This window comes from Macrobrachium rosenbergii, chromosome 16 (genome assembly GCF_040412425.1).
Source record: "Macrobrachium rosenbergii isolate ZJJX-2024 chromosome 16, ASM4041242v1, whole genome shotgun sequence".
NCBI lineage: Eukaryota > Metazoa > Arthropoda > Malacostraca > Decapoda > Palaemonidae > Macrobrachium > Macrobrachium rosenbergii.
Window position 1 is genome coordinate 26,612,061 of NC_089756.1, and position 72,089 is coordinate 26,684,149.

The 72,089-nt window shown below is 36.3% G+C and overlaps 1 protein-coding gene and 1 long non-coding RNA gene across 2 annotated transcripts; both read right to left on the minus strand.

The window, feature by feature from the left end:
* Nucleotides 1–16,150: 16,150 nt before the first annotated feature.
* LOC136847229 (uncharacterized) lies at nt 16,151–19,978 on the minus strand. Its single transcript, XR_010855664.1, has 2 exons — nt 19,873–19,978; nt 16,151–16,800 (listed from the first exon to the last, which is right to left on the minus strand). It is a non-coding gene; the product is annotated as an uncharacterized lncRNA (long non-coding RNA).
* Nucleotides 19,979–23,820: 3,842 nt separating this feature from the next.
* Nucleotides 23,821–58,945, minus strand: LOC136846912 (putative sodium-dependent multivitamin transporter). The gene is made up of 11 exons (XM_067118165.1): nt 58,816–58,945; nt 50,737–50,956; nt 49,984–50,205; nt 49,173–49,296; nt 43,619–43,832; nt 40,625–40,744; nt 38,465–38,615; nt 38,070–38,216; nt 34,370–34,588; nt 26,058–26,428; nt 23,821–24,001 (listed from the first exon to the last, which is right to left on the minus strand). Exons 2-11 carry the CDS (start codon nt 50,857–50,859, stop codon nt 23,821–23,823), a joined length of 1,872 nt encoding a protein of 623 aa, XP_066974266.1. The 5' UTR covers nt 50,860–50,956; nt 58,816–58,945.
* Nucleotides 58,946–72,089: the final 13,144 nt, after the last annotated feature.

Here is a 72,089-nt window from a genome sequence, read left to right on the forward strand (position 1 = left end):
GCATGTTTACCAGGGGTTGTGACAGAACAAATTTAAGGGGGCTATTCACAGGCTTGATTGCCTTCTTTTTCCATGGAAACCACTGCCAAGTATGACCCCTTTTCCTTTAGACCTTGCTCAGCTTGTAGAGTAAGTTGTATATTTTAACTGCCAGGAGTGGGTGCCTGGTATCACCAGTTTGCTTTTGGCTGGTGGTTTGCCTTCAATCAAAGACATAGTTAAGGCCCCTAAGCTTGTACTCCTCCTAAGTCTCACTTCAGTGTTGAAAATTTCCTACTAACATTGCATGTTCATTAATGTTATGAAGAAGACAGATGCAACTTTGCAGGACCAAAATGCAGCCTTCATACATGACAAAAGCTCTGCTCCATACACATCTTTGATCCCAACCAGGGCCATGATAATCAACTTAAGTGTGTCAGCCTCGTCTGCATGTTTTGCTCAACAACCCAATCTGCATTATGGACTGAAGACTTCTGCTAGCCAGTGCCACATGCCTACTACATTACATTATCAACAGTCCTCATATGTCCAAAAGAGGTTTCATTCAAACATGATACATAAGAACTGCTCTTCTTCAATCCTCGCAGTCCCAGGTCAACCTTTAGTTTTGGATGCTGAGACAAGTCCAGTTTCACGCCCTTACATTGGGGATCCCAGCAAAACTAAAGTTATGCTGTTTCCCTCTGATCTCATCTTTCTTAGTTGGGATTAGCCTTCAATGGTTTGGAAGGACTACGAATCCATTGGTGCAGTGCCTTGGGTTTTGGGGGTTCCCTCCTATGGATATCACATACCATTCATTCACAAATAGCACTCCCACCCCATTCCCCTGTCCATTTGCCTTTGACTCCTACCACTCCAATCTGGCATAGAAACAGGGTCTGGACAATAAGGTAGCATCATGTCACAGAAAAATGCCCTTAAGGCAATTTTTCCAGTCATTTGAGGTTCTACAGTTGGTGCTTCCTTGCATTATTTGAGGTTTACAGTTGGTGCTTCCTTGCATGATTTGAGGTTTACAGTTGGTTGGTGCTTCCTTGCACCTAGTCTTCAAGAGGGTGGAGGCCAATTATAGTTTTTTAAATTTTCTTAAAATGACTCCTTTCCATATACAAATTTGAAGTCTGTTTAGAGATCTGTCCATCAAAGGGAATTTCTTGCTTTGATAGACCTAAGGGATGAATATTTCCAAATCCAGATTCTCATGCTATAGAAATTATCTTTGCTTTGTTTGACAAGGCTGTGTGTTCCAGTTTCACCTGAAACTCTTGCCCATTGGCAGTCTAGGTGCACTGACTAGGCCTGCAGCTTCCTTGTTGTCCAGAAGCATGCTTAGTCTGGGCTTCTTCAAGGGATGAGCTGAAGAGACACTTCTCGACTTCCATGCCGATAGAAATTTCACCTAACACCTTTCATGCAGGTTGTCAGCATCGAGATGCTTGTAGACAGTCATATGACTGGTCCCTCCACCTGAGGACAAGATATCACCTCCAGGAGACTATCAGTGAATTTCTTTGTCATCCTCATCTGACCACCAAGTATTGGCAAGTGTTAACTGGATACTTGGCACTCCTGAGGATGTTGGTTTCTCCCTAGTTATGACTGCATTCTTCCGTTCCAACTACAGTTTGCCTCATGATAGAAAGTAGCTTCACTGTCTATCCATCAGGATCGTGACAACGTGATAAGTTCTTCATCGGTGGCAGGACCATCAAAATTTGTTGAGGGAGTATGATTGGGGCCATCAGATCTTGAACTCATGACGTTTTTCAATGCCTTGATTGTGGGATGGGGTGGCCACATGTTCAGTCTCAAGTGAAGGGGTTTTGATCCAAGAAAGAGAGCTAATAGTACAAACTGCTGAAGCTTCAGGTAGTCTTCTTACACCCCCAAGCATTTGAGACTGTCTTGTTACGTAATTGTGTCAGTCAGGGCTAACATCATCATCACTACTGTGAAATATGGTTGGAGTCTCTGTTGGTTGTAGAGATCTTCACTTGGCCAGATGCACAGACTCCCCATCATGCCTTGATCAGTACCAGGAGTTTACAGTATCTTAGTGGATGATCTCAGCAAGGTTCACCTGATTCTTAAATAAGCATAGTCCCTTCAAGCAGTCATTTGCAAGGATCACCACCATGCCCACAAAAATCCAAATTCAAAGTTACAGAAACTACCAAAAAATACTGTTAAAAGGAGTAGTAAGGACACTACAGTATAAAACATAAGTGTTAGTTGGCAGACTGCACATTACATCAAAAATAGAAATCAAGGGCTAACTAGTTATAATCACTTGTTTTTGTTCTCTAGCTGGCAACAAGTACTTAGCACCATGAAACTGACACCCAAAGTTAAAAAAAATTTTATGTAAACAAACCTTGCGAAACACTGAAAATTAAACCAGACTCACTAATGATATAGTGCAGCATAATTCCCAGTACGAATCCACAAATACATAACTACTCATGGCTAGCCATCACCACAAATGAAATTTAGAATGTTGGCAAAGAACAGCGATGCTGAAATATGGTGAAACTGCAGGAAGGACATGAGCTGGGGAATTCTGGATAGGAAAGCTAACAATGAAATGTCAGATATGTGACTGATGGTACTGGAGGGTCCAGGCGATACACTGCCAATCTTCTTGTCTGCTATATAAAAGACTGTCTGGGAAATTTGAGGCCACCAATGAGAGCATACATATGACTGATGGGGTTGTGATGAAAAAATTAAACAGGTAATAGTGATTGCAAATACCATTTAGTGGCTATCCCTAATGCGCCCAAAATGGTTTGAAAATTCTACAAATGCCCTTAGCAGACTTTACTACAAAGGCAATACCTATTAACACTGTCCCATGACAATTATGCTTTATATTGTGTATTAAAATGAGCTGACCATATTTCACTACTGTACTACATGTACTGCAAATTTGAATAACTGAACACAATGCTTAAAGTGCTAAGTGTTCTTGATAAACTTGTTCATTGATATATCCATTTTTTTTATTTTCTTGCCATCAATTTACAGGGTTAACCACCCACTGAACTTTTAAACCATTGTACACATTGCTTATTGCTCCAAATCATCACTACCATAATAAACACAGTGATACACAATAACCTACACTTGTTTAACTAGTCTACAAAAATAGCTTCCTAAAGACCAAACTTATACAGAAAATAGTTACATATGTAGTAACCACCACATGAAATTCATTATTTCTTGAATAGCAAGGTAACATCCTGAAATTGACAAATATAGTACAATTTAGATGTGCAATATGTATGAATTCTTTGACATTACTGAAAGCCACCCTGTTCTAGTTTTCTTTTACTTACTGCAGTAATGCAGTACTAAATTAAGAAGCAACAATGATCACCACTGTAATACTATTTCAAAAATTACTATGAAATGGGTGGAATTCATGAACTGCCAAATTATGCTTACAAACTTATACTGTATTTTCTCTTAGTTTCACACTGTAAGAAAGAAGGTAGGCAAAGACAATCTTCAAAGCATGAATGCTTACAGATACACTTATTAACCTACTAGAGTGAAAACTACCATCTATGCCACAGAGTTGGCACTGTAATCAAAATCTCAGTGACTGAACAACAATGCTCTCTATATAAACTACTGATAACTTTATTAACAAATGTCAATCTTTGCTTCAGTCTTAAATAATTACCATTACCATTACTTATATTATTATATCATTATATTATTGCTGTACATCTGGCAAACATGGCACGATACAAGGTCTAAACTCCAAACAATCTGTTGTATACATCATAAGAAAATAGAAAACAAGGAGATGAATGGTATAAAATCCTGACAACAATACTTATCTACTAGTTTAATCAAATAAAATTACAACTTACAACTGCACAAGTTTTCTGGTTCTATAACAAACTTCTGTACACAAAATAAACCTCTTCTTAAATTCTTCAGTAGAATAAAAGGAAAAAAATAATTTTAATTCGATTTCAACTGGAGATTGAAGAGTAATTACAACCATTAGGACATCCAATAAACTGTGCTTTACAACAAACTGTACTGTACATACAAGCAAATGGGTACTTGACTGTACAGGATTGACATCACCTGTGCCAAATAATAGATATGTTTGATGGTACAGAAAGGCTTTTTTTTTTTCATTGTGCCATATAAAAACCGCCAAGAGTAGAGACAGAGTTTGATTTCTAAGCTTAAGTACAGAGTATGCATCTCTGAGGACGTTACATGGCTATTCACACAAGCTTTTAAATTTATGATTACTATATTTACATATTTCATAGTTTCATTTAAATATAATGGGATATTTTTCACACACACACTTTATCCTCTATCAACACAAGTTTGCACACTATTCAGAGGTAAGAGTTTTGCATGAAGGCATACTATTCTTACTCAAAAAACTGTACAGTACTTAAGTTACTACTGCCTGTCCTGGTTATCACTATTATTATTAGGTAGTTTAACCAAACCACTGGGTTAAAAACAACTCAAGACTGACTGAGAGGGATTGTCTTCAAGTATAAAATCTATTTTTAATTCAATATTTTGCACTTCTTTCATGATCTGATCATTGAATAAATAAAAATAAATGATTTTGACACTATTCTTTAACTGATTTGCTTCCAGAGCATAACACTCAAAACTATGTTTACCATTAGCACTTACCTGCATTCTCTGCTTGCAGGTGTTGGGTTATGTGGGCTATTCATCAACAATCCATGAGTTAGACAAATGTGGCCAATTCGAAAATGAGATAAAATTTGTGTGAGTGGAGCTCATTTTGGTATGAGGAGTGCCACGATCCAATGATAAGTTTGATCTCTTAATTTATCAGATTAATTTCTCTAGATTTTTTATATACTGTCATTGAACTGACCCTAAAAGTATTTGAGTGGCTAAAGTTACTACCGTTCAGCACTGTTCAAAATGAATTTGAATCTACAGTCGACCCCTGGTATTCGCGGGGGATGTGTACCACTACCGCCCACAAGTAGCTAAAATCTGCAAATACTCAAAACCCCTCCAAAAATGCTTATACCTGAATATCTTAATAGTTTTATCACAAAAAGTGCATTTAGTTATGAAAATACAGTAATTTGTGAATATTTCTCTATGAAATAAAATGTGAACAGGTGAATTTTTCACGAATAATGTGTACAGGCAGTCCCCGGTTTATGATGGGGGTTCCGTTTTTACACTGCGTCATAAACCGAAAATCGGCGTAAACCGAAAAATCGTAAAAAATCCTAAGAAAACCTTACTTTTAATGCTTTGGGTGTATTGAAAACAATGTAAACTGCATTTTTATTGAGTTTTTCATCAAAAGAGCCTCCAAATTTTTATTATTCTGCCGTCTTGGAGCCATATTTCTTCTGTCGGATTAGTGTACGACGCGTCGTAACCCCAGAACATGCGTCATAAACTGGGAAATAATTTCTGAAGAATATATTTGAAAAGCATCGTAACCTCAGAACGTCGTACACCGGACCCGTCGCAAACCAGGGACTACCTGTATATATCTTCCCTAGAGAAATCCATGAATAGGCAAGTCCACGAAACATGAGCCTGTGACCCTGGGGGGTCGACTGTATTTGAAAAACATACAAGTGTGACATACAATGTGTATTGTGTGAATCAAATCCTTAAGAGGTTAAACCAAAAAAAAATTTTAGGAAAAGCCATTACCATCATTCTGAATGCACAACATTTTCTCATCCTCATACTGTCAAGAAAGAATGAACACTGAGTATACAGTAGTATCTCAATTGTTTTAGTAAATAGGTGACACACATCTATTAGGGTTAGGACTTTGAAGACTATGATAGCATGACAGTGATAAACATTACTGAAAATTCAGAATGCCCACATACAAATGGAGAATTCCAAGGCTTTGAGCAATTAAATATACTTCCAAAGATCTACAAAAATACATGGGCACCATCCTTGTTTTTGTGATCCCAGAGAAACTGGCCAAGACAGCTTAAATAATAAGCATGCCAAAACAGGCTCTATTCTTAAGGTTACTAGACTTACAATTCTACAACAAATATATATACCAACAACAACTACTTTAAAAATTTAGCACAGTATAACAGCTCTTCAAAAAAATAAAACTACATCTTTTTACAAGAACAATCATAAATATATCTGATGAGATTCCTTAAAAAGAACATAGTATTTGGGTCAATATGGTCAATGTACAACTGTCTTACATTGGACAAAAATAATTCAATGTGCTCAACTAAATTACATAACTACAAAAACTGCACTGCATGTTCTTACTTTGGGCAAAAATAATTAAATGTGCTCAATTAAATTACATAAACTTCATTGCATGTACAGAAATCATCAAAACATTGGTTAAATTTATGATGGAAACTCCGTATGAGCGAGTAATTTTATCTACCAATGCACAAAAGAAGAATGTATAACACTACTAAACCTAACTTTTAAGTGATATTAACTGTGTCTGCTTTCAGTATAAAGTGAGTGTTATCAAATACACTCGGGTAAGATTTTGAAAAAAATTGCTAATTCATTAATAGTTTTAAAAAAATTAAATTTTTCAAAACTCACTCCAAAAATTTAGTCTCTCAATATAGTACATGCATGAAACAAAGCACTTTCATTATTAGAACTGTTACTAAGAAGTTTAAGCTGGTTTGATACAATTCATTTCCTAGTCCTAAGATGCTGAGAGATCTAATTACTCAATGTCTACTATTTCAACATTGAGATATTAAGAGCATTCAATATATGCACACATTTATCTGCTTTGAGATCATTCTGAAAAAGTTTATCAATCTCATTAAGAGAAACTATTGCCTGCATTAACAGTATCACATAAGATTATGAACAACTCAAGAGCTTCCAAATTTAGATGAGAATTGCAAGAATATATGAAGGGTAGACTCATCAGAACATGAATGAAAAAAAAAAAAGGGTTGGACACTGGTAATGATGGGAGAGTGAGCATATTCCCAAACAACATTATTAAAGATTGGGTATGAGGACACTCACAATCCTAAGCAGAGAAAGTTGATTGTTATGTTACTTGAATCATTAACTGTGAGATATTTAAGCAAAATAAAATTAATTATATAAGAAAAACTTATTACTTACTGATATGTCATTCACTGCTTCACATAATTCTTGATAGAATGATTGAATTTATACATTTCTTTGATATACCGAATATCCAGAGATATCTTAAGTCACTTAGTAACTCCCAAAGTTTCTACCACAGGAATATTCTTAATGGATAAAAACTACTGAACATGAGTGAACAAGGATAAATTGTTGACAGCATCTACTACCTTACCAGTCAGTGAAGGATATTCATTACAGATTGTACTATTATACATACTCACACACATTCCACTATAAATGCTATTCTTACAAGTTCAAAATAAAATATACACTGCATGCATTTTCTTTGTGCTTCCTACAACACATTATGTTATGGTAATAAGGGTTATGCACACAGTTGCAAATTCATATTTATAAAAATAAACTCCTCAAAACTACCAAAATAAACTACAATTGCTGCAAAATTTATGCCTTTTTCCAAGTGATTAGATAATGCTACAAAGTAGAACTGTCATGTCCTTTTAAAGGTAAATAATACTTTTACCACAGTCTGTCCTATTTCCTGGACAAAGGTTAAAATCAACATACATAACATCTAATAATCTTGACCACAGATATCCTCAAGTAATGCTAAGAATGTGTAAAGGGAGCCAATAAGCTTCCACAAAAGTCTTGAATAGTTTTAAGCAGGAATGGTCAAACAAAATGAATACCTCTTTCGTCTTAAGGAAATAAATACTGCTTTTAATGTCCCAAAACTGCCATGTGACCACAGCAGAACGTGTTCATTAATGAGAAATACCAAGTAAAGAAACAGCATAAATTTGTTTATTACTACAGTATAATAATTATTGGTTGACCAGCCTCAAATATTTATAAGCATCTGCTAAACACAAAATATTTGTTTCTCTACTTATATTGTCAAACAACTACATGCTTGATTGAAGGATGCACAAATCCCTGACTGACTGGTATGATGAGAGCAGTCACTATCTACTGTCATATGTTTTCTAACATATAACATACTAACTGTACATGGTTTATACGAAATATCTCTCAAAAATTTTGGGGGGACCAGGAAAATCCCAAAAAATTTTGGGGGGACCAGAAAAAAATGAAGTTTTCAAGCAGTTCTAAAGGAAAATTAATTCTTCAACTATAACTATTTCAACTCCTCCAATGGAAGAACAGTTTAGCCTCAAACTGGCCATCTGCTTATTTACAATATTTTTTTTTCCCTTACGAGTTTTTCCATTCTTTGTATCTTGTATATTTCCTTTTGGAATTACCATCTGATTCAGTTGCTTAACTATGCTATTTCACAATATTCTGTGCAGTCCTTCGCATTGGCATCCACCTATTTCTAGATCTACTACTTTTCTAATTGGCTGCCAACCTCTCCTACTCATATTCCCTCTCTATTTCAGCCTTTGAAGTTATCAATTATCTACATATATCTGATATTTCTTCATCTATGCATGCCCTGCACCAAAACAATTCTCTTCCTTGATTTCTTCACTGTTAGTTCTTGATATACTATGCTTCACTATTAGTTCTCATTTATGTAAAACTATTCTAATTAAGATCTGAAATTCTAAGCATCTCATGTGACACCACTTATTATATGGGTCACATAAATACTTTCAAACCACTTCAACATGAGGTTAGAATTACGACGTCTGATTCTTCTCCAGTGAGGAAGACTGAACTGCACAGATACCTGGGGTTGACCAAGTGTACAACTGTGTACTAAGAATATGGAGAAGAGGCAGCAGAGCCATCTACGTTTTGTGCCTTCTGTCAAACTCTCATTTTCTTCTAAAAATCTGCTTCGTAGTTTGATATAAATTTTCCATAATAACCACCTTCCAGAATGCTCTCCTCCTTTCCTGTTGCCTTGTCCATGGCTTTGCCCACTTCATTGTTCAGTTTGGCATTCTCCATTTCTCTCTTGCATGTCCTGAGCATTGTAAAACTTCTCCTTTTCTTTCTACTATTAACTCAGAATAATTTGCATAATGTAATTATCAGAAGCTTCAGTAAAGGGCTTAGTGGTAATCCTTTTATCCCCCAATTCATCTGACATACTAGGCACTGTCTTCACTCAATCTTGTGTTGTAACATATTGTATTACAATCACTTGTTAAATCAGCCATTCTGGTATAGTCTATCTAACTGCCTGTCATCTCAAGATCTACAATTATACGGACTTTTTTGTATCCTAATGGGTATTTAGTAAAAAGGAAGGAGACATCAAAACCAATGTTCAGGATATAAAAGTCAACTTACAAAATGATCTCTGAATTAGGTTCCATCTAATACCACTCCATTTTACATAACTTAATATGGTAAGATGGCTATACTCTTGCTTTAAGAAAGGTGGCACAGCAAAGGCATAGCTATCTTACATCTTGAAAACTGAGAATAAAATATTCTCAACTAGGCTACATCATCAATGAAAATACAGAAATCATTTGAGGAAATGCAACTTCCAACAAACAACACAACTCAAATCTGATATTCAAGGACAATGAGGATTCACAACAACTTAGTATCTTAGCAGACACCCTATTCATGATTCAGGGGTAAATAGTGTCGTCTTAACTGACACTTCAAAACATATTGTCATGCTTACATTATATTAATATATCTGCTGATGCAAAAATATAATTATATTTTCAGCTATTTAACTCTTCCTTTGTTATACCTACATTACTGCAGATGTTACATTGAATATCTTTGGAGCAGACTAATTCTCATAGGTTGATCTTCAAATTATTTTAATGATCTACGAAACACATAATCCAAATCTGGACATGTGCAAAGCTAACATCCAAATGCAAACCCATAACATTTGTTTTCACAAATCAGAACCGATTCCCTTATACTGAACAAGGAGAAAACTATCAAGACACTATTTTTAAATTCAAAACACCAACCATCTATGGGCTGAGAGTATATTCAAAACAAATATTAAGAATACTTTTTGTAAAGGTTTCCATGGATATTGTCACTAGGCTAATTTATCAAAATTTCTTTCAGTGGACAAGGGGAGGAATGTAAATTTATGCCTGCATATCTCTGCACACACTGAATATAAACTTTTAAATTATACAATGCAAAGGATTACTGCTACATAATTTTACAACCATACAGTTATTCCAAAGTAACTTGTTCAAGATCACAGATATGGTGCTACAAACTCATACAGGTGGGCTCAAGGATTTGCTTTTAATGGCAAAAATCTGAAATACCAAGGTATTAGCTGAAAAACAAACAGTGTAAAATGAAAAAAAAAAATTAGGATGAAAAGTAGAAAAATAGCAACATGGGGACTGAAGGAATACCACACAGAGGACCAAACTTCATTACATTGGTAATCACAGAAAGTAATCATTTAACAGTTAACCAAATAGTAGTTAAATGTCATATTTAAAACAAATTGGTTAAGATTCAAAGATGAAATAAAGATTTTAAAAACTCCAACCAAAATTAAGGTCAAGTATTCAATTCTTGACCTGTGTGAACACAAAACAGCTTTGTACAGTATACATTAGGAGACCAGAGTGAAAAAATCTGCTCTTTTCTAACATTCAAGTCCATAAATGCATATTTTGTTCTATACAGTTCTTCCAAGGCAATCTGATTTAGCAAATACGCCAGTTTAATAAAACACCTGTAACATATGGTGACATTTTCTTTACCCTGAAATGTTCCTAGACAAACATTTTCCAAAGAAGAGAAGGAGCAACAGTCTCTGACAGGTGGGCAGTGCACATGAGCTGTAAGGATTGTATGTCTCAGCCAAGGTATGCTAAGGAAGATCTAAATTATGGGACAAGGTGTGTTGGTTTCAACCACTGAGCTGATTAACAGCTTTCCCAGGGCTGGCCGAAGGGGATTAGACTTATTTTAATGACTAGAACAATTGTTACTTAACAGGACCTACAGCTTATTGTGGAATCAGAACCACACTGTAATGAGAAATGAATTTCTATCACCAGAAATAAAATTCCTCTAATTCTTCATTGGCGGACTGGAGACTCAAACAGGGCCACAACTCTGCAGATGTGTGAGGGAAAGATGGGATAATGAGGTATCTGTCATTATTATTATTATTAATTATTATTATTATTATATTTCTACATTTCTTGTTACTATTGGTACAGTACAGGTATTTTCTTTTTTATTATTACCGTGATTAATATCATTGTAGTTTTGCTATTGTCAATTTTTGTATTTAGCCTTCTGGACGTGATTTTCATAACCTAATATCCCTAGCTGGAAATTAATCGTCTGCAACCTGTATTTTTAACTTATATAATTTTTAATATTTTTTTACTATTATTCTCTATAAAATTACTGTCATTACCATTATTATGGATTCTACTTTTTTTTACTTCAGCAACTGTGTGGATACTGCACATTATTATTTTTATCATGTTATCTTATGCATCTAGATTGTGTGTATTGTATTTGTATATTCCATGAATATGGCCCTGAGCTGAAATAAAAAGAATATTATTGTTATTTTCAAGTTTGTAGGTTTGCTTTCTTTGAGTACAATGTATTAATGTTTGATGGGTTAACGCAAAATGAAAAAGAAAATGATACTCTTGTTTCTTCGGTAGTGTACCATATGTAGCACACCTACAATGCTGTTGCAGAGGAAAAAAAAAGTTCACTGTTTTTCTGTGTACAATGTATTTTAGTGTTATACTGTACTGTAATGTTTAGTGGGTTTATTCAATATGAAAAATCAAGTGATATTTGGGTTGTTTACTCAGTAGTGTATTGTACACAGTAAGGCAGTACGTGGCTAACAGCGGGGGTTCCGTTCCAAGGCAAGCACCGATAATTGAAAATCATCGATTACTGGAACGTCACAGTAATTATGGTAATACAGTAAATGGAGTTTATGAAGCCATAAGCGCTGACAAACTTCTTACCGCCCCTGAAAATTGCTTGCCAATACTGATAAATCACCTACTGCCGCCAATAAACCACCTATCGACACCAATAAACTGCTTACCGGCACCCAAAATCTGGTTAAAGGCATTGTAACACCAAAATGCCATTAATTGATGCTGCACATAAATAAGTGGGGACTGTCTGTATACAGTACCTATCATATTATGTTTTATGAAGGGAAGCTTGCATTTTTTTTGTGTAAAATGCATTTTAAAGTGTTATACTGTACTGTAATGTTTGATTTTAGGCCAACAGGAAAAAGTGATACCCTTTTCTATTTGGTGGTGTACTTACTATATTACGTTGTACACGAGTAAAAAACAAAGGGTTCAAATACAGGAAAATACGCTAGCTAATTGCCTTTTGCATCAAGTTCCCTGTTTAAGGTGTGATGGTGGTTGTTTACACACACAATGGGTGTTTATGAAGTACAGTATTGACAAGGCAGGGAGAGTAGGGGTACAGAGTGTTATGTTACACCCACAGAGTTTTGTGTGACCTTAGCCAACAGGCTCTTGGCTCTGTTAATCCGGACAATTGAAGGATTACTTTTACACAAGGTTTCAGTGTATGTATGACTACCTAAAATCATAGCTTATGAAGTATTTGGACATTGTAATGGTTTTGTAAATTTTTGTATGCCATACCAAATAAACAAAAGTACTGAAGCAATACTACATCTTACAAAACCTGCAAGCACACAAATTTGGATAGACATTATATTCTATTTTAATGATGTAATACCAAAGTGAGGGTAAAAAGCAATAACTACTCTTTTATTACAAAATCAACAGACATATGCCTGTATACACATGCTTTGCATATGATACTTTTTTTTATTTATTATGCCTTGTGTACTATTGCGTTCATTACTGTAGGTTTTTGTACCCTGTGTACTGCTGCATTCATTATTATATTTATCAGCTTTCAAGACCCTCAAATACTGTCCTTATAGGTACCTAAATTAAAAAAATATATATAATTAATAGTGTAAAACAGCTATTATTATGTTTATGGTTAGATCAATGAAGCTCAGAAATGTTTCAGTTCCTTTCAACAACTGTAACCTTCACGAGTTGTGCACATATTTTGTAATACAATTACTACTCATTTAATAAATAATCTACTTGACAGCAATGCCTGTTTCAGTATAATGTAAAAAAAAATCTATGATCAAAATATTAGCAGTTGCAAACAGTGAAGTGTCAGGCAAGAGTAGCACTCTCCAAACACGCTGACAAGATATCAATAAATATTAACATCTTTTGTTTTCTTGTACGTAGTGTATTTTTGTAAAACTTTATACTTTATCGTTTCATCTATGTTTTTTACACAATAGCCTAACATTTTAATACAAAGACTCCACTTGACATTCATTATTATTATTATTCAGTGGATGAAACCTGCTGTAGACAATGAGTCAGGAATCACAGCATTAAAGGGACATCAGCATTTTTACATCATCACTTCCACATTGTCTTGTAGATGCATTGTTTCTATTTATGAATTCATTTGCTTTTAACTATAACAGCATTTATGTTAATTACATTTTACTGCATCTGTATGTGCGTTAATCATTGACTACAGAACTATACACTAAAAATTCATTCTTAAACAAAAGAAACAAAATATATGGATGTGTAGGTAACTAAATATAAACTTGGCACTGACTTCATTACACATTCAATCATAAAAAAGAGAAAATATAGCCCAGTTGAAACATATTCAATTGTTGGCAAAAAAGAAAAAAACACAAAATGGATTCAGTTTAGCAAGGTAATATTTATTATACAGCATCCCATGTTGAGCCTATTTGCTAAATAATTCGATCAAGTACAAAATACTTTTAATCATTCTGGACTCTTATATTTGATAACTAAAAAATCCAGTAAGCTGTATATCTGGTAAATAAATTCAAATTTCATCTCCTGGAACTAGATGGGTGGGGAAAGTAATGAGCAGCACTCCTTGCTGTCAAACAGTGCACACTGTCATACCATAAAAAATCTACCATTTACAATGAAAACACTCGCTAACTTGAAAAAAAAATTGGACAGCTATTTTATTCTGTTTTTTTGATGGAAGACCCAACATCAGAAATTCTCTGGACTTTAAAGCATTTTTTTTTTTGTCGGACTGAAACTTTTGAGCAGCATGTATAGGTTCAATCAAGACATTAAGCAAGAAACCAGGAAGTCAAATTTTATGCATTTTATGTGGATCACAGAACATACTATGACTACTGTAGCAGCAAAAAATGCTTAAAAACTGACAGCCTTATCATGGAAGATCAAGTTCTGCCTTTACAGCAGTCACTGTGCAATGACACATGCAAGACATAATGGCATCTATGGGTATCCTTGATACTATAGTGGATTTGTTCACTGCCATCAAGAAGACATCATCAGTGTATTGCTCAGTCCCATCAGACTTAACAGCAGTCATACTATCAGACCTGATAGGTTAGACAGGGGATGCATTCAAGCATTCACTTGCATCTTCCCCGACTCGCAGAAACCGTAAGTGACCACTTGTAAACTACCTAAAAGTAACATTGATAGTCTCTCTAGCCAATTCAAGAATGACTTGAATTTTCATGTCCAGCTGGTAGATAGGTCCAGAAAACCTCACACAATGGCAATTCCAGCTTCCATCAGGACCTAGGCACCGGAAATTCTCATGCCCTGAGGATATTAAAACATCAACTCAAAAAGGAAGGCATTTACTGAGAGACAGCCAAGGCCACATAAGAACTCCAGTGTAATTATGGCAGTCAAAGTGGAAATTCTCTATAGCTGAGCCATACTACTACTCAAAACATAGCAGATTTCCTGTTTTCTTTAGAGGAAGGCAAATGTTTACCAGAATCAGCCATTAAAGGTTCCAGGTCTGTCCTTCCTAGATTTTAAAGTGCAGAAGAAAGATTCAACCTCCTCAGATATAAAACATATTCAAGCATTTATAGAGAAGACACACCCAAAAGAGGAACATGTGAGTCTGAGGAGTAGTCTCTTTTCTCAATTTACATTGAAGGTGGTCTCACTACTGGTATTTGCATTTTTGCACCATATTAGTAAGCTCTGCATCCCATCAAAGAGTTACTCATGCAAAGGGCTTGGAGTCTGTTTGCCAACTGACATTGTTGCAAAGATGCAAAATCGTAAGACTGATGATTGCACTAAAGTCTTTTGGCACACATCAGGAAAAACTCTGCTGACGTGTTATTTTTTGCTGTTCAATTTGGAACTTTACTGTTGTTCCTTTGGAGAACCAGCAGCTTCAGATAAGGAACTAGGTTATGCTACTCAGCAGAACACTAACAGATCCATCATAAGAAATACAGTCTCGTAATGGCCCAGTAGCGTAATTATTCACCCCTATGGAAAAATGATGGATGGCAGAATGTTTCATGCTAAATACAGTGCTCATGAGATAATGAGTTTTGATAACTTGCTCAGTTTTCCAAACAAAATACTGCTTTATATGAATATGTCCAATGACATGATCATTTTTAATTACAAAGTATGACGCATAAGTGGTCTACGACATACTCCCAGGTGCCTTTCAGGGCAGCAGAGTAACTGGTAATATTCTACAATGTAGGACAACTTTTTTGTAGTCAATTTACAATCTATACAAGCAATGCACAGGGTTTACCCATGGTTTTTGCAGCTCTTACCTCCAAGTATCTGATTTTAGCCTTCTACAGTCCTCACCACTTTAATTTAAGTTTGGCATCAAAGTTACTGCATATGTTTGTTGCACACAGCTGTAAAAGGCTTACAACACAAAGAATGAGCCGTGAGCTGTTTTCTAGAGAGACCTATTGGGCCTTTTGGTGAATGGGCAATGCTCACATGTCAAGAAACAGGCACTCCTCCTTTTCTTCCCTCAGAGATTTGTCTAAACACATTTCCTAACATACAAGATGGCTTTATATTGTCGGTTTGTATTAAAAATTAAGTTTTATCTTTTTTAGAAGACACCATTTTAATGGAAATATTTTGTTTTCATATGTCAACTATTAGATTCTCTTTCAAGGATCTGAGGTATATATAACACAGTATCAATATAACACTGTAGTATATTTAAATATCTGACATTTATAAAAACAACTGATTAGACTTCCAAGACTAAAAACTAAGTTTCATGTTATAGCTACATGCATAAGTTTGCTCATGCAATCTGCCTGACCAAGTGTATTCAGTGACAGAATTCTAGGAGCAATATTGGATGCAATGTAGTCTGGCAGCTTCTATGCCACTACTAATGGTACAACCGAGTAAGGTTGACAGCAGTTAATTGCAATTATCAAAATACTGTCTTCCTGGGAAGCAAGACATTTTTTTTACTGACATTACAATATCCAGGCGACCTCATTTGTGCAAAGCATAGAATTTAAATCCTTATTTTATACGCATTTACAATATGGGATTTACAATTATTTCACTTCCCCATTCTGAAGCAGTGACGAGACATACCTTGTTACGATGACAAGATCAAGCAGAAAACAAAACCCCATCAATGGGATTTTGGCAAGATGTGGCTTTCATATTCAGATATTTAAACTTAGTCTAACGCCTAAGTAACTCCTCAATCCGGCAACAAGGACATTAGAAACAAAACAGGAAGACTGCTGCTTCAGTTTTTAAACAACCAACAGGTGATGCTACGTGGGCGATGTTTTAGGTAGATAGAAATCCAAACTGAAAAGTCCTGAAAAGAAAGTTAACAATTACATACTTTCATAGGAACATTAAAATAAATCTCTTCTAAAATTCTTCCAAAATTTAACTCAAGATGTACAACATACAATAGTTTTCCACTTCTAGACACCATTATGCTACAAATGAGGGATAAGGCCAGACCTCAAATAAACCAATGGGATACTGTGCATATGATAGTAGTACTCACCTATTATATGTGCAACTTGTTTTTTGCCTTTCAGGACATACCTGCCATGAACACAGCCATTACAGGTATATAGTTGATTTTGGATGGTCACTGGACATGTGCAAGATATGTCACATGCTCCTGGCAGCAAACCTAAATGATGAAAAGGCAAAATTTAACTTAGCCCTTTTGGCCCAAGGTTTCAGTAGGAGAGCAGGGGGAGAGAGAATACATCTTTCTGGCAGAGCTCCATCAGTGTGTGTTCCTGTCCCAATCCCAAGCAGTTTCCAAGTCTAGGCCAATAGGCCAACACACTGCAATCTGAGCTCTCCCTGTATGACTCCCACAACAGCTGGCAAGATGTAGACCATACCACTGGAGGTTGGCATCCACTGTTAAACATATCAAACCGGAACAAATTCATTTTCCTATCTCCCTCTTCCTATCAACTGTCTCCTATGAGCTAGAGGATTTTCTAAAGTTTCTTGAGAATCTATCCCTAAATTGAGGGGAGACAACCTCTATTTCGTTATCACAGAGAGTAGTTCATTTACTGCTGCTAGTGTTGCTCTAGCGGGATTTCCTGACCCCATACCTCCATAGACATTATAAAACTTTTCCATTTCCTAAGATATTAGAAACTTTTGGCATCTTCGATTCGAAGATACATGTCAATGATATGTTCTGTGCTCTGCCATGTTCAGTTGAACATTGCACAGGAGGTTGTCAGATCTTTGAAATTAAGACACCTAAAACCAATCACACACTCCTGTTGTATACCTAGATTTGGGACTGAAATTTTTATCATCAGCCCCTTTGAACCCTTGGAGGCACCTCTGCTAAAAGTTTTAACTATGAAGAGATACTTTTTTGGCAGCACTAGTGACTGCTATATGGGTACGTGAATTACACTCTTTCGTTCATAACATGGGCTTTTGTAAAGAGGTGCAATCTATCCTTTTGCCTTTTCTTCAAGATCAAGAATGATTTCATCGCAAAACCGCTTCTGTTAAAATCACGAACTCGACCACTTTCGTGGGGGATAAGGATGAGGGACTTCTCTGCCCAGTAAAGGTAATTAAAATTTATTTATTGGATTAAAGTCTATCAGCGGCAGTGTCGATCCTTTGTTTTATGGGTTTCGGAGGACTAACAATCCTGTGTCAAAAAATGCAGTCCTTTTTGGTTGGGCATTGGTCAAATCAGCCTACCAGGCTAAATCCTTACACAGTGCAGTGGAGGTGTAACATTATGTTTGAAGCTCATTACCTTAAAGATAGGCAAATTTCATTTAAAAATTGTAAAGCCTTTAGTCCACTAGCAGTAGCAGGTGGTCTTTTCCTGGGCCAAAAGAAAGAGCAATCTTGTAGCCTCTTTTCATTAGGCTGAATCCTAGGTTTGAATTTGTGGGGAGCATGAAGATACAATTTTTGTATAGGGGAATACCTTTATACCATCAGATATTTCATTTAGTTGGTCTGTCATTTACTGGGCTTTTGGACCCAGGCACAGAGGTATCTTCACATCGCTTCTGCTGATGAAGTTTTCTCTGTAAGGATGCTTTTTCCTGTTCACGCATGAGAGCCTTCCTCCCTGAATGGGATCTGCCATCTGGTGGCAGCACTATCCAAGATGGATCCCAGATTAGGTGGGAATGTTTTGGGTTTCATGCAACAAACCTTTGCTTTGCTTAGCTAAACCAATTATTGGTCTAGCTGTACTAACCCACCATCCTTATCTTAATGTGGGAATCAGCAATCTTTAACAGTAGGAAAGATTTATCCCCAAATATATATATTCTCATAATATTTATCATCTGGATACTTACCTAGTGTTAAAGTGTGACCAGCCCAAGCCTCCCCACAACTTAGTGGGTTGTCAAGAAATTCTGACAACTAAAAAAAACAATCAATACACACCTGGTGGAGAACAGGTGAACTAGACAGTCATCTTGGTAAGCCAAGTGATTATTTTTATATTTTGAATGCCAACCTTCATCTGCTGCATGAATATATAGCTATCTTTAACAGTAGATAAGTATCCACATAATAAAGTCTACTATGAAAATTTATTTGAAGTCTTTAGCTCCATCCTATGGTCTTTTACAACGCATAAACCTGCTCTTGCAAGTTGTCCTTGACTAAGGTTCATCAGTTCTGTCATCTCAATCAAGTGGTTCCAATATAACCACAACCTGTGTGTTCCAGAAGGTGATTTTATTGACATTCCCTGCGTATAAATTGGAGCTGTCATACTGTCATCTCCTTTACTAGGTACATTAGTTTTAGCTGAGGGAACCTTGTCAGACTTCACATAGGTGAGAACACCTAGAATACTGACACACTTGCAGAATAGGACATCCAATATTTCTGGAGAAAAGTCAAAGGGTGGAGTTGTCCAAGACGACACAGGCCTCATCTTACTCTCCTCTTAAAAGGGACTACTGAAGATTACTGTCTTTTATGTAATCAAAAGGGTGACTGCTTTCTACTCACTAGTGTCTGCCTGTAGGCATGGAAGATATGCCTGCCAGGAGAGAGTTGAAAAGTTTAAGTGTGATCTAGTGTCTTGGCCTCTTAACACATTGAAACCTGAATCTTCATTCTTTGGGTTAAAATCTGCCTTGAGGAAGATGAAATATACCTTAAAGCCAAGAATCTTGTTGGTCTAGCCTAGTGGTATTTGGTTTATCCACCAAGGGCTTTCCCTCATACTCAAGAAAGTGACATCGTGCTATATTCATTAGGACATTACACCTGTTCCCTCAACTAATGTAATAAGGTGAAGACAAGCTTAGCTTGTAAACTTCACCAAATCAAAGTTCATGACATTCTTAGGGGTGATATTACCACAATATTTTAAAGTCTAATAGCAAAGTTTTAATGATTTCATTACCTCCATTTATTCTGTCATCACAGTTTTGTAATTTCTCTCGGAGCAGCTGTCAAGGGTGCTTGTGAACAAACCGGATGCAATTCAGTCTCATTGCCGATATCACTCTGAAAAGTCAATATAACTATATCATACTGCAGCCAACAACACAATTAAGCAAAATCTCCATAATGGAAAAAAAATAGTCTGATTCACTATCTGATGCAGGATCTCAAACACAACAGGCTCTACTGTACAATTTCAAAAGCAGGAAAATCTTGGCTTTCATTTTCAGAAATTATACATGAAATCATATGTTCTTTGGAAACCCATATTACATAACGTTGTGGTAGAACAGTGGAATATTAGGGCAAGCATTAAAGTATACAGTATGGCCAAATGTACATTACATTATACAATGCAAGGTAACATGAAGTCTAATTTCAAGACAAAAATAAAAGTTAAATATATTTTTGTTAAAATTATTTTTGGGAAACTAAATAAAGATTAAGAATAGCAAGTGGGTCCAAGATAATAGAAACTGCAAGGAATTATACCAAATGCCATCAAAATGTTTGTAAAATTAATCCTATTCTCAAACAACTTCACTTGAGAGCTTGAAACAAGACAGCAGAGCAATGAAATGTTTGCAGCGAAAGCCTCCATCAAGAGATATTCACTTAAGAAATTTCTTCAGCATAGTCCTTTGTGAAATGCTTCAATAAAACTTTACAGGAGTGATAGATTTTACATACAACGCTTCCATCCAAATGTTTTCTACTTATAGCCAGCAAGACGGCAGGCTACATTTCCTTGATGCAAATTGTAATTATTAATATAAAGCAATTTAATAAGACCACTAGGTCACAATTACGGTACCCAAGCTTTGGTCACATATTTCTCACACTTGGTAAGTCAGCAATAGAACTTCTGTGGCAACTGCTGAATCTTACCAACTGTGAAAGCATTGTTGTCTAATATTCCACTCTGGAGACTCAAGATGTAGTTCTTTTAATTTTTGTAAGGGCCTCCAGAAGAAAAAGTACATCTCTGTTTAACCAGACCACTGAGCTGGTTAACAGCTCTCCTAGGGCTGGCCCGAAGGATTTATTTTCCGTGGCTAAGAACCAACTAGTTACCTAGCAATGGGACCTACAGCTTATTGTGGAATCTGAACCACATTATGACGAGAAATGAATTTCTATCACCAGAAATAAATTCCTCTAATTCTTCACTGGCCGCTCGGAGAGTCGAATGCTGGGCCAACAGCGAGAATTTTTGGACATTCTGTTCTGTGTATTCCACATGAGCACAACTTAACTTTTTACAATGATATAGGTTTTACATTCTATGTCAAAAGCATAAACATTCACATTACTTTGCATGTCTTTCCTTAATGCTACATCCCTACTACTTATAAAGCTAGCTGCCCTTATCTGGGAGAAGTTTACTTACCACTCTCAGCAATAATTTAATTTTTTTTCCCTCTATACTTAGTGATCCGGCTTTCCTTCTTATCTGACAAATTACCTTATTAAGGTCCCAATATCCTTTTATGATTAGTTTCAACTACCTCCTAACTCACTTCTAAGAACACCTTCAAAGTACTTTACAAAAATGCTCTATTTACCCAAAAATCCATGATTAATTTCTTTTTGTCTACTGCAATTTTTTTCAACAAATTGAATGTGACTAAAGCAATGTATATGCTGGCAAAGAAGGTGACTTGGCATGTAAGACGACCCCCATTTTTCATGTAAAAATGTAGGTTTAGAGGCATGTTCACCATATAAGATGATCCCTAATTTATCATAACACTATCAGCTGATATAAGTTAGTTGGTACATAAATACCATCCATAATTATTGGAGGTATTGTACCAAAAATGTGTGAAATCAGTATCTTCAAGATTTTAAAATGTTTGGCAAAGCCCACTATTACAAAAAAGTACTTTTGTATTCCCTTAGGAAAAATATACGGTAAACATCACGACAAATGCTCAATGTCAGTGGCGTCACTATCGGCAGAGTAATGCCCACTGGAAGTAGATCTGCATCAGTGCATTCCTTTGAAAATGAAAAGAACCCCGATATTAAGGATAACTGGAGAACTATCAATATCACAACACCTTTTAGTTTTATTGTAAAATACTAACAAGGAAATATTGGCTTTTAGTAAACAACAAGGATCATAAGTCAAGCACAACTGTACGAACACGGCTATTTTTCGTAAACAAGAAAGTTAGACTACCATGATTTACCCTTTTGGTAGCCCCAAATTATGTATCAAAGTTAAAATGGCACTGCATAATAAGTATCAATAACAAAATTGTCTAATATCATTGCCTTATAATAAAGGTGCTTTGGATTCAAGTTAGTAACAAAGTGAGAGCTCGCTCATCCTAACGTCTAGTTATGGTAATTACACACGATAATTACAGTAATTACAGTTATTTTGTTTACAGTATCGATAGTTGTGTCGCTAGTGATTCACCTGAATTACCTATGGTTTTTACCATTATTACAGTTGCTTTGTTGACAGTCAATAGCTGTAACGGTAGTTAACTATTGACGCAACTATCGACACTTCAGGGGTTAGCCTATCATTAAAAATCTCAGCAGGATTTAAGGTTTGCTTTTTATACTTGGCATATAAGATGACCCCCACTTTTTTGGGGGGGGATTTTTTAAGGTTAAAAGGTTGCCTTATACACTGGCATATACAGTAATTGCATGCAACCTCAGTTTACACAGATATCATCTCTTCTCTAGTCACCTCTTCATCCCACACTTGCTTTCAGATCTCTTGCATTCATCAATCATTTGACAACTTATCCAAAACAAAATTACTCAGTATCTGTATTTATTAACCTAACCTTTTCTTCCTGGTCCTAGTTGTCACACTGGTTCATATAAGCAGCTAGTTATTTCCTAATTCATCCATACTTACTATTATTAATGATATATAATTCAACTGGACCACTGACTTAACACTCTTAATTTTAATAAGGCTGCCTCATAGGATTTTTCTTAATGAATATATATCTTACTTAACACATACAGTAGCAGTGCCTTAAATATTACTAATATGTAATATGAAAATCTAATGAATGGATAAACTGCAGCCATCCATGCATAATAACTCTCAGGAACCCTATAATAATTCCTCTGGACCCTTTACTATCGACATTACACTTCCAGCTTCTACCAACTGAAATTTCTTTGTTTACTAATTCATATCTGAAGCGTATAATAACCATTACTGTGTACGTCAAATTTCACTTTTATTGACTTTATTTGACATGGATTAAGCATCTCATTTTTCCTGCCATGACTTGAAAACACAATGAATCAAAACCAAACCATAATACAGGCAGTCCCCGGTTATTGGCGGGATTCCGTTTCTGAGGGTGTGATGATAACCGAAAATCGCCACTAACCGAAAATCGGCGATTTTCGGGGGTTATCGGCGCTGAAAAGCGCCGATTTTCGGTTATCAGCGCCTCTGTTAGGTATGTATCGGCGCCAATACCCAATTATCGGCGCCGATAAGCGGAAATCGGCGATTTTCGGCGCCGAAAATTGCCGATTTTCATCGTTAGACAAGCCACATAAAACCGGATCGCTGTTAACCGAGCCCGCTGTTAACTGGGGACTGCCTGTACTTTTAGTTTTAAGCTAAAAGTACATTAATATAAGCTTGTTTCCACAAGTACTTAGAAGTATTCTCTTATGTTAAGTTTCTAAATCATAATACCCTATACTTCCCATAAACCTACAAGTACCTGTAAATTTTCATCAACGTTATAACTGAAAACAAACTACAAAAGTTAAGACCCTCTTAGAAAACATTACCAACAGGAAAACTGACATGCACACATAGCACTGTACTCTTAGTTCAAATCAATAAAACATGCTATAGTATCAGTAAAAAAACAAATGAATTAAGTCACTACTCAAATAAACGAACTCATCATTTTGGAAACCCCAGGATTTCTAAGGGTATCACCCAGCTGGAATACAGGTCTTCATCTAGAATATCATTTCCACCCGTTGCAAGACTGACTAGGAGGCCCACAATAAGGGTTATGAAGAAGCCAATTCCAGCAACCCACATATAAGATAGTGCGTAAAGGTTGAGCAGAAATGACTTACTGCAAGAGAAGAATATAATAAATACACGTAAAGCTGAAAAGAAAAAAACTGCATTAACAACTTAGATGTCTAAAGATAAAAAGGATACACTCTTTGGTCATCATGAATTTTGCAAAAATCAACAAGTGAACTTGTCTTTAAAGGGCTGGCTATAAAAGCTAAAACAAGCTTTCTGAGAGTACTGCTGAAGCAATATATGTCCCCTATTGGTCCCTCACTAACTCCTCTCTATGAACATTCTGAATGAAAAGATGTTGGAGACACCATTCTAGTTCTTTGAGAAATAAAAATCGACCACAATTTTCTCTTTACAAGATATGTTTGTGAAACATGAATAACCCCCATGACAACTATTCGTGATATGGTAATGGTTAGTTAAAGAAAGTCACTAACCTCAGAGTCATCCAAGAGGACTTAATTAGTTAAGTCTACAGGCCAAATACGAAATCTCAATCTCTATCTTCAAAGTTCCAAGTTACAGCAAAAGTTATGTGTGAGAACCAACTTTAACTAATCTGAAACCATACGTCTGCCATCTGACAAAGTCCTTACATAAGGTAAGTGTGACAGGCACACTGATGGAAAGAAACTGACTCACACATGGATGATTTCCCTATATGTACATGCAAGCATTTCGGTTGACCACTGCACTAAGTTCGACTGAAATCCCTTCCTTAACTGTAGAGAAATTAGTGGCAAATTACACGACAGACATACTGTTGGACAAACACACAAACGAAAGATCCCCCAACAGTATGCCTAAGCACAAATGTCTACCTTTGTACCAAGTGCCAATGAAATCCCTTCAACTGCATAGGATGACAAAGTAAGTGTGTAAGACACTGGTCGAAAGACCAATGATTTCCTTTCCCACATATTTACACATGATGGTCTACCCCCTTACCAAATTTGACTGGAATCCCTTCCACCATCAATGCAAGAGAGGCGACCTTGTTTCAAGTTTGAATGAAATCCCTTTCACTATAAAGGAGCTGTAATGACAAAGGAAATGTGACATACTGGACTGACAAACACACAAACTCCCTTAATGCACACCCATACATGATAATCTACATTTGGACCAAGTTGAACTGGAACCCCTTTAATCATGTCCAAGTTGTAAAAAGATGGTTAGGTGTGACAGACATGATGAATGGCTGTGTGACAGGCATGATGATGAATGACCTCTTCCCATGCATATATGCATGTAGGTCTACCTCTGTGCCAAGTTTGAATGAAACTCCTTCAACTTTGTAGTAGTTGTGATGAGCTACAGATAAAACTACACTCCTCCAACTTCATCACTAACACACTAATAAGAGATATGATCTACAGATTAGGAGAAAGAACACCATATTGAAACTAATATAAATAGGAATTATACATTATATAATAAACTTAGACTATCACAGCATGTACAGTAAATCAAAGAATTACACTAGATGTACATCTGGCTTTATACCATGGAAATTAACCATTGAGGAATTCTCTGAAGAGGTGAACAAAACACTTAACTAAATTTTAATTCACAGGACAACTGGCCCATTCAGTGCTGATAACGTTTTCGTAGCTTTCCGAGTCAAAATCCTAGAAAAGGCAAAATCCCCTCTAAAAACACTTAAAACTGCTTATAACTGCCAAATAACCTGTACCCCTTAAACTAAAATGCTTATAACCGCCTATTTTAACAGTTCACTGGCTAATTTAATACGGAAAAAAAGCAAGAAAAAGTTGGGGTAAAACATTAAACAAAATATTAATATAGTATACTACATTTTAAAGGAATGAGATGGTGGTTAGCTTGTGTTTAGAGGTAATCATTAAGTTCCATTGGTGTTGGATTAGTGAACCTTACTGTAGTGATAATGATAAAGCTAATTAAGAAAGACAAGCGTTATGCCAAGGGTACTAAATGCCTTAAGTAGGGCACACTTCATGTGCCAGTTGTACTTAGTTTTCAATAAAAATTACAAATACTACACTACACAAAAATATGAACAATAATTTTATCCTGGCTTCTCTTATGGTATTTATACTACTTCCTGTGGATCTTACCTTTGTTGACCATCTGGATTAGTCTCATTAGAACCAGATTTTGAATAATAGACTGTAGTCAAATTTACAGGTACAGCAGATTTCATGAAACTCCCATCAGTAGAATTTCCTTCTTCTGATGACAGACTTGAGAATGAAGAGGTGAATATATCATGATCATAGGTACTATTTTCAAGAGTAATATTTTCAAAATCCCACACATCAACTGGTGCAATGGTCGTTCCTACTGATAACCAGTCTTTCAGTGTACTGTTGACGTTCTTCACACATCCTTCGACAGACACAGGCTTGAAATGGGGTGGTGGTTTTGGCTTTCCAAAAGCAATCCACATAGTAATAATTAAGCCACAGACCAGACCTATCATAGCTCCCTGTAAACGAAAACACCATTTTGACAATTATGTGAGAAGTACAGTATTAAATTTTAATAAGAAAAAAAAAAATTATATTGTCCACATTACAGTTAACACATTAATATCTGATTCTGATTTTTTATTTAGTTCTCATTATGTATTTTCATCACTCAAAAAATTGTTCAACCCTCTTAGTACAATGTGTATCAAAGGGTTGAAGCAGGCATCGTTCCCCTGTATTTTACGCAAAAATACAGGGGGAATAATGCTCTTGCAACCCTTTTATACATTGTACTAAGAGGGTTGAACCACTTTGAGGGTCAAATGTCACACAGAGAACTAAATAAAAACCCCATACACAGTGTGACAGTAGTTTCAATAAAAAACTTAAAAAAGAACTATTATAGGATAATGAAAACCAGATAAAAAGGCTGTGTGATATCTCCATTGTTACTGTATTTGTAGGGAGTAATGCAACTGGCAAAAAATTTTCCTAAGTCAATTGTCAGAGCCACTGGTTCTGCTTCACTCCATTTAGCAAAATACCTTGTTGACCTGGCTTCAAGCATGCTTCCCAATTTTGACTCCCAAGATTTAGAAAAAAATAAAAATAAAAATAAGGTGGCTACACTCACGAGTTCATGGCTTTGTTTTGGTTGGTATGCTGTGCACATCTGACTGTCTCGATGCATAGAAATAGCTTGACTTGGCTTGTACAGCATAAAACATATCATACTTGTTTCATTTCATTTATCTTAAAAATACTTTGTCTTTTCAAAACTCACTGATTTTAACATTAAATAGTCTTGTCTAAAAATGAAAAATCTGTGAATGGAAAACCTTGAACAGATTATGAATTACTGTATCAAGTACAAACTGCCCAGATGTGTCGTGTTAAGAAGTTTTCTTGGCTAAGCTTCTCAGTGCATGTACACTGATGAGGCTACAGCTGGTGCAGTATTTTAGGATTTTGATAGTATTGGATGTAGGCTCGTGCAGAAATTTTTTTGAAATCCAAGCTAACAAAATCCCGGATGCCATAATAGGAAATATCAAATATGGAATAACATTTTATTGCAGTTACACTGTTACTGCTACATAGAAAAATGATACCTTTATAAAATACTAAAGGTAGTTCATTTTAATAAGATAAACTAAGGAAAACCTAATAAAGTAATTCTTGGGAACAAAACTTACGAGCATCAAAACCTACATGCCACCAGCAATGAATTTACACCTGATTTTGGACCAGGTATCAGTTTCCAATATATTCTCATCTCTACAGAACCCTCACTGCTACATGCATTGCAGGTGGTTTATAAATTTTTTTTTTTTTTTTTTACCCAAGTTATAGGAGTTGCATGTATACTGTATATCTAGATAGTTCTTGTATCAACCTTCACTGTGTCTACTTATAATACCCACAGGGTTAACACAGGTGGCAGTCTTACATTGCTAACTGCACCTGTAACAATATTAACAAATAAATTTGTATATATGTATATATCTAATTATTATAGTTAAAATCATTAAAACTGTATCCCTACTGAACTACTACTATTGTCATAACCTATACTATAATGTCTGCATCAGGATACAACAACCACCTGTATCTTCATAAATAATGATAGCAAAGACAGTTATAAAATAATAATAAATTTATATACAGTGTATACATATTCAGAATATACAAAAGAACAGGTACAATAGTTTTTTATATATTGGAAAAATTAATCAGACAACCTAACTTAACATTGAAATTATATTTACTGATATTACTTGACTTCTTTTATCAAAATTTATTAGTAAGTTCTTAAGCAACCAAGCAAGAAATTTATTATCAACTAGTTTGTTTATAAATAACTGATAACTGATTACAAAATCTTCCCTCTCTATACAAATACTGTACTTGACAATCTAGATTTCTTAGTCAACTGTGCTTTAGATACTGTACAAAGGATGTATATGATTATCAAGTGAGAGGAGTTGTGAAATTCTATTCCTTAACCTCTCAAGTTCCAGCAAAATCACAAATCAGCTGAGACTCTGGAACCAAAGGTGTCTGAAAACCAATGGTGTACCTGTACTCTTTAAAAATGGCCAAGTCTTGGGAATTTACTGCAAAGCAAGAAAGAGTTTAGAGAAAGCATGAAAGTGAAGCAGTTAACTGGTGTGGACCTGTGGATCCTGAGACCCATGAGCATAAATACTCCAAATCTTATGTCTATTAACAAAAGACTGCAGTGACAAGGGCATCTGAAGACCATGAATGTGGGCTATTTGTAAGGTATGAGTTTGTGATAAAATGTCTTAATTATCTCACATGAATAAATAGAACTAAAATACACTATATGCAGTGTACGATGACATAGTAGTTTTCCTTGTAATCCACGTCCTGCATTAATTTACAATCATTCATTCATTAATTGATTAATACCACTTAAAATCCTTTATATCACAAATTTTCAAAGGTACACAAATTCAACTATGATATTTAGCCGAGGTGTTTTTTATAATATAATGGCAATACAGGATTGGCCCTTAGAATACAGGGAACAGATCAATCAAACTTGAACTCCACCCATGACCTATTTCAAGTACAGAACAGGAGTACATTAACCCTTATACCCTGCAAGGGTATGAATGTGGCTTTGCTGGCAGACCCTGTGAGGCTGTGACCATGCTGAGATCAAAATTACTGCCCTCACACATCCACTAAAAAATTTTGTGGCCTTGAAATGTCAATAGAATGGTTCCTCAATATTCACCAATTGATTCCACCTCCCAACCAATCAAAGGATTAGCTTTTGTTCTGTCCTGGAAAGACAAATGTATGCATATCTTTTTGCCGGTGTGGTGCTAAAAAGACGTGTTATATAATTTGCATTATTTTTTGTTATTAGAAATGAAAATATAAAATATGTTTCTGGTTATCCAGGAATACTTTTGTTATTTCATGGTGAGAAAAAATACTGGCAAAGTACAAAAACTATATTTCATTTGAAGGTGCTATGTTTTATATTTCCGTATTTTTGTCATTGAAAGAAAAAAAAAAAAAAAAAAAAAATAAATATATATATATATATATATATATATATATATATATATATATATATATATATATATATATATATATATATATATATCTTCTTTCATATATATATATATATCTAGGAATGCCTCAAGTTATTTCATGGTAAGAAAAAATACTGGCAAAATACCAAACACCTATATTTTATTCGAAGATGTGTGTTATATATTTTGCATTATTCCTTGTCATTAGAAACAAAAACATAACAATATGTTTCATATTACCCAGGAATGCTTTGTGTTGTTTCATGGTGAGGAAAAATATTGGCAAAGTACCAAACAACTACTTTTCATTAGAAAGTGAAAATTTACCTAGACGATCTCTTTCCAAAAACATTTGTCAGCACATTCAGTGTTGTTTACATTGTCTAAATGTAGAAACGTGTGTGTTTCTGGTAAATCAAGAAAGTTTTATGTTATTGTATAACAAGAAAAAAAACATGCAAAGTACTACATAAGGAAATACAGTTGGTCCCAGTATACACGGGTTCATTTAACACCATTTCACTCTCGCAAAGTTACACACAGGAAAAATAATTAAATATGGAAATAAAATATTATAAGTAAAATTCAAATCACACATATTATACCAACAAGTAGAAACATGATCAAAACAAAGTGTCAGGCAATGCTAGTACCCATGCATTACCCCTTGTTCTGCCCAGCATCTTCCCATGGTTTACCATTTGTCTTCTGAAGTGCACAACACTACAATTTCCCAATCCACACTCAGTCTGCACATAGCCTATTCCTGCAGCTATCTCCAGTGCTTCTTCATTTCATTGCTCAAATGAAATCTTAATCAACCCATGCAATGGCTCCAAAGTGTGCCTAATTTGACTACATAGATTACAGTGCTTGATAAGACAAATAGAAAAACTGTCTCTTGCCGAGATTTGTAGGATTAGAGAAGAGCAAATCATCTATTTGCACAATCTACAAGAATCAGAAAAGCATTTGTAGAAGGTTTGCTACTGTGCCCTCGACACAAAAAATAACTTTTGGAAAGCAGGACAGTGTTAGTAAAAATTGGAAAGGCACCAAGTGTGTGAACAGAAGACAATGACAAAGAAGAGGGTCCCTATTGATGGAAACGTTTTATGGCAGAAGGCCTTATCTTTGTATGAACAATTTGGCGATAAGGCTGGAGTCTGAGAGGCAACAAAGCCATCTGCAACCAGTAAAGGATGGTTACATCAGTTTATGTATCAATTTAACTTAAAAACAGTAACATTACAGGAGAAACTTCATCTGCTGATGAAGAAGTTGCCAACACATTTCTCTGAGAGCTAAAGAAAATAACAGGTGGGGCTACGAACCCATGGAAGTTTTCAATTGTGATAAAACTGGACTGTTCTGGAAGAAAATGCCTAGTAAGACCTAAATTCACCCAAGTGCAAAGCAGGCGCCAGGCTTTAAATCATGGAAGGACAGGGCGACCCTAGTGCCATATGTGGCAACGGAGCTGGCCTGGTGTTGTTTACTATGTGAAAAATCCATGCACTCTGAAGAAGAAGAAGAAAAAAAAAAAGAGGCTTCTTCCATTTTACTGACAGCACAATAGCAAGACATGAATCACTGCAATGCTCTTTACCTAGTGGTTCCTTGAATGTTTCATCCCTGAAGTAAAAAGCTTTTTAAAGAGCTTTAAAGTACTTTTGATGATAGATAAGGTTCTTGGTCATCCTCTGTTCAACCTTCGAAAACCCAGATGTGTAGGTCGTGCTTCTGCATCCAAACATGACCAAGATTCTACAGCCTCTTGACCAAAGCATCATTCCCTTTGACAAGGCTGCCTACTCTCAGGCAGGTCTTTGACACCATCTGCTCAGCTATCAATGCCAATCCAGATGTGAATGTCATGGAAAGCTTGAAAACATTCACCATTGCAATGCAATAATGTATATCCAGGGAATAATTATGAAACTGGAAACGGTGAATGCTCGTTGGAAGAATCTGTGGAGTGAGGATAAGAATGATTTCAAGGGCTTCCCAGCTATCAACAGCAAAGTGCAGAGGATCACTGATTTAGCAAGACAAGTTGGTGGCATTAGAATGGGGGGAAGATTTATGACAATGTTGCTGAGTATTCCAAAGAGGATGTCGAGCTGACATACAAGGACCTGGAAGATCTACATAATCAAAAAGTGAAGCTGAACCTCTGAAGTAGACACCGGAGAAGATATGCTAAGTTTTCAGCTTAATTCAGAAGGGTAAAGATAGAATCAAGGATTATGATCTATCCACAGAATGGCACATCAAAGTTACCTATTTGATACCTGAGACAATGTTACTGCTACAACAGGTGTACAATGAACTCAAAAAGCAAAGGATACAACTGTCATTTATGATGTTCTACAACGGGAAGGAACAGGGAAAAAAGGTTTCCATTCCTAACAATCCTCAGCCTTTCATTTCGACCACTCCTGATTTCATGCAGAAGTTTCCGTCCTCTTCCTTCAGGTATCCTCCACTTTCTCCAAGCTCTAAGGCTGATCCTGATGACCCTTCTGCCATTTTGTCAGAAGATCAATAGCTTGAATGCAGTGCCTACACTATCCTTCATCTTCATTTCATCAACGTGGACACTGTACAATATAATTGTTATTGTAAAAAATGGCCAAAGCATCATAACAAAGGAAGAGACAATCAGCGAGAACATTATTTTGTGTTATAACGAGAGAGAGAGAGAGAGAGAGAGAGAGAGAGAGAGAGAGAGAGAGAGAGAGAGAGAGAGAGAGAGAGAGAGAGAGAGAGAGAGAGAGAGAGAGAGAGAGAGAGAGAGAGAGAGAGTGTGTGTGTGTGTGTGTGTGTGTGTGTGTGTGTGTGTGTGTGTGTGTGTGTGTGTGTGTGTGTGTGTGTGTGTGTGTGTGTGTGTGTGTGTTATCTCTGATATTTCTTTCTCCCTATCTTTTCTTATTTTTATTTCTTTGTTTTCTACCATAATTTTCACTACATTAAACCAAGAAAAATGATAATTATAATTATATAGACCAGCGCTCCTAATCCAGGTTAACTTGCATTTAGTGCTCTATGCTGTATAGTAGGAAACATCTTTAAAGCATGAATTCCTCATTTACGATTAGAATTTTTTCCTCGTTAACACTGTATTATACAGTATAAGAAATACTGTATCCATTTTTTTATAGTCTTTGCATTTATAACCAATAATGGTCTTTATAAGAGGTATACTAGGGTCCATCTAGGCATAAACAGGTTGCTTGTATGACCAGCATGTGTGAAGTACTCAGTTACATAAAGGGTTTGTGATCATGCATGGTTTCAAGGTTGCAAGGGGGCATCTTGGAACGTATAACTGGGGTCAAATGCACAGTCAAAAGTGTTAGCCTAGCCCAGTATATGATGGCAATGGCAGTGCAGGTGGACTATTAAGTACACATAGGCTACTTGACTTGAGTGTGAACATAGCATATTTCATACCCTTTATTTTTCAGTAGTTGAAGCTGAACTATATGGATATGTGTTTTTGGTAATTCAAAGAGTTTCAGGGTACAACACATGGTAAAACAAAAATAACGATAAACCACCATGTCAGCTTAGTCAGTTTCATTTGTAAATGTTGAGAGTTTGACAATTGAAAATCCAAAGAACTTTGAGATAGGAAGTATAATATGAGGATTTATTACGCTTGGAAAGCAATATATAATATGTAATAAATATTTTCATTGCATATATTACATATCAATATACATATAAACATATATAAAATGCATACATACATCTGCATACAGTATATAAATACATACACTGTATATTTATAGACATATATATGTCTGGTAAGCATATACTGTATACCGCTTGCACAAGTGCAATATGATGAAAACACAGATGATGAACATTTTTACGAGTAAAAACTAAGGCATATGGTTACGTATATATATGCACTAACAAAGCAGGCCCTTTCTTTGTTTGGGACAGTTATCCTCAAAACATACATCCTGTCTGCATCAAATACATCATGCAGCTGTCCCTTATGTCAGTATATGTTCATGGCTTCCTTGGCTGAGTCAATCATCCACAATTATGAGCCAGTAAAGGTTATCAGGAAAAATAATTTTATGGAATAATTACATGCAGATTCACTCTCACCTGGACCTATATATGGAGCCCATTCTATGTGGTAGTATCTGCAGATGTTGGGCATAAGCTTGTAATTATGCCAGTAAAAAAAAAAAGAAAGAAAAAAGAGAGAGAGGAATTGCAGGTCATGCTAAAAGGGTCTGCTCAGGTTATTTCTGCCCAAAATGTGAAGGTAGTATTTGCCTTGAATGCTTTTGTGTGTTTCATAGAAAATAAATCAGTAGCTATCACACAAAAGGAGCCCATTTTATTTTAACAACTTTAATACTACTGAAAAGTGACTGCAATGACTTTTAGTGTCATTTTAAGTCAATTTTAACCCTTTTTATTTACAAATTTACTTAGATATTTTGTCATTGCAAAACATTTGAATTTAATGTTTTAATCTGTATCAGAAAGCTCAACGCATTAGCTTTCAAATGGTATTTAATTTTGCATACTTTTTGACAAACTCTGGGTGTCTAAACATATAATCAAGAAAATATATTTAGTATTTGTTTTCATGGCTGTATTTTATGTATGATTTTAATTAATGCCACTCATTATATGTCTGGGGTATAAGGGTCAAGATACTGCCTAATTATTATATACATTTAAATTCTCAAAACAAAAATCAATGTACAGTATAAAAAACAAAGTTCTATCCTGGGTTGTACACTGTAGAATTAGCAACAAAACTGGATTTGAAAATAAATGGTACAGTATTTATAAGGTGCAGTACCTTTATACAAGACAATATCTAAAAGAAAAATATACAGCAGACATTACCTTTTGATTTGCTTTTTTGAAGAGCATGCCCATTGTAAATACTGCCAAAAGAGGCCCACCAACCGCCCCAAATATCTTAAGGGATGCTTCCAGGATGCCACTGCCTAAGAACTGAGTCATGAATGCAATAGCCAGGCAAATACAGCCATATAGCAATGCAAGAAACTTGCTGATTAGTGTTAGTTTCTCACCTAACATCGCTCTGTTTGAGACAAATGGCTGTAAAAGGAGAAACAAAAGTTGAAAATATAAATTATGGTGGGTAAGTAAATCTTAAAGCTTAAAACTTTTTATTTAAACATTTTGGACTTTTATTACCTATCCTTAAAACAATGGCATATAAATAATTGGGAGACAACTTTTTTCCAGTACAGGCAGTCCCCGGTTATCGGTGGGGGTTCCGTTCTGAGGGTGTGATGATAACCGAAAATCAGCGATTTTTGGGGCTTATTGGTGCCAAAAAGTGCCAATTTTTGGTTATCAGCACCTCTGTTAGGTATGTATCAGCGCTGATACCTAATTATCGGCGCCAATAAGTGGCCATTGGTGATTTTCGGCGCCGAAAATTGGCGATTTTTGTCGCTTGACAAGCGTCGTAAAACCGGATCGCCGTTAACCAGGGACTGCCTGTAAAATGTTTCTATACAAAGCCCTTACATAGCCTTTCACTCTGATGAATTTATTTCGGCATTCAAATCAAATGGTTTCAATAAAAGATCCCAATGCACATGCTCAGTCAACTCACCAGTCCAAGAACTGATGCAGCTTTCATTTTGCTTTGTCAGTCCATCTAAAGGCAGGATGAATATGTGGAAGGATCTAGAAATTGTTAGTGTTTAAAAAAAAAATCTTGTTTTAATGTAAAAAAAAAAAATGCGTTTACCACATAGCCCATTAATCATTAATAGCATCAACAACCATTTAGGACTTATGAAAAGGCAGATGAGGTAAATAAAAGAAAGATTTAGCTCAAAGATGCCCAGCCCATAGGAAAAATGATGGGAGTTGGCAAAAAGCCTCTAGATATGGAGAGCTCCCTTTGGTAATGAGTTTGTAGTTGAATGATTCTCTTGATAATGGGCACCTCCCCAAGCAATGCATCTACAATGGAAGATGGACCAAATGGGGATTTCACATACTTAGAATTTGGATTGCTCTTATAAGTTAAGGATTTAGATATGTACCTTAAGCTTAGTTCTTCCCTACGGATTATAAAGAGGAGTGTGCGCAAGTCTACATATATACTAGCTACAAAGGAAATGCTGTATGCCCCTGCACATATCCGTAGTCCCAAGTTATGTATTGCATCTAATTTTTCTGAGTTGGTTTTACAGGAAGATCCAGAAATTTGACAGGCAAAATCCAACTTGCTTAAGCATATAGATATATAAAGCTTAAGCAGTTTTTCGGTGTGAACCACAATCAAAATGTGATACAGGCAGTACCAGGTTTACGACGGAGGTTCCATTCCTATGCCGCGTCGTATGCAAAAAAAAAAAAAAAAAAAAAAAAAAAAAAAAAAAAAAAAAAACTTACTATTAATGCTTTGGGTGTATTGAAAAATCGTCAAAAATCCTAAAAAAAAAAGTTACTTTTAATGCTTTGGGTGTACTGAAAACAATGTAAACTGCATTTTTATTGAGTTCTTCACCAAAACCTCCAAATTTTGATTATTCTGCAGTTTTGTAGCCATATTTCTTCCTTCAGATCAGTGTTGTAAGCGTCGTAACCCATGAACTTGCGCTGTAAACCGGGAAATAATTTCTGAAGAATATATTTGAAAAGCGTTGTAACCTCGGAACGTTGTAAGCTGGACGCTGGTCAGAACCTGGGGACTCCCTGTATCACCTTAAATATATTCAGTGACTGTTTTACTCTGTTGGAGAGGTCATTTATACGAGGACCAAAGTAAGTTTCTTATGAAATATCACCCCAAGAAATTTAACTTCATCTTCATACACTAATATATTGTCTTTTCAGAAGAGGGTTGGTATCTCCTTTCTTTTCCTAGTTCATGTGAATATGATGGCTTTATTTTTATAAGGTGAAAACTTAAATCCCCTAGCATCTGCCCACTTTGAAGCTTCGTTTACTGCAGTCTGAATCTTCCTGCAGGCTTCTGCAGCAGTAGATTACAGTTATCTACAAATAATGATCCTTGGGACCTCAGTTGGTAGGTGATCCACCTCACTATTGATTACTTTGCAAATAAGGTAATGCTTAGTGACTCTACCATGGACACCTTTTTATTGTATACAGGAAGAGGAGAATGGAGATCCAATGTGAATTTTTTGGTAGCAATCTGACAGCAAATTGTTAATGAAATACATATTGCCTCCAATGCCTAAAGAAGCCAACTGCTTCAGAATACCATCCATCCAAGTAGTATCTAAGCTTTCTCCATACCAAAGATGACTCCAACTTGATTCTGGATGGCAAAAACATTTTGGGTCTCCCTAGATAACATTAATAGTTGGTCTATAGCACTTCTATTCTTTCTGAATTCAAATTACCTATTGGATAAAAGATTTTTTGTTTCTAAATACCAGACCAATCTATTATTCATCTTCTTTCAAATACTTGCATACACAACTTGTAAGAGCTATAGGCCAGTAACTCTGATTTAGATCTGGGTTCTTGCTAGGCTTAAGGCTAGGGACTACTACTTATGTCTTCCAAGACTTGCAGAGGTATGGAATTCCCCAAGTTCATTATGGGTATCCAAGAGGAAGCCCATACTGTTCTCCGGAAGATGTTTTACCATTTCATACCTAATATCATCCTCCCCTGGGGATGATGAGGACGAGTTGGCTATAGCATTCAACATCTCGTCCATGCTGAAAGTTATATTGAAAGCAACCCACTAAATCCCTTACATCGCATATCCACCAGCCATAAAGCTTTTGGCCCTTGCTATGAGTAAGGATCTGGCGGTATATCCCACCATTCAGTTGGTTTCAAATACAATGCCAAAGAAGCAACAAGCTACTAGAACCTCTCTGAAAAGCAAGAGAGAAAACTTGGAATTGTAGATTAAGGTAGGCAATAAAGGAGGATAGGGTTACGTGGATTCAGTAAGATAATAGGGTGGGAGATCACCTATTTATTACCTACCCTAAATCAGGGCATCATGTTCCAGGTACAGCCATTTTCATAATCAATGCTACTCCCACGTTGTCAATGACTGAAGAGAGAAACAGGAAAATTAATGGGAGAGAAGTGAAAGGGATACAGTTCCTAACATTTAGTTGAACCCACAGCAGACATAGTTGGCACCATTGTGCATTCAACACCGGCAGCGGGTCCCTAAGCCCACCCACCTTGACAAGGAGTTGGGATCTGGGGGAATGCCACCTGGTGGGAAACAGACGAGTGCTATTTTATTTTGAATGCTAATCGCACCTAATGGCGTGAAGATATGAGCTGACTTTAGCAGTATGCAAGATTCAGTCCAAATAATTAAATATTTAATTCATAAAACTTACTCCTTCCCTTAAGAATTTCATTTAAGAAACATACAGGGTAATATACAAAGAAAAAAGAAATAGAATATTAGCAACAGGTTGAACCTATGCTTATGACAACTGTGTAATCTAATCCATAAACCATCGACAACAGAATAAAAGTAGGTCTAACTTACCCAAATGTTTTCATAGGACAAAGTAAAACATCTAAAATATATAAAACTATGCCTACTAACCAGAACATAATCTTGCAATGTGACAGCAGCGAGAGAGTTGAGAGCTGATGAAACTGTTGACAGAGAACCGCTGAATATTCCTGACACGAACAGTCCTGACAGTCCTGGGAACATCCCCATAGTCTCTACCACATAAAGGGGCAGCAACTAAATAAAAAAAAAAAAGTTATTTTCATACAGTAACAGAAAATTTTAGTAAATTACTTTCTTACAGCAATAAAATGAAATAACTCATCAATTACTTTCTTACAGCAATAAAATAACATGTCTAATCAATTACAGTGTACTTTAAGGACAAAAGTTTACCATGTACTATAGGTAATCTTTTTAAAACATTTTAGAAATAAACTGGTTTCATATATAACAAATTTACCGAAACTGCCATCTTTGCTCACCTGATCTGGATTAGTGATTCGTTTGCTTTTCATAGGATCACAGTTTTGATAGTGAGCATATAGCACCAAGCCAGCAAACGATGTTGATGTGCTTAAAAGCATTAAGATAGGCAACTGGAGCCAGAGTGATGCTTGAGCTCTACGAAGATCCCTGCATACAATTTTACAGTTTACTTTGACCTAAATTTTTCTAATAATAATCATATCATGGAAAGGGAAGGGAGAACAATTGGGACAAGTATTAATAAAAATGCAAAAGAAATTATACTGAGCTGATAAGGTGAAAAATGAGTCAACTGGTTTGATTTAATTACCTCTTTTCAGGACTTACTTTCAGGCTTTACCTTAGATAAGCAAAAAAAATATAGTGTGAGGTTCAAGTTTCTTTGGTTACCAGAAATTATTCCAAAAAATACTCTGGTGGTATATCAAAAATTACAAATTAAAGATAAATTGGATTTTCCATAGATAAACATGAAACTTTTTATACTGATTACCTATGACGAAAGCTGCTCCAGTCACTTAAGCTTGGTAATGAGGTAGTTCCTAACTCAACTAATTGTGAGACTCTTTTCTTTTGGCAATAAGGACAAACATAAGGTTGGTTAGAAGTGAAATTATGATAAAAGACTTCAGGTTTGCTCAAATTATCTTGAATTTGTGATTTATTGTAATGAGACCACAAACCACCTTTTATATGCAGATTCATTCCTTACCTGGGAAGTATAGATTGCCTAAAGAATATGACTGGTGTTCTTCCACCTGGAAATGACAGCTTCCTGATCTTGTATGTCAGCAGGGAAAGGATGTCTTTTGTAATCTCTGGTACAGCCTGACAATGGTGATGCCCATGCCAGAGTTTGGCTTGTATATTATCCCTTCTAATAAATTTTTGATAACCATGACTTCCCAAATATGAAAATACATGCTCAGATTGTAGCATATTATAATTGCTAATAATTCCCAAATAATGACCTACCAACTGCTTGGTCCCCTTTCCTCCATCCCCTGGTGAAAAAGGACATGGAATTACATCAATACACTAAAGTCAGATAGAAAGCACACATGTAGCTGTTTGACAAAAGACAACAATGGAAAAGAGTACTAGTCACCTGTCATTCAATCAAACCCTGACCACCATAGGCTTTCTAGAAAACCTGCCAAGATGGCACAATTACCTCACTGACGTGAGCAGCTGTTTTGTATGGAGTGGTACCAAGCAGTGCATGGGTGACGTTGGCCTCAGGCTAAGCATACTCTGGCATGGACCTGTTGTGAGCATGGTCCTGGTCAGTGCCATGCACCTAAGTACACCTCTGTTTGTGATGGTCCAGGAACCAGTCACAGGCACTTCCCAGGCACTAACTACAGTGAACTAGAAGAATCAATATTTCAGGGGAAAGTGTGGACTCTTGTCTTCAAGCTTCTAGAGAAGCATAAGTTATGGTAGGCCCTCCTCACCCATGTAGGTCAAGACAGTGACAGAGACTAGGGTAGTGCACTGCAGACTACGCACAAGCAAGGACATGCACTCTGTCAAGTCACAAAAGTGTGTGTGAGCTAATCCATATACAGCAACATCAATTACCTTCCCCAGACAGCTGGTGCAGAGATCACAGTTACTCTAAAAAGAACAGTAACACACACACATAACAAAGAAAAAAGTATACCTTAGTTTTACCAGACCACTGAGCTGGTTAACAGCTCTCCTAGGGCTGGCCCAAAGGATTAAACTTATTTTTACGTGGCTAAGAACCAATTGGTTACTTAGCAACGGGAACTACAGCTTATTGTGGAATCCGAACCACATTATAGCGAGAAATGAATTTCTATCACCAGAAATAAATTCCTCTAACTCTTCAACAGCCAGCCGCGGGAATTGAACTCCGGTCCATCGAGCGACAGTCTGAAGCTCAACCGACTCGGCCAACAAAGGGCTGCCATGGTGAAGAGGAACGCAAGAAATCTGTTCAGTGATTTAGCTGAGAAAGTAAGTGGGTCTCCCTACCCTTACTCATCTACCATTAGTTAATTGCATTGTTACCAAACTTCAAAGACTGGACCAGCTTTTGTCAAAACTAATCCGTATAAAGACTCAGGTTTGTATTCTTGTATGAACAAATGAGTGACTGAAACAGGAAGAAGTAAAAATAAACTTACTTTATAGTAAGTAGTCGCTGAACTTGGGCCTGATTTACGCCGTACAGTGAACAGTACGTGAATATCCCACCAATCCCCAAACTCCAGATAGTGTGCCTCTCACGTGGGTCCAAAGATGCACTGTAATTACTTTTCTATCACAAAAAATTCTAAAACACACTTACTTCTTAACAATTATACACAAGAGGTTAACAATGGAAATTATAGGCAAAATACCTAACAAGACATGTAAATTTACAATGAATCGTTTGAAGGAGAGAGAGAGAGAGAGAGAGAGAGAGAGAGAGAGAGAGAGAGAGAGAGAGAGAGAGAGATATTCTCATTATGTAAAAAGCAATTAAAAACACTTAAAAAATAATCAAGATAACTTCTTAGGAAGGCTGATTTTAATGCATTTCCTATTTATTTATATATACTGTACATATTTCATTCTACCACTATAGTACTGGCCATACAATAGTGAGATGATAAAAGAGCAAAGGTGGTGAAAAGGTTCTCCATTCAACTCACATGGGAAGGGTAGCACAATTCCCCTCCCATACACCACCTAGTAATAGCTGGTTGACAGCCCATCCCTTTCCTTCCCTTCCCTTCACTGGAAGTCTGCAACAGTACTGCTATAAGTGAGGTGAGATAAGGCCAGAAAATACTGGGAAATGCAAGGAATTCAATAAAGGAAAATAACATGGAATGAATAGGATAAAAAAAATGTGTATAACAGAAAATTAAACAGTAAGAGTAAGGGATGAATGACTTATAAATGGAGAAAAAAAAAAAACTGAAGATAAATAAAAATCTATCCATCACTCCCTCTTAACTCCACACAGATAACACCTATGCATGAATTTGGTAAAAGGAAAGCTTGGGGATACACGAGACCAAAAAAATACGCGAGTGAACAATAAAGAAAAGAATAATTCTGGAGTTACTGTATTTAATGTTTTATTAAGTATGAAATTAATGCCTAATAACTAAACATCTTTATCATCTTAAAATATCATTAACTCTTCTCTTTCTTCTATCATTCACGAACATTTACTGCAGAACTGTTGTGAATGAATGAAGGGAGTAGACCTCGTGACAATAACACCACCTAGTCAGATTATGTAAAGCAAGCAAGCCCACATGAAAGACAGGGAAAATGGAACAAAGAATGGAAAAGTAAAAAATGTAGGATGAAACAATAAAGAACAAATGAAGCGAAAGACTGAAAATGGCTACGTTTCAATTCCTTTATGGAGGTTTTTATATAAACAAAAGTGCAATGTGTAAATTCATATCACATGTTCTGAAATAAAGGTAATAACATATGTGGAGCCCCAAGGGATAGTCATAACCAACCATGATGCCAAGCTTGTGCATCCTCAGTATGTCCATAAGGGTAGTAGCAATGAACTTGAATGTAGGGAGGTTGTACATTTCAGTAAAAGAGCCCTTATCATCCTGTCTTCAGCTTGGCAATACAGGCTTTCTTGTGCAGTCGAGGAATTATGTCAGAACCTCCGTCATTTTCAATTAATCCTATTATAAAATGTCTGACAAGCTGTGTGACTAATGTATAAAACTTAGGCTGTCAAGCATAGTCTGGGACACTTTTGCCATTCAGCACTCAAGACAGTGAAAAGGGGGAGTTGGAGTGGTTGGACAGCAATAAAGAGAAATCCAGAAAACAGAGGAACTAATACGATCTAAAGGGAAAACTTAAAATAAAACTCTACTGTTGCGCTAAGAAGTAAGTCAGAGGTGTTGGACAGCAAGATGGAAGGAAGGAAGCAGGAACAGAGGTTAATAAAAGAGATAAAAAGTAGATGCAACAAACACCTTTTAGAAATGCCTGAAGTGCACTACCTCCATATGGAATTCCAAAAAACTATAATTTAATCAGTCTAAACTTAATCACTATTAAAGACAGGACCTTCAGACAAATTAGCTCAGTGGTCAGGTTAAAGTACTCAACAACAATAATCTGATGCAGTATAAATGTATACCTAATCACATAGGGTAATATCCTACTGGACATTCATTATGCATCTTGCGACAGCAAATGAACCTCTGTAAGCAGCAGTAAAGGTGGATGGATGCTTCCCATGCCTACGCTAAAAAATACTTCAGTGTGTCTTACTTCATCAATTTATTCTAGTTACACTGCTAACGGCCTTTCAAATTTAAAGCACACCCTATATGACACTCGCATAGCGATATGGAAAGCAATGGATAATGTCAGTTTTGAAATTTTATTTCTTATGTCTTACAGCTGCTGATATTGTTTATTTCACAACAACAGCTACATTATGTACTGCATATGGCTGACCACTGCTTCCTCAGAATTACATTATCTTTTGAGAAGAACAAAACTCCACTAATTGAAAATATTTCTTCACTTGTTGTGAAGGCTTGTACAATACAGTACATCTTCCTCAATAAGATATTCATGGGTATAATTATGATACACTTGTAAAAAGATCAAGCTTTTAAGATTATGGTAGTTTGATACATCCATTACATACACAGAGAAAAATGCTGGCTTGCATTTTACTCTTTTAATTAATTTTTCAAAAAGTCGACATCACTACGTGTTACTGCACTTGAAAGACACCAATGCACATACACACACTCATTTTGAAGATGTTTTCATCAGCCAAACACTGAACAAAATCTTTACTATAAACCATTTATAATTTTCACTACAGTAGAGAAATGCCTTATTGAGTCAGATGGCAGCTATTTGTTATATAAGTGATATGAGGTCAAGTAAAAAATAAATGTGAACTTTGTACAATTTTTACTGAAAAATGCAACAAAATTCTTAGTGATTATTTACATGCATTAAGGCACTTCTTATTTCTCATAGCAAGAGTTTCATTGTGTGTCACGGAAAAATTTATGATAGGGAAAACTCACAAAATTAACTTCTGAGGGTAATGTGAGGTTACTTTTTAAAGAGCCAAGATCATACACAGATTCTATTAACACTTTATGCATATCAAAACTTACTTTAGAAATTCCAGTCGTTCTCCATTCTTTGCTGCAGCGAACACACCTTCGATTCCATAGTCTAACAGGCCACGGGTTATAACAGCAAAAACAGCAGCAAACATGAGGAGTGACTGAAACACATCAGTGACAAGCACAGCTTTCATGCCACCCAACGACGAATAGAAGGTGCAAACCACACCAACGGAGGCAATTGACCAGTTTAACGATATACCTGTTGAGTACAACACAACAAAATACTGTAATAAGGTAATACTTCATCTACAAATACTTACTACAGTGTTTAAACTTTAATGTCTTCTTGTTACTTAGTTATTTTCACTCAGAATTTCAACAATCTATTGACTAATGATGGGAATGAACAAGGTATACAAAAATAAGTTACTTCTGTCATCTGTTAGTAATCACATACTCGTATATGGATATAATTACTGATAATAAGAGGGGCATACTAAAAGTAATGCCTACTCGCCCTATTTCTGAAACTATTAATTGAAAGAATGATGCAGAAACATAAGCACTGAGTTCTTGCCCGAAGAAGAATACTACTGCTGACATCAAATGGCTCAAAAATGTGTACTGACACTTGACAATACACACAGATAAGGGAAACGTTTATTGTGCCAAACAAAATCAGCACATTCTAGCAACTACCAACCTGACTTTGAAAATACTACTACTATTGCAAGGGTAAAGATCCTTCCAAGGCAAGGAATGACTTGGAATGTATAAAAAAAATCAGAGGACAATTTTTGCACAGTAATAATTTTAGAAGACTGGATGTAATTACAGGTAGTTACATTTACTTGCCATTTAAGTGGCACTGAAACAGATGAAACAAAGGTTATATATCCCACAGTGTTAGTTCAATTTGGCAACAAAACAGATGAAATAAAGTTAATATATCCCACATATTGTGAGCTACATATTGCTAGTAATGCCATGACTATGAAACAGTCATTCTGTTTTGTAATATATCCCACATATTGTGAGCTACATATTGCTAGTAATGCCATGACTATGAAACAGTCATTCTGTTTCGTCAACTGATGACCCTCCTCTCTCAACCCCTCAATTCCTACTGAAAACATCTACACGTCAGAAGAAAATGCTTTTAAATGCATTATTCCATTTTTATCACTTTTGTGGATGCATTTCAAGATCCAGCTACTAAGGCCCCCATGCATTAACTACAAGTACTGTAACTGAAAATGTATGTCATTACCCTGCCATAGTTTGCAGGGTCTGGTGATTGGACAACTTTAGCAGGAGCCTGGCAATGCCAGATTCACGTCCGCAATTTACTTTCGATACCTGCAAATTGTGATGTGTGGGGTTTTATCTTCTAATACTCTTCAGTAGCTTAGCAATGCAACTCTTGGACACCTCCCCCCCCACAACACATCTTGTAGGCTATAGGCTATATATTTGGAGTGATTTTCTTGACATACATAAAACACCAATGCCTTTGGAATGTGAAATCCATATATTATACTGAGAAAAGCTACAGCAGCCGATCCAAGTGCTAATGTTGTTATCTCTTGGAATGGTGATGCCACGTCTGCACTGAATGAAATCTTTTTTAGAGCAGATCACTGGAATAGTGTGTGGTCGACTTCAATATTAGTCTTGTCCAAATTAAATTGGAATCAAAACCAGTGGTCAGTGTGTGCATGGTTTTCTTTTTATTTTACTTTATTTTCACTGTCAGTCAGCTGATCTAGCTTTGACTGCCATCCAGAATAAGCACACCTCTCTCAACACCTTCACCTTCACTTACACACAGCCTAAACCACTTCACTAGAACTTGATCAGTTCATAAAATTTTCCATCTCCATTGTTTTCCTTTCACTCATGCACCTTTGAATCACTGTTAGCAAAGAAACTTGGTAATTTTTCTTTCTGTTTCTTTATGGTGCCAAAAGTGTTTGTGAAACAATGATGCCAACAGTTTATGCAACAAGTACTGTTGTGGCGGGTTGGTGTGACAACCAAGTAAATTTAAAATTAATGATGGAACCAGATTTGATTAACTACCTGTACAACAATTTCAACATTTTCAAGCTGACCTTCTAAAGTAAGTAAACTCTATTTCAGCCGACTAAAGAAATAAATCCTCCGACTGAAGTGCAATTGAAGTTGGAGCAGGAAATTCTAAGGCAAGTCAGTCAATGTACTTACTGTTTTTGTACAACCAGAGTCACACAACTATAACTGTATACTCTTCAGTTATCCAAGGTTCAAAGTATGGACACCAGATCATGGCCAAGGAAGAACAAACAGCAGCCTGTTCACAGACTGCTGACCCTAAAAGGACTTTCAATCTTGATTTGAATGTAAGGTGGTTGAGTCCTTGCCAAATCTGGTTAAGTATCTGCTGGTTTGGCTTGCAATTGTCCAAAGTTCCAAACATTCCTCTACCTTAAGGGGTGTTTAAGGCGGTGGGGTGAAAACTGAGCTCTCCAAAATGGTCTTTATTAATACCGAGTTCCCAAAGCATGAAGGTTTCAAACACCTCCAGAAAGACTGCTCCCACTGCTGGATCACATAGGTAAATGCTTGTATAACTCTGTATACTGTAGATTTTAAGTTAATTGTTAGAAGATTCCTCCAAGGTCATTCTTTCAAAAGCAAAGATGCTTCACCAATATGACAATCTGACAACAAGGAAATAAGGTTATAAGATTTATTTAGGAGCTATGGGAGAGAGGTATTCTCATACTCAAATAAAAAAAAAAAGAACACTTATGCATAAACTTCAAGATTATTGCAGATTCAAAAAATTCTGGTGTCACTAATATCTGCAATGTTCTCCACTTTAAAATTCACATATGTAGTAAGAATGCAACCTGAAGCACTTAAAAGTGCTAAAACTCTTACAATTTACCAATAACATTTCACCAGGACATTACCATATAAAACATCCTGAAGAATGTTACTTTGATCTAAATATCTAATCTTAAAACTAATAATACATACAGTACCTGACTTTGCATACAAAACAGCATACTCCCTAAATTGTAAGGTCTTTTAAAAGTATATTTACTAACATATCATATACTCAAACACTAAATTTTACACTGAAATGCACAGAGTAATGTAATGATGCTATCAAGCTTGTGAATTAAGAAATTAAATTTTATGAAGTAGACATACTCTACTTAGTTTTATTATATGTGTAATAATACAGTGTTATGAATTCTAGTATGCCCTGAACTGCAAAAACAGGATTTAAACAAATATTAATTACCCGGTACTTCAAATTCAGTGACGTCTTCCATAGCTTTGCTTCTCTTAAAAATGACAGTCAAACTTTGCCCTTCTTTCTTCCCAAGTAGTATTAACCAAAAATTTTAAACCTTGTATACTCACACAAAAAATAACTCTGGACAGTCCAATATAAACAATTAGGAGGATCTACTAAACTTTGTACAAAAAATCAATCAATACAGAACCTTGTATGTCTTGTTAACCCACTTCAATTATAAGGGTAAGACATACTAAATCAATTAAGTTAATCTTCAAAAGGGCACAAAATCTTGTCCCTTCACCTCTAAAAAACAACCCTTGAAACTATAAAGCTATTACACCCAGCTTAAATCTACTACAAAAATAATTCATTATTTCCAAACCCTAAGCTGCATGAGTTGATATGAAAGAATCTGACAGGATAAGTTCACAGCAGATTACAATACTCTTGAATTAAGAATGAAATACATATAAATAGATTACATTCTGGCGTGAAAAAAAAAAAGGCCTGCTAAAAGGGTGAATAAAATTTAAAACAGAATTCTACAGAGATTTTTTTGAGAAAAAGTGTCCATTTAACTTCAATAAATTTCACTGACAGCTTAATAAAATTTTGGAGGTGCATTCATTCCAGTTTTCCCAGCATCTCAATGACTAAACATTTAGGAAACAAAACACAATAACAACACTTCAAAACTACTGTATTAGCTTCTACCAAGCATTGGTCTGGCAATAACAGGTTCTTTTTGGTTAAACTACAAAGATAAAAACAGCAAGGTCATGCCATCAAGTCTGGGACTCTCAGGAACTCACAGTCATATTAAAGCTATCTCACAAATTTAAAACTGATTGCCCACTGGATTTCATTAGTAAGCACTTAGGACATCTTAAAATATGCAGTTTTCTTATAACATTCATAATTCATGTTCCCCTGGACTGGAATTCTCATCTACAAGAGTTATTGAGTTCAATGTTGAATAAAAACTTTCATGATACTCAAATTACACTTTTGGTATGAATGATCAGCAGCTAGAGCCAAAAATAAAAAAGCATTACCACTGTCTCAATAATGAATGAATACTGTTGCCAGAAGTTTCAGCTAATGTAAAAAAATAAATCTGAATTAACTTATTCAAACATAAATGTTGCAAAAGATTCAAGGATGAACACCACGTTATGTAATATAATAGCACATACTAACATGAAATCCTCAGGACTCAGAATGTAAGTCAAGTAGAGGACTTGTAATTCCTAAAATACTTAAAGAGTAGCAACTGTAAAAAGGAAGGTGGATATGGCTAGCAATGGTTGGAAGGCCAATCGTGTAGGAGACAGAACAGCTTTTAATTTTTTGAGATACAGTACTGAACTGTGAGGCATAAACTGATAGGTATCCCTTTGGCAAAGAGAGCAAATATCTGTAATAGATGTATAAGGCATGCATGTTTAGTGGATCATATTCAAGAGAAGTGGCTAAAAGTGGTGACTTAAGCTGGAAAATGCACTGGCATGTGTGAGACGGCAACAGCAGAAGTGAGGTCACAGTTACAGTTGATACGGGAATAGCATGATTAAGATCAGTAAGGGGGCTCATAAGTAAAAGAGAAAAGGCACAGGTTAAGACTTGGAGAAGTGGGAATTCAGTTACTAAGCGCCCATGGCACAGTGGAGAGAACTCACCAAATACCTATATCCATAAAGAGAAAGGTTGATCTTATTACATAAATCATTCTGCTCACATATACACATTCCTACATTACACAAGAAATAAGCTAAAAATTAGATTTGTGTGTACTGATCATATAAAAAGTATATAAAAGTACCAATTCCTAGGTTACCCAGATAATGAATAATGTCTTAAGGCAACAAAATAAAAGTAAAATATGCTTGTTTATTCTATGTTCTTAACTGATCACACTTAAGTTAGAAAATACTCCACATCTTAAAATACATAAAGTAAAACCATCAAGTCACTGAACCAAACATCAACCTTTCACAAGACACAACGTAAAAAAAAAAGGGGGGTGGAAACAAACTGTGGTTCCAAATACATTTAAACCCAGTCTTGGATACTAAAAAAAAGCAGCACTGCCTGGCTTATAGCTGAACACTCATACCAGAAATAATGACCATAACACTTCGGAATAATTGTATATCAATCATTACGACTGAAGGATTACGCAAAAGACTACCTAGTGAATGCTTAGCATTGCATTTTAACAGAATACTTAGTACTGTAGTCAGCAATCTGCATCATGATGAATTGCATAATTATGGGAATGTAAATACCACGGCAAGTGCTAACCTGTTACAGCTGAGAGAGCCAATGCTGGAGCATAAAGGACAATGCCCATATACAAAGCCATCTGAAGAGAGAAGGCTAAAGATGCGCAAGTTCGTGTTAATAAGCCGAATCTTCGTTCGAGGTACTGCAAAAGAATATACACTCAAAAGAGAAATTCACATGAAAATAATATAGTGCAACAGAGAGATTATGTGTGACTTTTAACTGTACTATATACAGTACTTACATGCTGTACAAAACAAGTAGTTCTTCAGAAATAAAATTATTTACATCACTCCAGAAAAACAAAATTATATTTTCTCCTGAAAAAACATGGCTAAAAGCCACTTATAAGTAATTTATCAAAGGATTCACTTTATGGCAAACAATCACTGTAATGCACCTGCATGTTTTCTGTCAGCATCAGTCTTATCATGAATCACTTATCCTCATACTTTCTCTATAAATTCTCTCAGCCTGCTGCTTCATTTACGCAATCTATTTTCCCCTTCACCAAAGAACTCCTGGCTCCTTTCAGCACCTCATTTTTTACTCTGTCCATGGCCTTTGTATTCCAGCAATAACCCCTTTCTCTTTAGTATTTGTCTTGAAACATGTATGTTTTCTTTTTTTATTTTGTTTTTTGTTTTTGCTTCTTGGTACTGCAATCCCTTGCATTCCTAACCTATAATATTAGTAAGAGGACTTGACACTCAGGCAAATACAAAATAAAAACAGGGTCATCTGGAGATATGTTCAAAAATCACTTCTGTTCATTTAAACAGTCTATTGTGTCTGCAAATAAAAGTGCCATGCATGGCTAGCTGCTTACCTCATAAACACTTGTGTTTTGCAATCTGAAGAATACTGGAAGATATATATAGCAAGCCAATGGGGTTGCTATCACGTAGGATATATTAATGACAACAAACTGGGTACCAAACACGTAGTTTTCCGTCGCAACTCCCAATATGGTGATGGCAGACATAAAAGATGCCATAAGAGAAAATGCCACTGGCAATACTGGCATACTTTGATCAGCTAACATATACTCCTGAGAAAAAATAAAATTACAAAAATTAATTCTGCAGTTTACAATGCTGCAGTCAGATAAAGTTTAACTTTCTTGTTACTTAAGCACTACCCTACAAACTGGCAATTTCAATTTTTCAGTTACACAAGTCAATGAAACATACAGACATAACAAGGAGAGGTATTTGTGTAAACAGTATTTATCCCTGACATACAAACTTGTGGGCTTTTGTTCTTTGGTGAAACACCAGATCGGTTATTGAAGATTGATAACAAGAGTGTTACAGGTGGAAGCCATGGGAAGAAAGGGAGTACCTTCCACCACTTGACTGGTTGTGTACCAACTCTCTTCAGTTACATGGACAACTGATGGTTACAGGTGGATATGTATGCAAAAGACTTAGGTTTTGTATACAAACGAAAATGCAATCTACTTTTATAAAACCGTGATTTGTTAAAAAACATACACTTTGTATATGAACCTATTTTTTCAAGCAGTTCAACTAAAATATCTGTGTGGTAGCAGAAATACAAAAAAACATTGATAACTTACCTTGTAGGTTTTTTGCCTTCCCCCTGTAAACCTGAAGTATACGCCAATAGCTGAAGACATTGCAAGAACCAGGGCAAAGATCACATAGTCAACAATCCCAAAATATGATTGAGCTTCCTCCATTTTCAAAGAAATTCCAGCTGCAGTATATGGGAAAATTTAAATGGTGTGAAGGCTACTTAATAATTCCAACAAACCTCCTTCTGATGGCTGGTAAACTCTGAAAGATAATATATCTATTAAACTAAAAGTATAACCTAGCACTAGGATTAGGAAATATTTATGGACAGATTACACAAACAAAAAAAGTACAGTAATAGAAAAGCACTCACTGAGCTGCCTATCAGCTGGTTGCTTTGCCCAACACTCAGATATCCAATGGCAAACATAATGCAATCTGCAGGTACCTAGGGAGCAAAATTGTGTTTTGGTTGAACTGTTCTGAGATATCTAATGTAGTACTAATACTAACAAACTAGAGAGGAAAATGAGCCAGGGAATTTGTTTAAAAGCGGAGACAAAAAAAATGAATACTTATATGTAATTCTACACAGAATAAAATACTGTATGCACAAAATATATGTCAAATGGCAGTTTCAAGAAGGGAAGAACAAAATCTGTAACAAGATTAATTTTTGGCACCATGCACCATTTATATCTTTTTGGAAGTGGCAATCACATGGACAGTCTTCATTTGAAGGCAAAATCCTTTGCAGCTATCATCACTATTCAGTTCTGCCTCTCTTCCATCCTCCACAGCACAAAAATTCTTTACAAGCATCTCAGTTGTCATGTCTAAGGGCTTACTTTACAATGTTCACAGGAGCATGATCTAAAGTTCAAAAATCCAAAATTTCTACGTAAATATTCATCTGATTGCTGCCAAAGCTGAAAACTGACTTGAAACTATATCTTACTGTTCGGAATATGGCATCCCCATGGTAGAACACAGTTGTAGAGTTACCATGACAAGTTGGGGGCTAAGATTCTTTCAAATCTGGTCAGTGATGTCAGTATCAGTAGGGCAGGTAAATTATACTACAGAATGTCAAGATGATTTAAACTACTGGAAATCTCAACCTTAATAAAGGTGAAATAATGAGGAAGACAATATTTGAAATATGGAAGGGAGTAGGGTGGGGCACCAAAACAAACAAGCAAAATACTTAGGTCAGTATATGTACTGTACCACTTTTAAGAAAAATTTCAACATGAAAATATAAGACAACTGAAGCTAATAAAAAATTGTTTGAACAGTTCCTTTAACTTGCCTGAATTGTACAGTAACTAGGAAAAACATAACTTTGTTTTCTTGTCTGGAATGGGAAGACCAGCTCAGAGGGTATCATATGAAACCCCAGATAATCATGTTCTAACACCTGGCCCATACCCTTGTTGAAAGCAGGAATGAGGTGGTCACACCTACCAAATACAAGTGCCTGATCAGAAGCAATGCTGAGTAACTCACCCGAATCTGACCTGTCCAGAGACAATATGGCTATTTGCAGATGATAGTAAAAGGGAAAGAGTACTAATCACTTTTCATTCATCCAACTTTCACCAACATAATTCTTATGCAAGATGCTATTTTCTACCTGCAAATCTCCAGCAGCTACACAACATGTCCAGTAATTACTACAGGTCCTTGAAAGTATTTAATGACTTGTGGGCAACGTCCCTCAAGTAGAAAGATATAAAGGGTGATGCACATGCTGGGTCAACCCCAGGCATTGCACACGCACACACACACACAAACCACAGGCATACAGTCAGGCTCTTGACAGAATCTCCAAAGACCCAACAAAACCTTTAATCCTGAGAGCGTGGACTCTCCCATTAAGGGTTCCAGGAAAGCACAGACAGGAGAAGATTCAGTCTGTCCTCCTATATCAAAAAGACCAGGAAAAGGAATGAGAGTGACCAGGATGGTGTACCAAGGACCAGGCTTTAGAGGACTCTGGCACCAGTGATTGGTCACCAACAAACTTGTGAACCATTGTTTTATGCTGACATAAAACAATGACAGGATTGCCACCACTCTTAACAGAAGAGTAATGGCTGGAAGACAAATTTTTAGCTTTCTGACAGAAGGCTTCCTTCTAGGACTTCTTTCTATGTTTCTGCCCATCAAGATAAGACGACAAGCAGGAAGGTGAAAAGGAGGGACAAGAAAAGGAAGACAAGGAAGAGACGGAGAGGAAAAGCACAGCAGCACTTCTTTGACTTCCTAAAGTCCCTGAGTCTGAGTCTATATAACTTCTCCTGAAACCATCAGGGATAGATTCACATCCTACAAGGGACTGAAGCATGGGCTACCACAACAAGAGACGCAGGAACAGGAGCAGCAGTAGTATCAGTAAGAGTGATTTCATTAAGTGAGGAAACTACCAAGACCGACATAGGGGGAGAAAGTTTGGCGGAGGGCACGTGTTCCAAAATGATACACAGGGTGGGGTCTCCTAGATATGCCTTGAAGTAGTCATTAAAGAAACAGGAAACGGGGATTATAGTGACCAACATCATGGCAGCTGAAACACCAGCCAGGGTTCCAGTGGATTACTATCTAGTCTGCACGTACCTCCTCACCTCTACAAGGGGTGAATAGGCAAACACCACCCCAATAATACAGGCTGGTGAAGAGTGGGGGAGAGAGGAGTACTGCCCTTTGAAGAAATCAACTATCCCTTCCTTGACATGCTACACCTGGACTTGTACCTCTTCTACTGGACAGGAGACTATGAGACAGACTCAATGCAATTGAGAGAGGTGTACACTACTGTTTTCTGCAAAAGACAAAGTAAGAATGAGAGTTAACAGAAAAAGAAGATATGAATCTTACACACACATACTTGTTCAAACTTTGGGCATCTGTGCTAATCAATCAAATGAGTTGGAGAATCATCAGGCACCACTATTCTTATAACAATCATGACCAAAATCATAGACACAAGCCAAAGCAATCAACCAGTCAAACCAAGAAATACTTGACCAAGCTTCAACAATGCCAGCCATGTTGAGTACAGTGCAAGATGTCTGTTCATCACAGCAGTCCAAGAAAATGCGACAAACTTAGTGGTAAGTTTCCCAACATCTCATTCACTTGCCAATAAATAAACCAATCTTCAATGACTGGACCATCTCTTGACAAAGGTAATCCATGTAAATTATGAAGGTTTGTATTCCCATAGGAACAAATATCATATACACTATATATCTTTTAAAAATCTATATAGCACTGAAGAATTTCAATATCTCAAGTGAATCTTGCTACATTCATCACCGAGAGAGCAAGCCACAAAATGTTTCTTACGTCCAAAATAAGTCTCCGTCGTAAGCTGTTTATATAACAAGTTAAAAAATAAACAATATTAAAATACAGTAAACAATGAATTGAAATCTATGCATGATTTACAACTTCTATTTCCAAGAAGTTTTTATGTCAGAGCGTGCGTGCACAGAGCATTCTTTGATTACCTGTTAGAGCTGAATAATAAAATGTTAATACATCCTACTTAGAGGTACAGTAAAAGGTCTGAGATTCAAACACATGGCTGACAATGCAAGGCATGTGAATACATGGAAAATCCACGTAGCTGAATAAGAATTCCTAACAAGACAGAAAAACACTCAAAGACTTGGCAGAGGTATCCTAGGTTAGACAACGCTTACAATACTAAAGGGTTTTTCACGTTTGCGGTAAGCATAACAAAATTTGTGTTCATTTATTGTGATCCAAATTAGACAATAGCTTATAGATCATGGTACTCAATAAAAGAAACAGAATAAAAAAATTCTGAAGGGAACATTGAAACTGCCAACAAACACCAAAGAGGCCTTTCCATTATCTTCCTACATCCTTGCCACGATCATGAGAAAACAGCTAATTTTTTACTGTTTTCCCTTCAGCATTTTTTAACTCTACTGTATTTCTACTATTGACTGTCATGATCTATGAGCTCTTGAATTTACTTCTGAATTTATCAAAATATTATAAATGAGGCCATGCAAAAGTCTAGTAACTGCTTGAACCTGGTATTCACCAATTCTTCTAGTGTGATAACTGACACTGCTGTTAGTAATCCAATTTGTAATTCTAATCTAATTTGTAATTCTCATCATGCCTCAGTTTCTTTGGTAAGCAAAACTGATGTCTCTTGCTTTTGTAAAATTGTAAAATGGAAGACAAATAGCATATTTCCTGGATATGTAAATCATTTGTCTTTTATATGGATACATTCAGCAAAAGTTAGTTTGGCTGTTGGGACCTGATAACAGGGCAGTTATCTACTGAACAGAAAGTGAGGGGCGAGGGTATAGTTCACTAACCCGACTTCACCCTCACTTTGCCTTTGGTGAAAGGGGCCAATTTCAAGGATGATTAGAGGTGGAATTATAACAGAGTTCTGGTTGTGTAACTATGAAAAATGCTAATCATATTATGCAACAAACTTTCAGTCTTTTATATGGACAAGGGTGGGAGGTTCTGTCTCATGGATCAACATTGGCAGCTTTCTGAAAGAACAGGAACATGAGGTTATGAACTATGCTATGCCCCATGCAGTCTGCTCCCAAGGAAAAAGACTGAAAGGACACTTCATCACCTGGAAATGTCCACTTCCTGGTCAAGTGCATGAGCACAAGACTGACTCCTACAACCTCCTACACAGACTGGCATCTGATACAAAAGGCTAATATGGTTCAGTGCCACAGTTTGGTTTACGATACGATCCACAGGTTACAGGGAATCTTGTATTCCCCATTTAGAGAATGGGGAAACTGACCTTGGGAAATCAAGGTTGGAAGGAAGTACAGTAATATCATCATCCAAGACTAAATGACTACGCAATGAAGGATAATGTACTAAAAGGAAACTCACCTGCTCTTAAAAAGCACTATTTTCTCTGGTATTAAGGACTATGAGGGGTACTTATGTGAGATTACCATATAAGGCTCTGTACCTAAGAAAAATACAAATTACTTAAAAAAATTTGTGACTTTCTCCCACCAGCATACAAACCATCTCCTTTTATACAGACTCACTCCTTAGGTGGGAGGATAGTTTCTCAACTGGGTGGCAAGTTGAACCTCCACCCAGAAAAGTCAAGTTCCTTGTCACTATTATGAGCACGTAATCAATGACTTCTGTAAACTATAATCTGGCATAGGGATGCAAGACTGATAGGAACCTGAGCCAGAGTTGAGTTGTATCAGAACTCTAACACTAGGAAAAACTTTGCAGAACACAGTGCTGCCCTAATGACAGGATAACACAGGTTGGAAGGCAGCAAGTACAGTATTTAGATCAATCATAAACTGATGGGTTCTGGCACATTTACCACTACTGTACCCCCAATGTTTTTGTTAAAACAGTGGGGGTAATCATCCTATGAGCTAAAGCTCTATGACAGAAGGGTCCAAAGACTTGTGGGGTGGTGTCCAAAATGCAGGAAACAAGAAAGAAAGGTGGAGGAGGGGGCTTAGTTACAGGTGAAAAGCAACCAAGTGTAACTTAAAAAAAAAAAAAGCAAAGCTTAAAATTCAAGTTAAGACTACCCTGAACCACATGTCATAACTTTTCATGTACAAGTTGAAGTTAAGTATACCTTACTTGAATCAGACCACTGAGCTGATTCACAGCTCTCCTAGGGCTGGCCCAAAGGATTAGATTTATTTTATGTGGCTAAGAACCAATTGGTTACCTAGCAACAGAACCTACAGCTTATTGTGGAATCCAAACCACATTATAGCGAGAAATGAATTTCTATCACCAGAAATAAATTCCTCTTATTCCTCATTGGCCAGTCGGAGATTCGAACTCATGGCCAGCAGAGTGCTAGCTGAGAACAGAACCCACTCACCCAACGAGGAACTTTTCAAGTACAGATATAGATAAGGATGTGCTTAGATGTTTACAAGAATCCTAAATTTTAATTCCAATTGTCTTAGGATATTACTGAATAAAAAGCCTATGCCAAGCAGAATTCATAAATTGCCTATAAAGTTAAATTTGTAAAGTAACCTTAACTGATACACTGTAAAGTATGAAAACTAGTGTCTCACCAAATGGCTAACCATTAAATTAATTGTCTAGGTCTACGATTACATTGTAAAAGATACAGACTAATCCACATAGATTTTTAATGAATTCAAGGAGACTAGCCACCAGATTTGTTGACTACAGTAGTTGACTGGGCAGCTGGTCAACGGAATTTGGCTATGTAATAATCTGAGCTGTTATTCATCTTCCATTCATTTCAAAATATTTAAAACCCTTGCTCCACATGAAATTCAGTCATTTGGTACTCCTCAACCACCATGGAGGTTTGACAGCACTTTAAAACCAAGTAACCTCTTTTGGCTAATCATGTAAAGAAAAAAGTTGTGGGTACTTGTTCTATCACCCCAGATTTTAAATCATCAGTTCACAATTATACACTGTTGTAACTATAACGTAATATGCCCCTTGCTTGTGATTTTACCTGCTTTCAGGTTATTCACTTTCATGAAAGAAATTAAAGTGCTTCAGGTTTTCTGGCAAATATCTGCTCTTGCCTAGCATTTACAAAATGTATAGAAGAAGTTTTCTTCACAGCTTAACAGCACATTTTCCTTTTCCATAAAGAATTCCCTACCCCTAATACAAAGAAGCATAGGCCCACAATACAGAGCACTATGGCACGGATAAAATGGGGATAGGTCAGTGTACAAGGATTGTTCATTCCATCGGACTAGTTAAGGATCCAGCACCCTTGGTTAGGTTAGGATGCTTGTATCCCTGATGAAATGTGGGTTTTCATGCTGGCTCTTTGCTGGGGAGCCATAATTTCTCTGGCCTCTACTCCAAATTAAAAATTATGGATTGAATAAAACACTTATATGTTTGAAACCAAAAACAAACAAGAAAAACCACACATTAACAATTTAATCATTCAAGTTATAGCTGTAATAAGCTAATTACCTGTATCATAACCTTTACATCTCACCTGGCCAGGGAGGGTCTTTGTCATCCTGCACAAACTTGGTTCAAACATATTAAATCCTGACTTAACTTAGCCTAACCCACCTTAATTAAAAGGCTACATCCTACCTATGGCACTGCATCCTACCTTATCAGAAACCTGAACCTTCTCAACCTTTATTATTGTAATAATTGTACTCAAAGAGCTACCCTGTAACCATACTAATTTCCTACACAGTGACCCCCAAGGGTTTTAACCAGGTAAGTATCCACTTTTGCTGGGTGTTTAGTACAAGCCCGTTGGGGATTACCGTAAAAACATAAACGGAAGACTGTAAATATCATAAAGATAATGACCCCCATGAAATATTAGTCCTAGATAACGACCCCCGAAAACCCTTAGGGGTCACCATCTAGAAAAGATCCCCATATTTTAAATGGAAGGAAATAAGGTATATCTGAATAGCAATTTGTTAAGTGCTCTGGAAATGTGTCGACTAGTAGTCCTGTTAGTTTTCATACACTACTTCTCCAGTTTATTGGAATAAAAAAAATCAAGTTTTATTGGAATAATCATCTAACCCCTCAAGTGGGAGGATGTCTTCATTTAGGCTAAAACGTAGGTCTACAACATTAAGTTACCACTCTACCTTACTCTACAATCCCCAACCGAGCACAGCCTACGTAGTTTTGGGTTAACTACTATGACATAAATGCCGATACGAAGAGAAATAGGCCTACTTACGTCACTGGCAAAGATAGGCATGGCGGTTACGCAATATCAACTGTAATCTAGCAGACGCGGCTGATCTAGGTTAAGCCTATCCGTTGCTTTACCAACTCCAATAACTTAAATTCGAGTAGTTTGCATGCACGAGAAATAAAATCCTATCTCCCAAAAAATATCCTAAGAGTCTGGATCACTATTCTCAAGAATTAATAATACTTCAACTATACTCCACCTGGAACTGCGTGAGCCAGGATAGGCCTACGTCCGAGAGACCCTCAGCAGCCGATAATAATAATAATACCACATGATGACTACGTTTATAATAAAAATCGTAAAACTATGGGAGTTTACACCTAATATCCAGCCATGTTTCAGTCATGAGTAGACATACCTCGATGGCAATCAAATGAAAAGGCAGATTTTTATCGATTTTCACGCGGCCAAGAGTATGGATTACCAACGAGCAACAGCGACCTTTACAGACAGCGGTCACCAGATGTACTGACGTCGTCTCTCTCTCGTCTAACGGGGAGAGAGAGAGAGAGAGAGAGAGAGAGAGAGAGAGAGAGAATCATAGACTGCAGTTGTGCAACCCTTAGGGACGGCTTACATCATTTTACAATATGTAATGTATCTGTACATAGTCTAAGAAGGCGATGGGACAAGACTGCAGATCTTCAAGTATCTGTTCGATCAATTTGAACTCAATTTGTCAATGTGCCGTTTGGCTGTTTCTTTACTGTCGTAGTAAGAAAAAAATATATATATATACTTCATCTTGCACTGTAACCGACAGATGGCCGCGACTCTCTATCAAAATATAGGTGCAATTAGCGCAATTCTGTAGGAGTTCCATCTCAGTTTATAGTGAAATAGTGTATCTGATTATTGTTCGTCACTGTCAGGTCGTCATGTGCCTGAGTTAATAGTAACCCACACAGCCAAACAGATTTCCACTGTATAGAGTTTTATTTTAAAACAGGAAAACCTTTCAAGGTTTGCCATTTTTAGTGAGATTTACCGTGGCGTTAATTACTGAGCCGCAAAAACAATGATTTCAGCACTTTTTAACACTAAAATCTAAATTAACATCTTGTCTTTAAATCCGACTGGTTTCCAGTCTTAGGAAATAAAGAAAAACAGCATTGCAATTATTGCTTATGAGACCTAAGATAGGTAGCACTAGCGACTGTTTATGCTCCTCACTGACCTAGGCAAAAATAAACAATTAAATGAAAATTTACATGATAAATTTCGGACTACAACACACATACAGTGTGTGTGTTTGCGCGCGCGCGCGAGTGAATGCAAGATGTCACCATTCGATTTTGAAAGCAATTCATAAATGATGGCAAAAATATACCCATATAAAATTGCTAAGAGAGAAAAAAAAATAATTGTGGGGTATTTGCCGGTCCTCGTATTGTTCAACATGACGCAATAGCTTCTGTCTAAACAGAGGACAGTATTCCGTGTTACGATTCGTAATTTGTCATCTGTTTTTTTAGGAATCATTCAGTGAAATGGAGAAGACAGGGCCACCAATGAATAAGGTCCAAAAACTCAAGTGACCATTACTTAAGCTTTGCAACTGATCTTAGGAGCCTGGTGAGAGCGGCAATAGGCCACCTAACCAGCCTGATGGGTGATATGTTGAGAGGCAAGACTGCAAGAAGCTAAGATAAAGTATTCTTAGTTATGCAATTGATAAGCAACGTTTATGTAAGTTCACATCTCTCAAGATAACACAGATAATCTCCAGAGATAAGAAGACTGATTATACTGGATTAATGAAACCTTGTGAACCTTCGCTCTACTGCTGTGTAAAACATCCCATGTTCTCTCAAACATACTTCAGACGACAAAAAAAAAAAAGGACGTCTAAGTTACTTTCAAACAGAAAAAAACTACATCCACGTTCTAAAACTCAATGCTTTAGATACTGCAAGTCTTTCCTTCAGTATCTTGCAATACCTGTTCGAACATTTTGGAACATTTCGATCTCCGCATTCTTCTGACGTCAGTCCTTTGTTAAAGTCATAACACGGAATACTGCCTCCTCTGTTTAGACAGAAGCTATTGCGTCGAGTTGGACAATACGAGGACCGGCAAATACTCCACAATTATCTTTTATTTTCCACTTAGCTATTGTATATGCGTATATTTCTGCTATCATTTTCCCTTGTCTGAACCTTATTTTGCTACAGTTCCCCTCACTCTCTGTTTTGTGCTATTCATTTTTCTTATGAACGAAAATATCAAACGCTGTGCAATCACTTGCTATGCAATTTTCTACTTCTATACATCTGAAATAATGAACACACAAATAACACCGTAAACATGGGAAATAATAATAATAATAATAATAATAATAATAATAATAATAATAATAATAATAATAATAATAGCGAGAGTCTTAAAATGGAGAAACAAATCCACAGTTATGTACATATATTCAAAGATAAAACAGTACAGATTTATCTTTGAATATATGTACATATGCATAACAATGGATTCGGTTCTCCAATAATAATATTATAATAATAAATCTCAGACGCATTAACATCATTTTAGGCTTAACAGCCCTGAGGCAGATCTAGGTTGAGTAGCATCATCCTGCACATTCCTTTCTTTCTGCTAACGTAGGATTCTTGAAGTTTCTTACACAACGATTTTCTCCAGAAGAATAAGGTCGAGGAGGAGGGTAGAGTAGGGGAGATGAGGAAGGATAAGAGAGAGAGGTACACTAGAGTCTTTTCCTGGTTACGGCTACTTCGGCGCTTATTTGAAGAACGAATAAATTAGTATATGTATATGTATATATATATATATTATATATATATATATATATATATATATATATATACTAATATATATATATATATATATATATATATATATATATATATATATATATATATATATTTATGTTTACGAACATATAGAGCTAAGCCTATATATACTGTGTATATATATGTGTGTGTATAATGTGTAAATACATATATATATATATAGGTTATATATAAAGTATATATATAATCTAAATTAAAAACATATATGTATATATCGATGGATGCATGTATGTATGCATGTGTTTGTGCCACAATTATTCTGAAACACAATGAGCAATTTCAACCAAACTTGGTATACATATGACTTACTCTCTAGAAATCAGCAATGTGAGCAGGCCATCACTAGCAATAAAGGGCGCCAAAAGAGCGGGAAGGGCTTCCCTGAAACAGGGCTGGGTCTGCCCGTGAAACGGGCCTGGTTATGTCCGTATACTTGGTAACTTTGCGAATTTATCTTACCTAATTTCAGTATACATATGACTTACTATCTGGAAAAGAATAGTGTGGGGGTAAGACATCAATGGCACCAAAGAGGGTGGGGGTTGGGAAGGGGGTGAGAGAGAGAGAGAGAGAGAGAGAGAGAGAGAGAGAGAGAGAGAGAGAGAGAGAGGGTGTAAGGGAGAAGAAAGAAGGAAAGAGACAGGGAATGTTGGAGAGAAAAGACAGAAATAGAGGAAGAGGGTGAGAGAAAAAGAGTGAGGGAGAGGAAGTGAAAGAGTAGGGGGGTGTTTGAGAGAGAGAGAGAGAGAGAGAGAGAGAGAGAGAGAGAGAGAGAGAGAGAGAGAGAGAACTATTCCGAGTTAGTAATGGAGTTTCAAGAAGTGTTTTATTGTGCATTCAATAGTTATGTTCTACCGAGCCGTACAGAAATGCTACCAAGAATTACCGTTACAAAATTGTACACTTCTGCCGATACGGTGCTGACAACTCCTAACCTTTGCTATTGCCATGCCAGCCGTGCTTCTGTTTAGGTTAATTTGTACAGTTAAGCAAGGATCTCGTCCACTCTTGCTGGAGTAGCATTTAGTATATTCCATCTATCATCTCTGCTCTTCGCCCAGAATCATTTCCCGCTTTTGGTCTATTTCTGTCTGCAAGCCTCAAGAGAACAATGTGTGTGTGTGTGTGTGTGTGCATACACATGATGCTCATAAACACAAGGCATATACGTAGGCTACCAACAGTAATACTACTAGTAAAAGTCTTCACATGATCTAGAGCATTCATACATAAACCAGGATCATCTATTTTGTGTACACACAAAACATACACACACGCTACATAATGCTTATTTAAATCTCCACAATTGCTCGTTCGTGCACATCTTTCAAATTCAGACATATATATTAATTTGACATTCTTTAGAACAGTAGGAACAAATAATTATGCACAACACGTATGTAGTAGGCTATATAATGTTTCTGCAGAATTGCACAAAACACTGCATAAATATCATTGCTCACAGCACACACTTCACATGTTTATGCTGGTTGGCACATCATACACTAATGTGCGCCCTGGAAGGGGAAATCACATAAAACAATCATGTAGAAAGGTTAACTGTGATACTGTCAAAATTATTCTATCTTGGATACGTCAAATCTTTGGTTAAACTCTATACAAAAGGGCTCTTATGCTGACATCAGGGCCGCTTAGCCTAACGAACTATGGTAGAATACACCCCTCTGTCCACCCTTATAACCTACGGCGAAAATAACGGCTTTCAAGAGGAACTGTTAAACGAGGAACAAACAAACGAAATAATGATAGCTGGGCTTTGATTCATAATGTGTCGTCAGGAGAATTTTAACTCTTGACAGTTTATGTGGCTCCTTTCACTGTAAGCTGCACACAGACGAAGAGATAGATGAAAGTTAACCTACTCAGATCTGTCAATCATACTAAAGCGGGCTACTTACATAAAAGGGGCATATTTTCTGGCATCGTTCAGTATATTGCCTCAAACATTGCACAAAGTAGACAATATTTTTTCTTTGATGTTGCAAAATTGAATTCAATAGGCTCGCTGTACGAGCACGGTTATGCGCCACCATTGGCTGCTCGGTACAGTTTGGCAAGTACATTTTCTGGCAACTATCGGCACTTTTCTTATACAAGCACAAAGAAAAGGAAAAAAAATCAACGGCGGAGAATCGTAAATGTGTAAATGAAAATATGTGAAGGAATAAAAACAGGTGCTTCAAATACATCAAGATTTCTTACAACTGTTGAAATTAACCTTCCCATGATATCGTCGTGTGTATGTTTGAAGAAATTAACCTCTAGTAATTTCACTGCTAGCCGGCCGTCCACTTTCTGGCGCGATATAATAGTGGCGCAATTTTCTTGTCAAGTTATGTATATATAGAATGAATCTTTATTTGGTTTATATTAGCCTGCTTTATTCAGTGAGAAGGAGAGAGACAGAGACCGTGCCGTATCTTAAGTAACTGATTCTCATTTTCTTCACCTCGGTATTGTTATGCAGCAGGGCTGGGGTAGGTAAGAGCAAAGTCTTTGGGTAAGAGCAGGATCCTGGGTAAGAGTAGGATTATTCCAGGGTAAGAGGGAGCCATTTCAGATCCCATCGAGGAGAGACTAAAATGTACCGAAATACCTTCCAGTTATTCTTGTTATGCACTGCAGTAAGTATTATAGTCAGTAATCCAAGCTAGCACCGACAAGAGAAGAGAATAACGAGGAACCAATAGGAAGTATACCAAAACGATGCTCATCGAATTATTGTTAGCAGTGAGAGTCTGGTTAAGCCACTTCATAATTATAAAAATCAGATCATCATACAAAACCGTGAATTGAATGAATGGCCCATGAAAAACCTAAATAAAACATATAAAATTATAAATTGGTATCTGAGAAATGGATTAGGCTAGGATTCCATTAACGCGTTCGCGGGTGCGTTTGGGTTTGCAGCAAAAAGAGAACATATGAAAATGTACACTGCTGTTACCATTGTTATGCGTTTGTGGGTCCTGGCAGGAAGTGTCAATCGCTCGTTGTAGCGACTGAAAACACGACGCATGGTAACGGACTCCTGTGACCCCACAACATCCCAGCATCTACTTCATTGTTGCTAAACGCGATGGCTTCGCTCCATGAAAATGCCTTGAGGAGAGCGTAAATTTTCATTCATGGAAACTGAAAAATTAACCAAACTTGCGCGCTTACACGAGTGGCTGTATGACCGGAAATTGCCCCCCCCTACAGTGATGTAACAATGGTCAATAACATGGAAGAGCATTGCTGATATAACGGGATGGGAGGGTTTGGACGGTAACATCCATACACACATTATACAAATGATAAAAAGTAGATGAGCTAATCTTAATATATTCCCAGTTTATCACCATCCACTATCCACCAAACCGAAAATAGTAGGTTAATCAACTCGAACCAAGGCTTAACATTGCGTACGCCCATCCTTGTGTCTAAGCTTACCCACAAGTGGTGGTCATCAGCCTACTAAACTAATACATAGAGTTATATTTTATGTTCTCAAGGATTTGGTATTACAAGAACTGAGACACAAAACACCCATCAGTAAGCCGCCATACTGACGCCAAGAATGTAACTGTGCTGCATATATGGAAACAGCTGTCGGGTTTTAAGCCTTATTAAATGTAAAGGCACACTGCCAACCTAATCACCTTTAAAATCCCGATGCCCGCTGAAGTGATATGTAATTCTTATATTCACGTGGAGGAAGCCTAAAAGGCCATTAACTTGGTTTAAACATTCTAGAACTGTCCCCTTAGAAATCAAATTACCCTCCACCCCACGTTGGAAACCACTGCTTGTTTAGACGTAACCGGGCAGCCGAATGGACGTTTTAACACCAAACACCGAAATTTGTCAACAAAAATGTTAAGATTTAAAATCAGCCACGAAAACAAGACACGTTAAAGTTAAAAATCATAAAATGACACTCCGGAAGAGGATTGCAATCAACCGAAGGACGAAAGGACGGGGGGGGGGGAGGTGGTTGACAGCTTCATGTGATACAAATCACAAAAAAGAAATGAAACTGAATATTCCACATTTCTAACAGGTGGGTAAAAACATAGTATTCGATTCAGTTTTAAATCGAAAATTACAAATTTAATTAACTCCAGTTCACCTTACGCAATAAATGTTATTGCTCAATATTTCGGTCATGTCGAAACTATTGAACGTCTATGGGGGAAGCTGAAGGACTGTTCAATAATACTGAAACAAACTACGTAGTTAAAGTTGACTCAATGTTAGTCGTCTAGTTTAAGAGTGGTATTGACAATACACCACACTTTTCACTTAAAACAACTGAAACAAAACCAGCAGCCTGTACAAAGCAGATGTATCACTTCTCTGAAAGCTGTGGAAAAACTGTCGATGTTAACCATAAAAATGAACGGTAGAGCACCCTTAGATATTTTTTTTCTTTTGTTATTAACTATTTGTATTACATTTTATCCATATTCTTAAATTTATGTACAATATGTTTTCATGCATCAATGCTTAATAAAAATATTTTTCAACACTGAGAGAGTGACATATTAAATGTATAGCGCTCAAGTTGCTAGTGTTTAAGAAATCGTGACTGTGGACTCTCCATACCTGACTGAATAATAATAATAATAATAATAATAATAATAATAATAATAATAATAATAATAATATGAGCACTGAAATGGAGAATAAAGCCCCATGACATTCCTGCTACCTAAACGTTTTTAAATAAATTATTTTTATATATGGTAAAAGTCTGATAGGGTAGATGGTACCATAATGCAGTAAAAAGGAGGGTATAATGTGGAAAACAAAAGACAACAGTATAACTAAACCATGAAAATTCACATGAACGCAAAGGGCGGATAAAGGTCAAAGTTCTTCAACATAAAAGTTTGGACATAATAGCCAGGGATTACACGAAACTCCCTTCCATTGAGAACCAACTGTTGCCGTCGACGGGAGACGGGGTCAAAGTTGAGCTCGTGCATTGTTGTGTTTACGAACGTATGTGTGTATATATGTATTTATGTCATATATATGTATACAATTTATTATATATATATATATATATATATATATATATATATATATATATATATATATATATATATATATATATATAGATAGATAGATATATACATAAACACATTTTACACACATATAATATATATATATATAATTTAATATATTATATATATATACTGTATATATATATATATATATATATATATATATATATATATATATATATATATATATATATATATATATATATATATATATATATATATATATATAATGTGTGTGTGTGTAACTAACTAAATCACGTAAATATTGAACATGATGAATAGCAAATAAGAGGCAAATGCCAAGAAGGAAAGAGAAACAATGGAGCGGTGCTAGGCCTTTCGACTTAATGTCCTTTAATTAGCAGACATTAAAGTCGAAAGGCCTAGCATCACTCCGTTGTTTCTCTTTCCTTAGTGGCATTTGCCTTTATATAGGTATATATATAGGTGTATGTATATATATACATATATATATATCTATATATAGCGGAGGGTGTACACGGCTGCTATTAACAGATGGACACAGGACCAAGGACAGAGGAAGACATCTACACTAACGGTAGTTCTTTATTGCTAACGTTTCAAGACATCCGTCTTATTCTAAATATAGATATAATTATATATATTCATACAACATTATATGGGTTCTTTTTCTAACATACATACTATTTGTAATAGCTAAAAAATAAGCCTTGAAATTTATGAATTTCCTCGCATTTTTTCAATACGTTTGTCTCTACAAAACTATAATCCGGCTCATAATTAAATCCTTCCTCTCCCTCACAGCACTAACAAATTGTACGATCTTCCCCATCGTATTGCTCTCCAATATTTTAACATGGCCAACAACCTCAAACTCCCTAATCTATCCCTTCACCGACACTAACCTTTCTACCACTTTCTTTTCGCTTCGCCGCAGTTTTCCTCCTTCCAGTTTGTCAGTTTATCAAATGCAACACGAACATTTAATCTCCACAGCTGAAGCTCCTTATCTCTTATTCACATTTATTGTCATAGACACTCTACTTCTGTAATTATCCCCTTCACACGTCCCTGCTTTGGCTTCCGTGGGCAATCCAGTATCTTCCAAATCTTTTGTACTCGCCCTGCTACAGTCAGGAACTCTGACTTATTCTACTGTAATTTATGATATTTATTATTTATACAAGCATCCATAAGCATTAACCACTACTATTATTTTACCGTCTTTATACTAGCTCTTCCTTGGGCGAGTCGGTAGAGTTGTGGCCTTGAGGCACTCATGAACCCGAGTTCGACCTCCGGCCGGCCAACAAGAGTTAGGAGGAACTGTATTTCTGGTGATAAGGCACTAATTTCTGCCATAATATGGTTCTGATTCTGCAATAAGTTGTAGGTCCTGCTGTTAAGTAACCAATTGGTTCTAGCACTGCACAGTCTATAATCCTGACTAAAATTTAGGAGAGTTGTTAATCAGCTCAGAGATCTGGTAAAACTAAGGTATACTTAACTTTAACCGTCTTTATACACATTATTTTATTGCGCTTCCTGATTTCTACCTACCAGTATAACCTACCTTACTCTTGCCCGTTTTTATCACTCAACTTTCTTCCCGTTTAACGTTTTAAAACCTTTCAATTGGGGTTTCAGCTCCCTTTCACGCAATCGCCCAGGCCAATCCTACTAACATCAACCACTTCACAATCCGTTCTCAATTTAGTTTCCTCCACGCAACTTCACATTAACTTTTCTTTGACTTCTTACACTACCTGTCCCAAAGCCTCTTTTATGCCAAAGAAATTCACCTACCATACACATATTCTAAGACAATCTTCTTCGCTTGCATCATATAAACTCTCACAGTTAATTACAACTTATCTTCTAATATGTACACTATAATCATCCTCATTACCTGAGTTCGAATCTCCGACCGGCCAATGAAGAGTAAGAGGAATTTATTTCTGGTGATAGAAATTCATTTCGCTATAATGTGGCCGGGTCTCCACAATATAGTTGTAGGTCCTGCTGCTACAACCAAATTGGCCTTTAGCCACGTAAATAAATTTTCCGGGGCTTTGGCAGAGAGCTGTTGCCAAGCTCAGTGGTCTGTTAAACTAAGGTATACTTAACTTTTTTTACTTCAACCTGACATCCAGCCATACCTTAGGAAGTATGGTCACCGCTCACTCACACCATCATCAACATATTGTGAATCTTACTTGTAACTCCAACACCTCCTGCTGTCTTGCCATTCATCAATCCCTTCATCAACGCTCTTATGTACTCAACAGTCACTTTCACAAGGATTCGTAAACATGCACTTAACCTTATAACTTCCTATTCAGCTTAGCCTCTCCTCTATTTTCCAGTTTCAATAAAACTTCAAATTGCTCATACCATCGACAAAGGCTTCCCATTCTCTGCAGAGCATTGCCCACACATTATAATTATATATATATATATATATATATATATATATATATATATATATATATATATATTCAAATGAATATTCTTTTTCTAATAATTTAACCGAACAGAACTTTCGTTCCTGCTAACCAGCTTGTCCACACTACTGTATTTTAACCTGAATGCCTGAACAAATATTACTGTGATTTATCTCGTTAATTTTACATTAAACACACATTAATATATATATATATATATATATATATATATATATATATACATACATGAAAATTATTCAAGTGCCTTTTCCCGTTTGTAGGTGAGATTTTAGCATATGTCACCCTTCAGTTTCTCAGTTGATATTTAGGGATGAAGTTTTTAGCCCCATGCCCAACTCCATCCTAGTTGCAACCTACTACAGTCGAATAACTACTAAAGGCACAATCCTCGGCTTCGGTCGATAAAGTTGCAATTGCGCTTGTACAGCTCATCCTGGCGTGGAATTTCAAACCAAGCTCTTTAGACATAAATAAGCAGTGCGTGAGACTATTTCCACAAATGTATTCTCTCCTTTGCCACAGTAACTATGCACAGCGCACATCCTCTCCTTTCATCTTATTTCGTGTGTGTGTGTGCGTGTATGTATGTGTGTGTAAGTGAGCGCCGGATACGAAGGGTCGATAAATGACTCGAGTCTCCATCAAGCACACTTTTTACTGCTGCTGTGATAAGCTGTCGTATACTTCAGGGATCTTTGAGTACCCCCAATGCTCATAATCTCCCATAATCTTCCCATCTTTCCGGCTGTTTGCAAGACATTGAGCTTAAATTAAGTAAGCACTTTGCGAAATGCCTCAAACTTTACTAACCGTTCATCGATCTGCTGTAACCTCAACCAATTATCAAGCACCTCTGGGTTAAATTCGCATTCTTATTCTCTTGGATTCCTAACAATTCCATGCTCACACTACGTTCCTGGTCATGTTGATGTTACTATTCACATATTTGGTATTATGTTTGTTCAGTTTCTCCTTGAAATACACAAATGGACAGCCAACTTATTCATTCTGGTGCGGTGCCCTTACCAGTTGCAATTCCTCGTTAAGTCTAAATTATTCCCAAGGTAAAGTGATTCGAAATTATCTGATATTTGTGGCTTTATGTCTGTGAATAATTCATATACGTCTTTTGACTCAGACTTTTTGGTCAATACGCGTAATTACTATGGTACCTTATGACACAGTTATATTTTTAAGTTAGCAAGTCATAAACGCATTCACACCCACTCCAATATATCTCATTACTCACGAGCAATAACTGTCTATCGGTGTTCTCTTTCAAGATTCATTATTTTTGTATGCATATAATTTTGATTTTTCCCTCCTTTAAAAGTCCTGAAGATTTTTGGAGTGCATTGTTTTCCACGTTTAGTACAAGTGCTTATGACAAGATTTGCAAGAATCAAGGGTGCTGTGTTATCGGGTTTCCCGAAATGGAAATAAAATCCGGCATTTTTGACGTATATAGACTTTCATGGCAAAAATTTTAGTATATATTTTTTTTATTTTTCAAATAAATATAATCGAAACATGGTCGGTTGCTATGTCTAAATATATATATATATATATATATATATATATATATATATATATATATATATATATATATATATAAATATATATATACATAAATATATATATATTACAAAGGAAAAAGATTCTACAAAATGGTAATCATAAAGATAAATTAATAAAATTGACGAAATAACCTAAACATAGCAACAATCAATACTTTCCTTTACAGTTGTTTAGTGCCCTTCCGCCAGCCCTACGAGAGTTGTTAATCAGCTCAGTGGTCTGGTTAAACTAAGATATATTTAATTTTCCCCCTTCAGGACCCTCTAGGCTATATGGTGCCGAGATTGACAAAAAAAAAAAAAAAAGTTTCCAGCAGTGCTTATAGCAATTATATAAATTTATAATAAATAAAGTTGGAGAAAGTACCAGTTAATATAGTGTAACATAAAACAAGCAAATACTGAGGAAAACAGTTGGATTCACCGGCTTTTCGCCGGCACGGACTCTGTCACACCTATGAACAACTCACGCAAGATCCGCGTTGGCATGTCTACATGGTTCTTGCTCATGGATGATTTTAGAAAAATATGATCGATGACGTTATGGTAACTGCACTACGACTAGCAGTAGAGGCTGTTATGTCTTGCGTGGCAAGCTAAACCTCATGGGCTAGAGACTTCCATACTTGCTATATATGGTACGGAGGGCGTTTTGTATGGCACACTGTAGACGATATGGAAGGCTCACTGAAGTCAGTGTGAGGGTGCATACGACTCAAAATAATGAGCGTTATTAGTACACTACCTAGGCTGCTCCGTGTGTCCGACGTAAACATACATTCGGTCCTGACAGTCAACTACTGTCGTCGTTAGCCTGTTATTTCTCAGATTTCTCTGCGACATGAGTGTTTCATATTTATAAATGTCATTTCTTTATTTGATATTTGCTAAGTATATGGCATTTCCTGATTTAATATTTATGTGTGGCATTTATTTAATATGTACGGTACATGGTATTCATTTCATAGTTATGCACACGACTTTAATATATTTTTCTTTATATTACCACTTTTGATTAGTAAGGAACCCCAGCTCTTCCTATACCTTTTTTATATTATAAGGGGCATATGTTCAGTTGTATTTTTCATTATACTATTAGAGAAGAGTTCTACCGAAGAACGGTTGAACTTCATTATTCTGCACATTTAGTAATCAAAAACTCACTTACAGAAGAGGAAATATTCGACGACCTTAATGTGAGCCTCATGCAGCAGTGAATGTTTCCGAATAACGCAAATCTAACCTAGGGCAAAGTTGGTGCTCAACCAAAACCAGCTAAAACAACCAGACTTCAATATTTATATAAAATAACGGGGTTTGGGAATCATTTCATATAAATTCCAGGTTTCAGGCATGTCTATTTTCTCGACAGCTTACAGTACTTTGTCGGAACTTCACTAAGGTTAAGATTACCTCTAGAGTGCATGATAAATTTACGAATAATGACCTGCTGGATTCAACACAATGCTCCAACCAATTTCTGTACTTTTGTAACATCGTCAGCAATTATGTAAACTAGTTCAAAATGTCTGGATAGTCCCTGAATAACGTTCTTATTAAAGTCAATTTTGTCATCACAAAGAAAAGATAATCCAATACAAGGTAAGAATTAGCCTGCACCAAAAAGGTAAACATATCTACTTGCCTGGTTCTCTGGTAACTTGTGTGTTCTTTTCCTTAGAGATCGAAATCAACCACAGTGAGGGAGGGTGCT

Coding starts and splice junctions, on each gene's coding strand:
- LOC136846912 (XM_067118165.1), bottom strand. CDS start 50,859: ATGGAGGAAGCTCAATCATATTTTGGGATTGTTGACTATGTGATCTTT. Junction 38,217..38,464: donor GAATCACTAATCCAGATCAG/GTGAGCAAAGAT, acceptor TTTTTTATTTAG/TTGCTGCCCCTTTATGTGGT. Junction 34,589..38,069: donor CATTGCAAGATTATGTTCTG/GTTAGTAGGCAT, acceptor CTCCTTTTACAG/CCATTTGTCTCAAACAGAGC.